Genomic DNA, 72,089 nt, shown 5'->3' with positions numbered 1-72,089 from the left:
ATCTTCCCTGGGTGAAAAAAGGCTTTAGCTGGAATCTATCCCTTATAATACAACAAAATTTCTTAAAAAATAAGCAATTTAATCCATCTAGGACTGGGGCATTTAAGTCTTTGATAGATAGAATAGTATTATAAATTTCTTCATTGGTAACCTCCTGGATTAGTTTAGAATTAATCTTCTTAGAAGCTGTTAAGCAACTTTTGGAGAGCAATCTCCTATTTAGAGAGTGTGATATTATTTAGGTCCTCATCCTATTTTTTGAATATTTTGCAAATCATTAAGAATATTCTTTCTTCTTTCTAATGTTCCCAAAATGGGTTTTTTTTTTCAAATTCGAGGCACAATAAATATAGAGAGAGGGTTCACTTTTGAATGATATCATAGTTCAAAAATTAGAATATGTGCGAAACTACAATAAGATTTTGTTTCCTAGCCAAAGAAAACATGCCTTTTGCTTTACTGTATACTAGCGGTGGCCCGTGCATGCATAGGATGTTGTTTAAAATTATACTTTTTAAGCGAGAAAAATTAAGTAATAGTGATTTACCAAAGTATTTTATATATTTCTACTTTTTACATGTAGAATAGTAGAAAAAATAATTTTCTTTTATTTTTTATTGAGCTTCAAAATTTCCTTTTTATATAGTTTATTTATTATGAGAAGCACATAAACCAATTAATACCTTGATGGTGGCTCAATTGATACCTTATATAGTTAGTTACAGAAGAGACCTGGGTTGGGGTGATGGGCTACTTCCCATTTTGTAGCCCTATAAAGCCAAATAAAATAGTGCTTAGCATGAGATTAATAACCGAGTTAATAAAAATCAAAATTGATCTGGTGAAGATTACCAAAGACTCACATTAACTTATTTCTTACTACATTTTATTTTTGAATCAGAACAATCCATGAAATAAATCTACATTAAATTAAATTAATAAAATTAAAGGGAAAAACCTGATAACCCAGGGAAAGTTCCAATGATTTGTTTAGATTGGTTCACTCCATTGGTGGACAAATTTGGGATTTTTGACATTAATTTGGGTTCAAGCTAAGGTTTATATTTAGGTTGACCCTTAACCTAACCAACCCATCTAATTTACACCATACTTTATTAAAGATAGCCAAAAAGTATGAAGAGATATTTAAGAGGAAAATAAAGATTTAATGGGGAGGAGAGATGTTACAAACATTGACTATTAAGGTTGGGGGGGAGAGAGAGAGATTTAAGAATGGTCTTATTAGAAGGTAAATATGAATGTTATCGGAGACAATAAAAACCCATGAGGTTTTTAATAATTTAATTTAAAGATAAATGTGCACATGTGTGAGAAAGGTGAGAGGACCCTCACCTCTCTTCTTTCCTTTTTCTATTATATATATATAGATATATAGATATATAGATTCATTTAAACATATTTAAAAAAAGTAATTTTAAAACTAATAAAGTTTTATTAATTTTTAATGTTGTTAGATAATTTTGTATTAATCAGCGTTATTCTTAAGTGAAATTAAAATTTGTAATTATTATTTTTTATTAATAATATTATTTTAATTAGTTATGGTTAGTTAAATTTTCACTCATTGTAAATGGGATTTAAATGAATAAAAAGTAGTTTTTCCAATTAATAACAAATTTTAAAATTAATTTAAAAACTAACAAAGTTTTATTAACAAATAGAAATTAACAATTTTAATTTGTATCATTTTGAAACGGAGTGTAAATGTATTTTAATTTGTATTAGTTATCTTTTCTAATTACTAACTTATATCTATAGTTAACTATAGAGTGAGTATAATTTCTATATAGGTAATATAGAATATATAGTATTATTAATTTTAATCAATCAGAATACACTTCATTAATCATAAAGTATATTAATAAACAAACTCTATTATTAATATTTGATTATTTAATATTAATAAAGTAAATGGATTGTTTATCAGGAAATTTATGATTGACAACTTTCATTTGTGACAAAAAAAAAACCACACTTATTTTCTTTTCAAGAATAGAAAAAATCCAGAAGTACTGGAAAATGTAATTCTTTTTATTTTTTGGTAAAGGGAAAAATGTATTTTTGCATGGATACATTTGTTGGACTCCTCCGAAGTCTGACCAGACTACACTGCTACCAATAGTTGCTAATAGACCTGTTCATGGGCCGAGTTCGGGTTTAACTTTTGTCAAAATTTTAATGTGCCTGGCCCGAAACCCGAGCGTGAGACAGTGTAAAATTGAGCCCAAAACCCGCCACGTGAACAGGTCTGGTTGCAAATAAAAGAAATTAAGACTGCATTATTTTTCAGTAGCACCTAGAAGAGTGTAAAGTAAATTGGACAATGTTTTTGGACCAGAACATGCAAATGTACAATTCATCCCTCCCTTTCAAGTAAAATTGGAGTTTTTTTCTCTTTCGTTTTAACTTGCCAAAAGAGCATAAAAAAGAAGCCAAATAATAAGGAAGAAAAACACTCATCTTTCCATATAGATATGAAGAAGAAAACACTAAAATCTCTGCAACTCACCACTACATTTACAATGGAGATACAAGATAACAACCTTTGGGTGATGAATACAAACAAAATAAAGGCAATATTCGATATTTCTAATCTACAACATCATCTATTAAAAAACGGGACTACTTAACGCTTCATGTTCTTAAAAATTGCTTGAAAATTCTTCACCCGATCCTTTCTCAACTGTCTTACTATCTCTCATGTCTCAAGAACTCTTGCAATTTTTAAAAATCCATCTCAGATCCTCTCTTAACCGTATTACTTTCTCATCCACCACTTCTTTTCTCTCTCTCGCTAAAGGCATAAGCTAGGGCAGGTCAATGCTTTTACCAAAAACTAAAAAATAAATAAAACAATAAAAAAGAGGGTAAAGCAATGCTCATTGCTTCTATCAATCTTATGTTGCCCCAATCTACTTTTGAGGTGATGGCAACTGGTAGACAAAGCTATTGCAAAGGATGTCTAAGGACTTGGTGAGATAGGATGCTTTAGAATCTCCTTCAAACTTTGGAATGCATGTCTTGTTAGTGTCTAAATGAACTTCTAGCAATATTAGAAGTATTAATGGATCACTCTAAGATCAAGAAACGAACTGAAACAAAGAGCCACTAACCTTGAGTTATTGAAGCAAAGGTGGGCTTTATACCAATGCTAGAGAGCTTCCAAAAATAGACTTCCTCTCGTTCTTCTCTTGTACTCAGAACTGGAATTGGAGACCACCTCTCTCACTCTAAACTGCCAATTCCAAAAATAGAGGAAGTTCACTCTCTCTAGTCATGGTTGTTCTCACTCAATGGATGAATGGTGTGTGCGTGTGAGTGGTTCTATTTATAAAGCTTGAACCGCCTAGAGAAGGGCTTTCCTTTCATGGTTAAGGATCTGAAATACCAGAGGTTCCATCTGTAGGAAGGGCTAAAAATCATATTAAGCATGGTCGAACCAAGTTTAGTTGTTGGCCAAATTTATTAAAAATATTTTAAACCCACCTAGGAATCGATTTCTCGATAATTTTGAAATCAGAAATTTCATGATTGATCTTGCATTGAACTAGATCGGATTTGAAACCAAATTAAAAACTGATTATAGCTGATATGGAATCCATAATATATAACTCCTAGATTGATAGTTCACGTCCAATATCATTTCCAAAATCGACCTCCAACTGGAGATGGTGCAATGTGTATGTGAAGCCGATTCAACAACACTATTACAGCAAAATCGGTCTCCAATTTGCTTGGATCAAAGTGGGTATGTGAATTGTTGAGAATGGTTAGACATGGGTGTTTTTGGTTTTTTTTTTTTTGTCTCATTTCTTATACTCTCTCAGTATTTGGGCACCCATATAGGGGACTTCTTGTAATTATTATTTTCTCAGATTATAATGTATTCCTTTGAGGATGTGAATACTGAAACACACACCCTCTTGACAACTCTTTTCTTCCCTTTCTTCTTCTCTTCTCTTCTCTTCTTCCTCTCCCTTGAAACCCTAGTTTCTGCAACTTGGTATCAGAGCAGGTAAAGCATTTGGGAGTTTTTCTCGGCTAATCTACTACCCAAAGGTGAATTGCTAATGTCAGACCACCGCCAGATGATGTCAGCAGTTTGTATAGGTGTCGACAACAGTCTATGAAACCAACATAGTTTGATTCACCCTGATTTTAGAAAAATTTTGGTATGATTCTTGTCATCATATGAAGCTTCTATGATTTTTTTGTGAATTTTTTAAGGAAAAAATCGCAAAAATTCCAGATCTGATGTCAATCCATGCACAACAGGTTTAATGATATTTTTCTGTTGTAAAACCTAGACCATTCAGGTCATTTTTTAATTTGGGGTTGATGGGAAGAGGTCCCGTATTTTCTGAGCACTATGTGATTTTTGGGAGATTTTTTTCTCCTATTTTGCCGCCAACCTAGTTTTTTCGGGCTTCCTTTGGTTTTTAACCGTGTGGTGACCTGGTTTTTGGATCTGGAACCTTGGTTAAAGTGTTGGGGGCCCTTTTTGGTTGGTGAAATGGTGTCTTGTTAGAATATGGAATCATCTAAGGATTTTTAGATAATTCCCAGCGTACTCCCGGGAATTGCAGATATTTCCAGTGGTATGATAACTATTGTTAAACTGGATGACACTAATTTTTTAGAGTAGCCTCATTCTGCTAAACTTACCATTACTAGGAGGGGTAAATTGGGATTCATCACAGGAAGGGAAGTGAATCCGACTCCTGAAGACCCAAAATTTGCAAGGTGGGAACAGGACAACTCCCTTGTTATGTCATGGTTGATTTGCTCAATGCAAACTCATATTGCTCGAAATTACATGTTTCTTCCATCTGCCAAGGATACCTGGGATAGGGTGGTTGCTACTTATTCCCAAGTTAACAATACTACTAGAGTTGATCAGCTTTGGAGGGAAGCTTGCAGTATGCGTCAAGGGAGAGATCTATTGCTATGTATTTCTCTTCTCTACAGTCTATCTGGGAAGAAATGGATCACTTGAATTCTCTAGTTTTGAAGGACCCTAAAGATGGTGAATAGTATCAAAAGTACATAGAGGAGAATAGAGTCTGATTTTTTGGCAGGCTTAAATCTAGAGTTTGATTTCACCAGGCAACACATTCCTAGTGCAGGCGTTGTCTCTCTCGCTACTGCTTACTCTCTTATACCAGGGGAAGAAAGTCGAAGAACTACCATGATGCAGTCCTCTGTGAGTGATCATTCTACCTTTATGTCATCACGACCCAAGCAAAATACTAGCAAACATCCCATTGCAAGAAGCCAAGACACACTAAAGAAAGGTGTTGGAAGCTCAATCCTCATCTAAAGCCTGAGAAGTACAAAACCGGGAAGAAGGGCAATTCTCACTTGGCTGCAGTTGGTAATGATGCTCAGCCCTCAGATGTGCTTTACTCCTCTGATGTGATGGACAAACTTAAGAATATATTGTTGCAGTTAGAGAAGGGTGGTACATCCTCCTCATCTGGTTCTGGACTTAGTAATCTATCTAGTTTATATGCCAAGATAGGTACCGACTTGCTTGTTCCACCTACTTTAGCCCATGGATTGTAGACTCTGGGGCCAATGCCCATATGACTGGCATGCCTTCACATTTTACCTCATATAGGTTAATCCCGGGGAAGGACAAGATTACTATTGTTGATGGATCTTAGACTCCAATCTCGGGTTAGGGTGAAGTCAGAATCACTAATAACCTTTCTCTTGACTCTATTCTACATGTGCCCCAACTACAAAAAAAATTATTGTCTGCTAGTTCTTTAACAAAATCCCATAATTGCTCAGTGATATTTTTTTTCCAACCATTGTGTTTTTCAAGACCTGAGCATGGGGAAGATGATTGTAAGTGGGCATGAAGTGGATAGAGTCTACCTCCTGGATGGACCTTCAGAGCACGGATTGTCAAGCTAGATTGAGTCTTGTTCCAATGAAAAATGAGTCTTTTGAAATTATGGCATTGTCGCCTTGGTCATATGTCTGCCAATTTTGTTAAGTTTTTGTTTCCAAATTTGTTTGATTCTATGTCCAAATTGAATTTTGAATGTGAAGTTTATCATTTATCCAAACAATGTAGAAACACATATTTTGCAAGCAGTAAAAGAAGTAATGTTGCTTTCCACTTGATCCATACTGATGTTTGGGGCACATATGTTGTCCCCTGTGTGGGGGTACAAATATTTCATTCTCTTCATTGACGACTACAGTCGGTATACATGACTTTATTTGATGAAAAGTAGAGATGGAGTTCCTATGATTGTTCAAAACTTCATAAATATGGTCGAGACACAATTTGAGAAAAAAGTTAAGACAATAAGATCTGACAATTCGAAGGAATACTTTGAACATCATTTGCTTAGATTTCTTGAAGAAATGGGTACTATTCACCAAAGTTCATGTAATCATACTCCACAATAAAATGGAGTGGCTGAAAGAAAAAATAGGCATGTGGTTGATGTTGTTCGAGGCTTATTGTTCCAACTCGTTTATGGAGTGATGCTATTAAGACAACTATATATCTCATTAACAAACTTCCATCAAGGGTCCTTAACCTTCATTCTCCTCATCAACTACTCTTCCCTAATGAACCTCCTTTTAATTTACCCCTTAAGGTCTTTGGTTATGTTTGTTTTGTTCATGATATGAGTCATTCTCGATGCAAGTTTGATCCTAAATCAGTTAAGTGAGTATTTCTTGGTTACTCTTCAATCCAGAAAGGCAATAGATGTTTTGATGCTCTCTTTGGAAAGAGATATGTCTCTAAGGATGTTACCTTTTTGGAATCCTCTTCCAGTCACCCTGTCATTCTCTTCAGGGGGAGAATGCAAGTGAAGATCAGACTCCCTTCTGCCTTCCTGTTCCTACCTCTATTCCTTCATCTCTTCCTACCTTTATTCCTTCTCCTCTTCCTCCTCCTATGTATTGACCTCGGTCCTAGCAACAGTTTTTCATCAGGTGTAGTAAGAGGGTAGCTTTTGAAGTAGAGTGCCCATCACAATCTAATTCCTCGGCCTCAAGTAATTTTGAACCTCCTAATAATCCTATTATTGATTCTAACCTTGATCTTCCTATTGCCATTCGAAAAGGGAAGAGGACATGTAGAAAGTATCCTATCACTAATTATGTGTCTTATGATGCTCTTTTACCTTTCTATTGTGCCTATATTTCTGTTATCTCTTCTGTTTCCATCTCTTGCAATGTTACAGAGGCAACGTAGTGCCCCCACTAGAAGGAAGCTATGAATCAAGAAATGGAGGCCCTAATAAAGAATCAGACTTGGGAGGTTGTTCCTTGCCCCAAAGATAAGATTCCTGTTGGGTGTAAGTAGGTTTATATTATTAAGCACAAGGTAGATGGCTCAATTGAAAGATACAAAGCTTGGCTTGTAGCCAAAGGATACACTCAGACTTATGGCATTGATTATATGGAAACATTTGCTCCAGTTGCTAAAATGAACTCTATTCTTGCAATCATGTCTCTTGCTGCCCATTACTCATGGCTTTTATATCAAATGTATGTAAAAAATGCCTTCCTTAATGGGGACTTACAAGAGGAAGTATATATCGACTTACCACCTGGGTAAGTTTTCCTAATAGTGATGGAAAAGTGTGTTGCTTGAACAAATCTTTGTATGGGCTAAAACAATCTCCAAGAGAATGATTTGGTAGGTTCAGGAGTGCCATCTTAAAGATTGGTTTTTCTCAATCTCAAGATGACCACACCTTATTTATTAGAAGAGTTGATGGTAGAGTAACAATGTTGACAGTATATATTGATGACATTGTTGTAACAGGTGATGATATCACAGGTATCTCTTAGTTGAAGTCATTTATTGCTTCTGAATTTGAGATTAAGGACCTTGGTGATCTTTAATACTTTCTTGGCATTAAAGTTGCAAGATCTAAGAAGGGGATTTTTCTGTCACAAAGGAAATTTGTACTTGATTTGCTTCATGAGGTTGGGAAATTAGGACGTAAGCCTATAGAAACTCCAGTTGATCACAACCACAAGTTGAACTCTATTGAAGGAGAAGTTCTTCTAGACAGGGAGGTATATCAGAGATTGGTGGGACGCCTTTTGTATTTTTGCTTGACTAGACCTGACATTTCCTATGCTGTTGGAGTGGTTAGCCAATATATGCATGAACACAGGACATCTCATATACAGGCAGTTAACAGAATTTTAGCCTACCTGAAATGATGCCCTAGCAAAGGGATGTTGTATTCTAACCAAGACCATCTAAAGATTAAGGCTTACACAGATGCTGATTGGGCAGGGTCCACGAATGATAGAAGATCTACATCCGGTTATTATGCCTCAGTTGGAGGCAATGTGGTTTCCTAGAGAAGTAAGAAACAATTTGTGGTTGCTCGTTCTAGTGCTAAGGTGGAGTACAAGGCAATGGCTCATGGAGTGTCTGAGCTACTCTGGTTGAAGACCTTATTGACTGAGATGGGCATTCAAGCAGATGTTCCAATGAGACTATATTGTGACAATCAAGAATCCATAAATATTGCTTACAATCTTGTCCAACATGATCGTACAAAGCATATTGAGGTAGATAAACACTTTATTAGAGAAAGAATTACTAGCTGAAAAATTTGCCTTCCTTTTATAAGGTCAGAAGACCAACTAGCTGATTGCCTCACTAAAGGTGTACACCATCCAAAGTTTGCTAAGAACCTTTCCAAGCTAGGCATGATTGACATATATGCTCAGCTTGAGGGGGAGTGTTGAGAATGGCTAGATAGGGGTGTTTTTGGTTTTTTGTCTCCTTTCTTATACTCTCTTAGTATTTGGGCACCCATATAGGGGCCTTCTTGTAATTATTATTTTTTCATATTATAATGTATTCTTTTGAGGGTGTGAATAATGAAACACACACACACCTCTTGATAGCTCTCTTCTTCCCTTCTTCTTCTCTTCTCTTCTTCCTCTCCCTTAAAACCCTAGTTTTTGCAACTATGATGTGCTCTGTTGTTTTTCTTGCAAAAACACAGTAGAAGAGTAATGGAAATTATCCCTATCACAACTAGGTTGAATTAGGGTTTCTGGGAGGCAAAGGGAGAAGAGAGAACAAGAGAGTGGGGAGAATTGGTGAATTCAACCCTGCCCTCTTAGTCCCTTATATAGAGCACTCTCCTAACCTAATTAGAAGCTAATCCAAATAAAATTAGCTTATTAATTGTATTAGGACTTTACTTAACTAATCATATTAGAGTACTCTCTTTTTAAGAGAATGGGTGTTCCATACCCAAATCCATGCTCATTTTCAACTCAAATCATATGACAACTTTACTTAACTAATCATATTAGGAATGGGCCTTAGGCCCATTTTCTCTAATGGTTTACATCCCATGGTGTTGCATGCCTACTTTAGGCCTGAATATTGTATGGTGTGGATCCCACAAAGGTGTCACACAAATACATAATAGTTTGCCCCTACCTTTGGAAGAGGTTAGGCCGAATTCATCATTCAAGGCAGTGAACCCCTGACCCAATAAGTTTGGGCTTAGTTTAGTTCCAACATTTACACCTAAATGATCATTGAATTCAGCAACCCTATGAAAACCCAAGGATAATGAACTTATGTAAGATAAAGTCCACTAAGTAATCAGCTATATAATGGTCTCTTACACCTAACCTCTCTGCCCATAATCATTAAAACATGGCCAACAAGGAATGACATCTTCCTTGATTACGAAATACAGTGTCATACTCTCTACTTGGATAGATCTCGGGATTAAAACCTTTTCCAAATCTTTTTCATCAAATAGTAATACAACATATAAATATACTTTGCAAAACAAATTTCAGATATAGTTGAAATCCACTACCGATAGTTTAAGTTTCCATTAGAGAGACTGTAAACCCTGATATTCACATTGTCTAACAAAGGAGTCGATCCTATCACTATGATCACCCACTCAAGTGATTCTCCAAACTGCCCCCACATGCCCAAGTATTTGACCCTTGATGGATTTCACTAGTTGGTATATCAAAAATAGCTCAGTCCAAAACCTACTGTAGTATCATAATCAAGTTTTGGGTTAAGTGCAAATTTCCAGTTTTGCCCATCTATCTCCAAGGTCCAGGGCATAACTAGAAATTAGTTTGGGTTCAATTTTTCTTCTAAACACCCACTAGTTGTTCTTGGGGTCTAACCCTAGTAGCTGAGGCAAGTTACTCCACTAGTTCGGCAGCATGCTAGTGTTAGCCTTGTCAAGATAAAGTCCCCATGACTATATCCAATGGTTGAGATCATTCTAAACTAACATGAGTCTCATAAGTGTCCGGTTTAAGGCATAATTCATAGAAACACGCCAATAAGAACATGAAATAATAATGTAATTTATTAATTTACTAATAAATGTTTATGTACATCAACCTGATTGGAGCTAAGGGCATGCGTTGTTTAACACCATTAACCTCTGTTTTTGCAAACCATGCACTCCTCTCAGCGAGAGCCTTAGGTCAGCTTCTAAAACCAATTTTCCATCTTAGTAGCTAGTTCTAGAAACTACTGGGTTCCTAAATGCTTCATTCATCTCAAGCCACTAAAGCTATGCTTGGTTTGAAAGAAAATGTAGGGAAAGGATAGAAAAGGTAAGAAAACCTTTGTAAACATTGTATAGGTTTCCCTATTTTCCCTTTGTTTCCCTACTTTTCCTTCAAACCAGACATAGCCTAAATGAGTTCTAACATGACTAAGATATTTTAGGAGCAACGATGCAAGTCCAAATGAAATAATAGTTGGTAGGAGACACTTTGGAATTTAAAACGTCGTAGCATTTTAAGTTTTTTGATCATTGAGTGACACATGACAAATGGTGTAAGTTCGAACAAAATAATAGTTGGCAGGATATGCTTTTGAATTCCAAATGTCACTCCTTTCATTGGTTCACTTAGCAATTATGTGGAATAAAAAATAAATAAAAATTAAAGAGAAAATTAGAAGAGGGGTTTCGGGCAATGATAGTCATGCTAACATGGCCTATTATATACTGGGCCTTGTATGATGCACGAGAAAATACAAAAATTGATTAATTTTATTAATTGATAATGAATAAAAATTTAATAATTTTCTTAAATGTTAACTTATTGGTAATTTAACGATCAAAAATTTGTATTCAGTAAAATTAGAAATTAATGGATAGTAAAACATGAGTATGTTGAAACCTTTCTTTCTTATGGGAATTTAGCAGAGAAAAATAAAAAGAGTCCATTCCTATGGTTGAAATAAGGGAGACCATTTGTTAGAGATCCTAGCAAGCCTACATAAATAAATTAATTAATTAAAAATTGTGAGGTTTTTATGTGATAGATTGATTTTGGGTTCAATTCAAACTCAATAAAAACTCCAAAACTGTGGGTTATTATGGGCTCAAATGGATCATCCAGGCTAAATCCCAAGAAGGTTCCTTATATTAGTTGGTCCTTGTCACAATCATCAGCTCACTCAATTGCCCATAAGCTCTCTCTCTCTCTCTCTGAAGTGGGTCTTAGTGAAATCCAACCATTTCCTATAGTTGATTGATTCGAAGATCACTCAAGTGGGACTCTACTTACTATTGTCATGTGAATAGATGCTATAGATCCCATATCATCCAATAGGGGCACCAACCTTTGGATTGGGTCACATCTTCACCCTCCATTTCCACATACCCAATGTATAAAACTAATAATTTTAATAGAACCCACTAAGCTATGGGATACTTACATTGTCCATATGGTAGAAAGTTGCAAGTTAACATATATAATATTTAGCATATATTGTATTATTGTTATTTTTATTGTTATACTTTCAACCCAAACATCTTGGTTGTGACAAAGGGCTTCATAATTCCTCTATTTTTTTTTCAAAAGCCCAACTACTAAATTCATTAAACAAATGAATTCATCTAACAATTGATTACATGAGAGAAATGAAAGAAGGGGGAGAGGGCCAAGTAAAAGTTCAACTACAAGATAATGAAAATTTTGCTTAAGTTATAAGCGACACTATTTGCTCCTCTCCTTACATGGATAATAGTGTGAGATGGAAGGCTGGACAAAAAGCTTCTGCAATCAGTATTAAGCATATGGATATGCCACGAAGAGTCACAATTTCTCCCCAACATAGGTGAACATACAATTTGAGAGTCACATTCAATGGTTAAAGGGGGAAAGCCCATTTCCACTAAGAATTTGAGACATTCCCAAACAGCATTGGTTTCAAGCTCCAGCACCATCAATAAGTCCAAGGAAATGGATCGAGAAAACAACAAAAAACACCATGATCTCTAATAACACAGAAAGCCTGCACCAACATCACACAAGGGCTTAATTTGTTCACCACTAGGAGCCCAAGGGTCATTGTTGATGCAAATATTCTAACCATCATCCACTATCCACCTGCACCCCTTCTTAAGAAAATCTCTACACTACATTTTAGCATGCTGCAGCAAGTTTGGGACACATTGGGAGCTAATTTTGCTTCTCAAAAATTGTTAAAATACTTTCCTACCAAGACTTTCCAATGTTGCCTTAATTAGGACAAATGGCCAACTTTTTATTGCTAATTTCATGTCCTGACCATGTTTTTAAATGTTCAAGAAGACAATGTACTTCTGCTATTGAACATCTACCGAACACTAAGAGGTCATCAACAAACATAAGGTGATTTATTTTAATTAAAGCCATGCAATGCAACCCATTAGAAGCAAGTTTTATATGAAAATAAGTAAGACAATGCCTTAGTGCACAAGATGAAGAGATAAGGGTAGAGTGGGCGCCCCTGTCGCAAGCCTCTTGTGGGATTGAAAATACTCACTGGGCACTATTCCATTGACTAGAAGTGGTAATTGGGCAGTTGAAATGCAATAGTAAATAAGAATGCAAAACTGAGAAGAGAAACCTAGAGAGGCCAACACTTGTAAAAGAAATGACCACTCCACTTAATTATAAGCTTTTGAGAGATCTAATTTTAAGGAAAAATAAGAGTATTTTGAAGGCCACTTCTATTTTAATAGAGTGAAGAATCTCTTGCAAAATTATAGTATTATCTGTGATGTGCCTCTAGGGGTAAACACACTTTGAAAATGAGAGACAAGTGACCACAAAAAAGGATTAAGTCTTTGAATAATAATTTTTTCTATTACCTTATAGAACACATTACTTAAACCGATGAATCAAAAATCAATTGCTTCCTCCAATTACTTAAACCGATGGATCAAATATGAGTTTGATTTCTTTTATTAGAGAGGGGTCTCTAAAGCAGTCCTGAATCAAGGTAATAACATCATTGCCCATAATATTATATCCCTACACTTTTGGAATACAAGAGCATGGTATCCATATAGGCCCAAGGCCTTAAGAGGCCCAATACTAAATAAAAATGGCACTTTTAATTTCAACAACCATACCAAGCCTATCATTTTTAGACTTCGTTATTGTCAATTCGAGAAAGAGAGAGAGAGAGATAGCATAGAGAAAGAAAAAAGTCCATATCTATTAGAGTTGATCAATCTGATCAAACTAACCCAGAAAAGATGTTTATATATTAAACTTATGTGAATGGACAAGATTGTCCTTACAAAGATAATAAAAATCATCTATACACTAAAGTACACACCTATTGAAGCACAAGAAAGAAAAAATCATGCAGAGAAATTGGATGATTTCTGAAGGACGTCTAAAGAGGCGGAAGAGAAGGAGAATCACCTGTGAATCCAAAATCATGTAGAATAGAGATGGATGGTGTAGGTAATTTACAAATATGTTCAAAGAATGAGAGATTCTCAAGAAATATGACATTGCGACAAATGCGCAACCAATAGACTTTGGGATCATAGCAGAGAAATCCCTTGTGTTCCATACTGTATCCTATGAAAGTACACATAGTTGATTAAGCTGTTAGCTTTGTGTGTTCATGGGGAGAGAGATGGAAAAATCAAACACATATGAAGACATGAAGGATGGATATGTTTGGTGGATGATGAAATATGGACTAATGAGGAGAAGAAATTCCAAGGATAGGTGTAGGAAGACTATTGATGAGATGAACAATAGTGTAGGCCGCCTACACCTAGAGGGTAAGGAGAGCATGTGAATCTTGTATCAAGGACCTCACCATACTAGCAATATGATAGTTCTTGCTCTTCGATACTCCATTCTATTGAGTACTAGGAAAAGATCTTTGGGATTGAATGCCATGTTGTTTAAGATATGCTTGAAGCTCACCATCCTCACCATCATAATACTCTCTCCCTAAATCTGATATCAAAATATTTATGATGCTTTTAAGCTGGGCTATTACCATAGCATAAAAGTTTTTAAAAATGGAGAAGACTTCTGATTTTCTTTTGAAGAAAGTACACCCATGTGTAACGAGCATAGTCATCAATGTATAATACAAAGTAGTTATAACCCAAGTATGAAATGACTAGAGATGACCATACATCACTATGAATGAGATATAAAGGTGTAGATGCATATTCAGTAGAAGATAGAAAAGGTAAAATATGACTTTTACTATAGTAGAAAGTTAAACAAGATTTATCAATATTCTTGATTGAAGAAGTATTCAAAGGCAAACAACCAGAGGAAAACAAATAGTCCAAATTCTTAGCATGAGTGTGACCCAAATGTCTATGCCATAAATGCCACACATTATCAAATGAAGAAGTAGGAGAACAAGGAGAAACCAAGAGCATGCAAGAATCCGATGAAGATCTCTTATTCTCGAATTCCAAAGTAAACAACCTCCCAAGCCTATGCCCCTTCCCCTTTAGCTCCCCAATGTGCTAGTTCTGAATGAAACAACCATCATGAGTAAATAAAACATTATTACCATCATCAACAAGTTGTCCAACAGATATTAAACTAGTAGTCAATTTAGGGACAAATAAAGTTTTGGGAATATGAAAAGGTTTGGTCTTAGAGGTGGATAAGAACAAATCATTACAACCATATATAGGTAAAGAATCATCAATAGCAGTAATAATATAGTTGTCAAAGGATCTAGGTTTAGGAGACTGACCAAAGGAGGCCCCAATCATGTGATTCGAGGCCATATAAAAGTAGACTTACCAACTAGACCAAAAGCAGAAAAAGTAGAAGAAATAATTGAAGACATAAGTTCATAGATCCTTTCTTCAGTCAGATTTCCCTGGGCATCTAATTTGTGGGCTGATGGTGAGGTGGAAACATCAATAGTAGTAGATTTGGTTTGAGGCCAGATAAGCCTTATGTTGTTCTTTCTTAGGAGGCCTAGTTGGACATTCCACTATGATATGTCCTTGTTGTTTGTAGTAGGTACAAAAGTTCTTCTTCTTGTAGTGGGATGCCACATGACCAAATTCTTTGCATTCATAGCATTGCAACTTCGAAAAGTCTTTCTTACCCTTTTGTTTGGTGGCTAAGAACACTGTATCAACCCCATGTTCCTTCTTCTAATCAAGTGCAGATAAAGTAAGAGGACATGTTTCTTCCTGTAACAACTCTCCAAGAATTGCATCTAGTTCAAGGACTGGTTCTCTACTGAGACTGCTAGATCGTAGAGTTTCATAGTCAAACATGAGATGCATCAAGAAATGTATGGTCTTTCTCTTAGTGAGATGTTTTTTCATTGTCTTTATATAACAATCTTTAGAAAGATCCCCAAAGTGAGCCAGTTCATATTCAGTCCAAAGGTTTATAAATCTTGCATAATATTTCTGAGTTCTCTTCTCCCCTTAAACATAGGAGAAGATATCGATTTCGATCTAATATTGCCTAGACATGTTCGATTGCTGATATACCTTTTCTAGGTATTCGAACATGTCATGGGTAGATTTGAGACCTCTCACTAGGATACTAACATCCATTGATATAGACCCATGGATCCATGATGTAACCTAAGCATTTTCGGTTCTCCACTATTTTACCCCTTTGACATCACTTGCGTCAGGCATGGGAGTGGTACTGTCAATGTATCCCCACATGCCTTTCCCTTCAACAAAGTACTAAAAATGAAATTTCCAGAGAGCATAGTTGCTCCCATCAAACTTGACGGAAATAAATTCACTATTTTCCAAGTCATACCGAATAGTAAATAAGTAAAAGACAGATCTAGCCGAGTCGCAAGGAAGTAATAAAGCTATGAGAATCAAAGAAAATGATAATAGAAGCCTCTTACAGTCACCAAAAATTATCCAAGTTTCAGCAAATGATAAAAAACTTGAAACATAGTCCAGAAAAGGAAAGTTTGGGTGCAGCTGCCCAAAAGAGATGTATAGATCTCTCTCAATTCTTCTCAAATCTCGATGAAAATTTTAAAATATGATGAGAGGGCATAGGCGACACTTCCTTTCAAATCTCATTGCAAACTAAAGTCGTATGAGAGAGACTTAATTCTTGGATGTGCCGAACAGAGAAAGCTGATCTCTGGATAGATCAAAACAGTCCAAATTGAATCGGTAGTAACAATAGTCCAGATCTATTAGGGTTGATCAATCTGATCGAACCAACCCAGAAAAGATGTTTATATATTAAACCTATGTGAATGGACAAGATTGTCCTTACAAAGATAATAAAAATAATTTGTATATTAAAGTACACACCTATTGAAAAATGTTTACAAAAGGTGTTAATCCTGTGATCCATCTGAGCAGAGAGTGTGACACTACACCTTGCAATCAGGGGAGACGTCATTTCCAATCAAGTAGTGTTTAATGATTATAGGCCGAGAGGTTAAATGTAATAGACTATTACAAGGTTGATTACCTAATGGGCTTTATTTCAATAAGCCCATTATCCTTGGGTCTTCATAGGGTGGTTGAATCAAATGATCATTTAAGTGTAAATGTTGGGCCCATATTGAGCCAATGCTGATTGGCTTAGGGGTTCAGTGCCCTCACCAGTGAATTCAACCTAATCTCTTTCCAAGGTGGGGCCAAACCCTTATGGACTTAGTGAGACCTTTGTAGGGTCCCACGCCATACAATATCAGGCCCAAAGTTATCATGCAATAGTTAGGGACATGAACCTTTAAGAGAAATGGGCCTAAGGCCCATTACTAATATGATTAGTTAAAATGTCACATGATGATTGGAGTCAAAACTGGGCATGGTTCTAGGTATGGAGCACCTATCCTCTTAAGAGGATAATGTTTATCTCTTAAAAGACTCCAAATCCAAATCAGATTTGGATAGTCTCCTAATTAGATTAGGAGGGTGCTCTATATAAGGGGGTTAAGAGAAAGAGGGGAAACATAATTTGTTCACTTCACTCTCTTGCTCTCTCATATTCTCTCTTCTCTCCAAGGAACCTTATCACGACCTAGTCATTGAAAGAACTGGTTTTTGTTAGTTTTTCTATTGTGTTTTTGCAAGAAAAACAATGGGAAATCAGCTCATGAATCTTAATCGATCCAAGGTAGATGGATAGTAGTTTTGCAGAAAATAGTGTTGCTGAACCGATTTGTCATTTATTGCATCATCTTCAGTTGGAGGCCAGTTTTTGAGACTGATTTTGGGAATGAACTACCACTATGGGAGTTTCGATTTGTGGACTTTGTATCATTGGTATCAGTTACAATTAGTTTTAATTTCTGTTTCAAATCTAGTCTAATTGAGTGTAATATCGATCTGGAAAATTTAGTTTTCAAAATCACTGGAAAATTTAGTTTTCAAAATCACCGGAAAATTGGTTCATAGAACAGGTTAGAAAAACTTTGAAATTTTCTCAGCCATATAACATGGTTCGACGATCCATATGATGGATTCTAAACCTTCCAAGAGTCCGGTACTTGCCAAAATAGAGATTGGAAGTTATGCAATGACAAATACTCCAATGACAAGTTATGAAGTTGAACCCAAACGTCAAATAAATCCAATGCATAAGTTGAACGTTTCGTGTCGGCTTCACACTTATGCATTAATATTGCATCATTATTAAAACACCATGATCTGTTGTCAGCTATAACATCTCAACCAAATAAGAGTTGTCTATATATTATTTGATCCTAGATGCATCCTGTAGTCTCCAAGCCTTATTTGATTATTCTTTTAGTCCTGTTGGATTACTCTTTGGATCACTTCAAACTTTCACAATCAATGATCAGTTCCAAGCTTCTTGATGATGTAGATTTTCGCGATTAGCTATGATTCTCATGATATACTTCAAGAATCCATCATCAAATTCTCTATCCCGAATGTGAAATAAAGGTCCATCTATATACATATACAAAGACCTAGATACCCATCAGCATCAATTACTCTACTTCAAAGAAAAGCAAAGCTACAAAAGATTGTATCAGTTAAGAACAAACACCCCCTTATGTTAATCCTTCTTACTTGAGAGAAAACTAACCTTGGTAAATTGGGTTGTCGCCAGCCTGAAGCAATTTGTCTTTGTTGTCCTAATCCTATGTCACTAGCAGCTCTGGAACAAAAGAAAAACATGAACGTTACAAAAGAAAAAAGCCAATAATGTTAGAGAAACCTCAAATTGAAGTAAGAACAATAGAAACTAACAAAAGCGGGAAATGAAAATGCACAAAATGCCATCGCTCCACCTCTAATAGCTCCGCAAGAAAGAAAAAAGTTAAACATGAATGTTAGAAAAAAAAATCCAAACAAAAGAAAGAATGATGTTGAAGAAAACCCTATAAAATGAAAAGCTAACAAAATACCATAGCACAAAGAAAACTCAATAGGAGAAATGAGAAGAAGAAAAGGGGGAGATGACTAGTTTTGTCCCTCTCCAATTGAATTCGATTAACAGAGAAGCATGAGTAAGAGGGGGAAAACAAAAAAGTAGAAGAGAAAAAAGAAGTTAAAAAGTGAAAAAGAGGAAAAAAAAACATCTCAACTCTGAAGAGATGCTCCTTAGTCTTGATACTCATCCTAGTATTTCCAAAAGAGAGAAGATTTCTTATCTAATTCAACATTCAAGTAAATCAAACTAGATTTCATTTGGTGAATTTGAACACTACACACACTGTTTCCTTCCATGATGATCATGAACCACCATTTAGATTTAATTGGTCCCATCCAAACTTCAACACAAGCGTGAAGGACAACTTCTAAGTAGGAACCTTTGAGCGTTTAATTGGACATCGGAGAGATATGTAGTGCTCAACGGATTTAATGGAGGAAGCAAGAATTTTTTGGTTTTTGGGTAAGTGAGCAATTCAGAATTTAACCATTAAGAGAACCCAATGCACATACACGTCTTCTAAGGAAAACAAAAAAAAATAAGGATTCTTTGTTATTCTCTGTTATCTTTCCTAAGATATGGCATAATGGGAGAATTTAAAAAAATGGTAACATGGCTTAATGGGAGGGGGAATGGGGAGAGAATTAAGGCAAAGGGTGTTTGGAGCAAGGATAGACTTTTTGACGTGGAGCACCTTGACATTGTTCCAACTATGCAAATGCATTAAATGACTATAGTAAGTCTTTATTACTTTCCCTTTTTCAAGACAAGTTTAAAGTCTCTCTCTTCAAATACATTCAATCACAGCGTTTTCTATGGCGGCATTTGCTTAAGTGATTTTAAGAATCTCGCGCGCGCATTCTCATTTGCCATTTTGCTCGATTTTGCCCTCCAATGCTGCTCTTCGAAGCAGAGCCTACCATTGTGAAGGAGGCCTTCCCGTTTTGTTGTCTCCCTTCCAGCAACCTTCGATTCTGGTGACATCCGTTTTTCTCAGTCACGTTCATTCGCCATTTTGCCTGATTTTGCCCTCCAACGCTGCTGTCCGAAGGAGAGCCTACCATTGTGAAGGAGGCCTTCCCGTTTTGCTATCTCCTTTCTAGTGACCTTCAATTCCGGCAACGTTCGAGGGAAGTGATTGCCCGGTTTTGCCCTCCGACACTGCTATCCGAAGGAGAGCCTACCATTGCGAAGGAGTTCTGTTGCCAAAGAACTCTTCTCTCCTCTCACCCATCTGAGACCACCATAGAAAGATTCTGAATTTTTTATACAACAAAAAGTCTTCCCCGGCCTGGTTTTGCCCTTCAACGCTGCTATCTAAAGGAGAGCCTACCATTGTGAAGGAGGCCTTCCCGTTTCGCTGTCTCCTTTTCGGCGACCGTTCGAGGGAAGTGATTGCCCAGTTTTGCCCTCCGACGCTGCTGTCCGAAGGAGAGCCTACCATTGCGAAGGAGTTATGTTGCCAAAGAACTCTTCTCTCCTCTCACCCATCTGAGACCACCATTGAAAGATTCTAAATTTCTGATACAACAAAATGTCTTCCCCAAGCAAATGCCAAGAGATGGATCTGATGAAATTGTAAAATTTTCAACTACCCTTCTTAATTCTGTCTTTTTTTCTTAGTATTGCTGGTAATTTTGACTCTGTTTCTTGTTTATTTTTCTTCTATTAGGATGATGAGCGACTACAAAGTAGAGATGATCAACGATGGCTTGCAAGAGTTTTATGTCGATTTCAATGGACCCAGTGATAGTAAATTTTCCACACCATTTCAATGGTTAAGACTTTTAATTCTTTGGTTCAGCCATTTGTCCAGCAATAGATGCTCAAAACTATACATTTGTTTTCTGTTCTGATGAAGAGAAATAAAATATAGGCAACTGTAAGTGTTCTATTAAGTTAGTTTTCTTGTTATTCGTTGTCATTACTTTATTAGTTTATAACATGAATTTAGAACTCTTATAGCCAATTGGCTCTTTTACTATTAATTTCTTCAGTTCTTGGTATTGCTTTATAGTTACATCAGCTTTAAATTATTTGATTGCCCATACTATTCAGTGAATTCAAGAACATTACTTGTGGGTTGCAACAGGTCCTTATCAAGGGTGTGTGTGGAGGATCAGAGTAGAGTTTCCAGATGCTTATCCATATAAATCTGGCTTTGTTACCATGATCTACCACCCCAATGTAGATGAAATGTGAGCTACTGCACATTGATAACTATGTGTTTTTTTTAGCGTTTTCATTAAGTTTTGCCCGTGGATGGTATACAAAATGCATTTATTTTTCAGCTTCACCACTTCATTTTGTTTGGATGTAATCAACTAGACCTAGGGCCCCAAATGTTCGGTAAAAAGTCTTAACCATTATTTCTGTGATGCATATAGGATTGTTATGGCTTTGTAGAAGCATTTTATTGGAAATTTTGCTGCTTTTCAATTTTATGGATCAATGTAATTGCACTCAGTTGTTGACATTGATGCTTCTTCTCAGATCTGGTAAATGTATTTGAAGTGTTCCTCCCACAACTTCTTTTGTATCCAAACCCATCAGATCCATTGAATGGAGAAGTTGCAACTCTCATGATGCATGACCGAGCTGCATATGAACAAAGAGTCAAAGGTGGTTACCCTTCCCAAAGTTCAATTTGTCTGATTATTTTGCTACAATGTTAATGTGATCTAATTGAAAACCCATTTATTATAGCTTTTCTGTATATTTAGAACAATAATAACTGAGAAATTCCTTTCCAAGTTGGAAAAAGAAATTGAAAGAAAAATCTGCCCATAATATGGTTTTATTGAAATTCATTTTTCTCTTACATTCAAGATGTGTAGTCTTAATTAGGTTCCATTTTGTACCTATTATAAACATTTACTAATTTGCAAAACTGAACAAATTTTAATACATGTCAAATTTTCCTACATTCAATTTTGGTCTAACTTATTATTATTTTTTTCATTCTTTTGTTTTCTTTATTTTTTGGGTAATTTGTTAGTCATTTAAATATTAATTAGGATGTTAGTTTTGGCCTTTATCAAAAAAAGGATGTTAGTTTTGGCATAGCTCTATATTTTCTTTTAAGAGGTTCACTGGTAACACAAACGTGGGGACACTAGGACTTCTAAATCTGATCCATCATCATTCCTGGAGTACATCCAAGCACTATTGTAAATTCCCTTGTTGTACCTTGAAGTATATTTACTATCTTGACAAAATTATGATATGTTGTTATCCCAGTAATCTTGCTCTTGCTCAAGAACTTAGGAAGTTCATTAATTCCATTCCTGTTCTCTTAGCAGAATTTGGCTTCTTTTTGTATTGTCTAGTTTTTCAGCACAGGAGTAAGGAATTGCTATATTTTGTTTTTCCCTTCCCTTTTTTGTTTGATGATATTTTTGTGTCATTTGCTTTGCTCTTCACTGCAATCATTGGATGTTTCTATTGGGCACCTACTTCATATTTTTTAATTAATTAATTCATTTTTAGCACAGATGATCATCATCAAACATGTACTCAGTCTTCCTTGCAATACAAAATTTTGTGATTGGTCAAGTTTTTTAATTATCATATTGTTGAGATCTTTGTCTTGTTCAACTTGTTCATATCGAGGGCCAAAGGTTTGTTGTCACTTTTAATTGGTGCCTTGATTGGGGAAATATCCAGTAGCTTTTCTGAGTCCTTTGACATTTGTTTTAGAATTTCATATTCTTATATTTTTCTTTTTTTTTAGTTGACCCATATTATATGGGACAAGGCTTAGATGATGATGAGACAATGGGTTAATACTGGCACTTTCTTTCTGAATCCTTTGGTTTTGTTTTGGAACTTCACTTTGTATTAATCACCAGAGATGCTGATTTGTTGTGGTTTCTATATCTTACTTTAGGATAGTACAAGTCTATAAGAGTATTTTGGATGAGAGTTATACTTTGTAGAATTTGAGTTGTGGAACCTTAAGGTTCTTTCTCTCAGGTGTAATGGTAAAATCTCAGGTTAACAAGCATGATACATTGGTTCAAGTCTGAGAGTGGCCACTTTGTGCTAAAAAATGCCAAAGTTTGGGTCCATGTACAGTTAACCTATCAAAAGTCTGGGGATAGCTGGGACCAATGTAGGTACTGGCCTTCTTTTAACAGCCAGGTTCTTTCACTCGTTTCCATGCAATTTTTTGAAAACCTGGATGAGGCAAGAAACGAGGAAGGAGTATGATCCACTCTTTTAGCAGTTCAACTGCTGGTTTATATAAACCACTGAACTAGTGGCTTTTTGGTCTTCAGTTTTCCCAAATAGTGGGGCCCAGAATGGTTTTGAGAAATACTGCTTCCAAACTTTTTCTAAAGAACTATCTTCTTCATTGCAACCTTTATTTTTCACCTCACTAAATAGGTTTGGCATCTCTCTGTTCAGTGGTCCTGAAAGGTTAGGCATTTATGTGTTTAAAAGGTGGATCGGTGCTAAAACTTTTCCTTTTCAAGGTTTGAAGATTTTTTTTTCTTTCCATTATTGCTAAAGATAGTTCTTAATTCTCAAATGCAAATAGATGGGGTGGTGGCGGTGGAGGTGGAGGGTATGCTTCTTTGAGCATGTTGTTTTAGAGTGTGTCAAGTGTGTTGTTCTGCCATTTTATTTTGTTCAGTGCATTTTCTTTTTGGTTTGCTCCTGTTTCTTTATCCTCTTGAACTTTGCAGTAGATCACTTCTATTCATACATGCTTGTATTTTCTTATTCTTATTTGACCATGTACCACTTCATTGTCATGTAGGTGATATGTTACATGGCTTTCACTTTTCACCGTTCACTTCTCTTGACAAGCATGGTTGGTTCCTATGCAACAACCATAGAAGTTTCTACCTATTTGAAATAATTGAGAAGATTTCAAATTCTCTCTACCTGAGTTCTCTTGGGGTTGATGCTGCAATACTTACTTTTGAAGCCCTTTCTGAGACATTTGAGTTTGCAAGGAAGTGGGTTCCATTCTGTAAGAAGTTTAATATTGAGCCTCGGGCTCCAGAATGGTACTTTACTCAGAAGATTGACTATTTAAAGGATAAAGTCCACCCAAACTTTGTGAGGGAACGACATGCAATGAAGGTCTGTATCCATAGTCTAATATAGTTTGTTGTCTTGCCTTGTTAAACAATTTATTCTTGGATGTCTATTTCTTTTGGATTCAACAAGTGCACAGTTACAAAGAAAGGAGCTTTGAAAATTAGTTTTTTAACTTTTTACTGCGGAATGGAAAGAACCAAGAAGTTTTTAATTTTTGAGAATGTGTCTAGCTCAGGGGAAGAGGTGTTGGGGAGATCAGACCAGGCATTATGTGCTTGGGTCAATTGTCTATAGAAAATTCGAGGGTCTCAAAGTATAAGCATTACTTCAAATTTCCTACTCACTTTTCTTTACCCACTCTAAAGTAGGTGAGAACTAAAAGATACAATCATAAACTTGTATGTTGTCCTAGAAAAAAAATAGTGAAAGCACACAAAATAGTCCATTTGCAACAAAGATATAATATTTGTTATGTAACATTTCTCTCTATTTATCTATCTTTCAGCCATCTATTATTAGATTGAAAGATATAATATTATATCTAGTTTTTATTAAAAAGATGTATTTGCTTTTTCAGGAAATTGTTAACATGGAGGATATTGAAGATATTTACTTTGGATTTTGATGAAGACTTTTGAACATCATAGAGAAATGATTTTTTTTTTGTCCGGTATTTTCTGAGTCCTTATGTAAAGAATATCCTTTGTTCGTTTTTGGACTATCCATTATGGATCTATGACCTGAAAGTGACAGATGTATTTATAAACACTTTATGATAAATTTGTTTTACATGAAAGGGGTTTATTTGGTTAAATTTCATAATCATTTGGTTTTTTTAATTAAATATATAATATGCATTTGATTTAAAGGGCATGATGAAATTAATATTTATTGATATAGGTTCATTTACCATAAGCAACATCTTTTTTGTTGCTTCATTTTATTTTTTTTAGCATGTATGAATGAATATGTTTAGTCATTTAGTGGCGCTTGTAAATGCCACTAAATCCTAAATGAATAGATTGATTAAGACTTTTTAGTGGCAATTATAAATGCCACTATACAGAAATGTTTTATGACATTAAAAAATGCCGCTATATAAAAAAAAATGCTATTATATTGTTATTGCTAGCTTTTATGGTAACCTTCTAGTGGCATTTATAATTGCCATTATATCTGTTGCTATTTAGTGGCACTAAGAATTGCCACTAAATGTGCCAATAAATGCCATCATTAAACTTAAAAATGGCATTTGAAGCTGCCACTAAAGGATGAATAAAACGTCACTAAAAATAGTTTTTTTGGGCGTTTATATAAGTGCCACTAAAATTTGGATAAACACCAATGAAAGTAAGTGTTATTGGCATTTATTTAAGTGTCACTAAAAATTGGATAAATGCCACTAAAACTTTTGCCAACTCAAATATCGGTGGCGTAATTTGAAAATGCCACAATAGCCTTTTGTGGTGCTTTTACCAATCTTTAGCAGCATTTTCAAATGCCACTAAAAATCACTTTTCTTGTAGTGTATCTTGCTATAAAATTGAGGCCCACCATAAAAGTATTGGTAGGGTTAGAAATCATATTAGACATGATTGAACCAAATCTAGTGGCTAACTAAATTTTAAAATTTTTCTAACTCAACATAGGAATCAATTTCTTAGTATTTCTTAGTGATTTTGAAATCTGAAATTTCAGGATCAATATTGCATTGAACTTAACCAAATTTGGAACTCAAATTAATTTCTAATTACACTTGATATGGATTCCACAAATGCTACTTCCAAAGTGGTAATTCATGCCCAATGTCAAATCTGAACCAACCTTCCATCAAAATTATTTTATTTTAAATTCGATGAAATAGGGGGAGCCGCCTGGGAATTCTCGAGGTGCTCCTTTCTTTGCTTTGGTGGTTGCTGCCGCCACGAATCCTTTTCCTGCTGTTTTTGATCCATCGACGGTGGATATTCCTTTGAAGGTACCTTCAATCAAGTGGGGAGAATCGGCGGTGCTTTTCTCAGAAGAAGATATTGAGAAATCTCTTTCCCCTCTCCAATTTGCTCTGGTCGGAAAATGCTCATATGGTCGTCCTTCCCTAACGAAGATCAGGGAATTTCTGGTAGGTACTTTCAGACTCCAAAAATCCATTGTGGTCATTGCATTAGATCCGAGGCATGTGCTTCTCAGATTTGAAAGTGAGGAGGAATACTTTAGCGTTTGGTTGAGGGAGGCTATTATTATCAAGGATTTTCTACTAAGATTTCTGAAATGGACGCTTGGGTTGGAGTTAGGTCGGGAACTGTCAGTGGTTCCTCTTTGGATTTCTCTACCAATGTTGTCGATTAACTTGTACAAAGACAAGTACCTACGATCAATTGAGCAGGTAGTTGGAAGAGTGCTAAATGTTGATCCAACTACTACTCATTTAATCAGAACAACCGCGGCTAGGGTTTGCATGGAGGTTGATTTGTTGAAAGAAAACCCTAGTCATGTTTGGGTTGGGCTTAGCAAGGAGGGTTTTTGGTAGAAAATTGTTTATGAGAACCTCTCCAAATATTGCACTTTCTGCTTCAAACATGGTCACGGTGAGAGGGAATGCAAACTGAAACTGAAGAGAAATTTGAAATCTTAGGGAGAAGTTACCAAGTCTAAATCCACTTCAGTTAAAATGCCTGTTAATCCTAAAGCACCCAGGAAAAAACAAATTGTGAAGTAGGCTTATTAGGAAATTTGAAAAACCCCAACAACGGTCCCAGAAGCTGTAGTGATAGAAAATACAAACACAGAAGAAATCCAAGACCAGCAACCTAGAATCCAAGAATAGTTGATGTTACCTACAGAGGGGGTGCATACATCTTTTGTTTCTAAAGATGATATTAGTTTGAAGCCTATTCGGCCAGTCAGTCAGGAGACGATCTCTTTTTTGTCTAGGAAACCTAACAGGATATGGAGTCTTGAGGAGCTGCAATAATCCAAGTTGGAATTGGACGAGAGGCTTTCTCGTAGGGGGTACAACACTGGCCTCAGTTCTGATGCCGAGCTGCTTGATAAAATGACTGAGAGAGCTTAAAGTTCTTCTTGCACCTTATCTGAGGATGAAGTCGGGTTAAAGGTGGAAGCGAACTAGACACAAGTGGTTCACAAGAAAAGGCCTTGCAAAAAATATATATAGAGTGAGAACAGACTAGTTACCACATCACAAACTGGCCAAGGTATGACTACTTCTAGATATTCTCAATGAATGGTCTATTCTGGAATATTAGAGGGATTGTAAATGATCCCTCTATCACTTGTCTAAAAAACTTTGCAAACTGCATAAGTTAGGTGTAGTAATAGTTTCTGAACCCATGATTGGGGATGATAGACTTTCCCAGATTTTCAGGAGACTCAATATGACTGGTTTTATGGTAAATATCAGTAGTAAAATTGTTCTTTTTTTGAATAGCCTTTTCTTTGTACAGTTGATTGAGGACTATGATCAAATCCTATCGCTGAAAGTCACCACCACTTCCAATGAGAATTTCGTTCTTTCTGTGGTTTATGCCAAATGTGGTAAGTTGGAAAGAATGTCTCTTTGGGATAGAATTTAGAACTTAGCCTCTGGTATTTCTGAACCCTTGTTGTTAGTTGGAGACTTTAATGTGATCACTTGTAGAGAGGAGAAAGTGGGGGGAAGAAATCCTGATGTATTTTCAAAGGAGGATTTTGTTTATCTAATAAATGTCGCAGGTCTGGTTGATTTGGGTTTCTCTGGAAGCAGATTTACTTGGTGCAATAACAGAGAGGGCTTGGACTGTGTTTGGGCTTGTCTAGATCGAGTTCTAGTTAACTCAAGCTGGGCGCAATCCTTCCCTTTGAAACCTATGACACATCTTCATCGCACCTATTTAGACCAATGCCCTCTGTTTTTTTTTTTTTTTTTTTTGAGGTGGAAAGACAGATAGGTCCCAAACCTTTCAGGTTTCAGTAGATGTGGATCTCCCATCACTCTTTTCACACGGTTGTCAGGGATTGTTGGACTGAGGAGGTTCACGCCAATCCATTAGTGAGTTTATTTATCAAATTACATAAATTAAGGAGTAAACTCAAGCAATGGAATTGGGAGATCTTTGGGAATGTTCATCAGGTTGTCAAGGAGGCAGAAGACAGAGTTCAACAGGCTGAATTGAATCATTTACAAACGAACTCTGCTGCTAGCTTCACAAAGTTAAGGGAGGAGAGGAAGAAACTCCATGAAGTTCACAAACAGGAGGAGATTTTATGGAGGCAGAAATCTAGAATTAAATGGTTGAAAGAGGGGGATAGAAACTCAAAATTTTTTCATCTTTCTGTTAAGCTGAACCGAATGCGGGGCAGAATCAGCAAAATTAAAAGTTCTATAGGTGATTGGATTTTTGACCTAGAGGACCTGAAACATGGTGTTGTAAACTATTATTGTAGTGTTCTTTTAGAGGAAGGGGCTGCTGGTGATGAGGAATTGATGGAAGTCATTCCGTGTGTGGTTAATCAGGAAGACAATGACAATCTTTTGGCCATTCCTTTTGAGACAAAAATTCAAGAGGTGGTTCATGCCATGGACAGGGATAATGCACCAAGTTCGGATGGTTTTACAGGACATTTTTTTGTCTCGTGTTGGGACATTGTTGGAATGGATGTGATAGGGGTTGTGCAATTCTTTTTTAATGGTGGCCAACTTCCAGTGAGTTACACTTCCTCCTTTATTTCTTTGATACCAAAATGCAAGGTTCCTAAGAGTTTCACAGATTTCTGTCCCATTAGCTTAGGTAATTTATGCTACAAAATTATTGCAAAAATCTTTACTAAAAGAATGGTTGGTATTTTACCTAAGATAATTTCACTAGAGTAGGGTGCGTTCATTCAGGGGCGAAACATCATGGATAATGTAGCTTTGGTACATGAAATAGTTATAGCTATTTACAGAAAGGTTGTGGGCGGAAATGTAGTGCTTAAACTGGATATGGCTAAAGCTTACTACCGGCTGAATTGGGACTTCCTCTTCAAAGTCCTGAGACGGTTCGGTTTTAGTGAAACTTGGATTGATTTGGTTAGGAAAATAGTTGTGAATTGCTGGTTTTCAGTTCTTTGGAATGGAGGAGTCACAGGGTTTTTTCAATCCACCAGAGGCTTGTTGCAAGGGGATCCCCTCTCGTCGTATTTGTTTATCATTGCAGAAGAGGTACTCAGCAGAAACTTGTCTAAGTTGGGCAAAAAGTATCCTGTAGATGTTTATGTGACTCACAGGGGTTGACCTCCTATCACCCACAATTTCTGTGTTGATGACACCATTATCTTCACAAGAGGGTCCAAGCAAGTGTTAGAGAGAGAATGTCAATAATCCAAAGGTATGAGCAGTGTTCGGGTCAATTGGTGAACAAGGCGAAGAGTTATTTTTTCACCTCAATAAAAGCTTCTCGCAGTAGAATCCAAATCATAACTTCAGCCATGGGCTACGTAAATAAGCCTCTTCCCTTCACCTACCTTGGGATCCTAATTGGTAAGGGCCAGGTGAAAGCTGAAGCATTTGATGGGATTGTGTAGAAAGTGGCAGCAAAAATTTCGGGCTGGAAAGGAAAAATGATTTTAGCTAGAGGTAAGTTGGTCCTAATTAGACATGTGTTGAGCAATATTCCGATATACTTGATGTCGGTAGTTGCAACTCCCAAGAAGGTTATAAAGTGCCTGGATCAGTTGATGAAAGGATTCCTTTGGTCTAATTCGGAGACAGGTAATCATCACCATTGGATAGCTTGGAGGAAAATTGTGAGATCTTTTTCTGAAGGTCGGATACACATTAAAAGCTCATCTGATGTCCAAAAAGCATCAGGTTGAAAGCTTTGTGGCGAGTGTTCAAATTCTTTGTGGGTTGAATTTTTCAGAGCCAAGGTGTTGAAAGGTGATCATTTCTATACAGCCATCACTCCATGCTATACTTCTCGTACTTGGAAGGTGAACATGGAACTAAGAGGTGATTTAGTCATTCTTTCCGGGTGGTTAGTGGGAAGGGGAGAAATCAGCTTCTGGTTGGATAATTGGACCATGGATGGTCCTCTAATTGAGAAAGCCATTCAACTAGATGGTCTTAATTTGTAATTGAGAGTTTGTGATGTTCTTGATGAGGTAGGAATTTGGAGGCTGGATCAGGTTAGGGGGTTTCTTGAGGATGAGGCTCTCCGACATATTCAGAGGTCAGGTGTGAAGCTCTCTGATAGACAAGACAAGATAGTTTGGCTTCCTGAAACGAGAGGGGAATTCTTTGTTAAAATAGCTTGGTCCTTCTATAGGGATGCTCATCCTATGGTGGAATGGTACAAGGTAGTTTGGAATGCTCTAGTGCCCACCAAGATAAACTTCTTTATTTGAAAACTTATGGTGGGGAAGGTAGGGATGGACTCTGATATAAAGGAGTTGGGGATCCCTTTTGTATCTAGATGTGTCTGCTACCGTGTTCACTTAGAGGAGAATGGTAATCATTTGTTGGTGCATGGCTGTCTAGTTCAAAAAGTTTAGCTTTTCTTTAATAGATTGTTTGGACCCCCCTTCATGGGTAATGAGAGTATCAAGGAGCTTCTCTCTGTTTGATTTTCAACAGCCTCGGGAAAAAACCAATGAGTTGTTATAGTAGGGCAGATTGCTTGTTTTACAGTCTGGGAAATTTGGAAGGAAAGAAACAAGCACAGAATGGAAAATAAATTAAGAAGCTCTAATATGGTGATTTGGGTAATTGTGCAATGGATTCATGAGGTATCCTCTCCTCTAAATCTCACCCACAAAGTGAGTTTTACTCAAGAACTCTCTTTACAGGGTTTGGGGTTGTGATTTCACCCAATTAAGAATAGGTACATCAGGGTGATGCATTTATTAGCAGTTGCAGAGGGTTACTTTAAGTTGAATGTTAATGGTGCTTCTAGAGGAAATCCTGGCCCACATGGTAGAGGGGTATCATCAGAGATGGAAGAAATGGTTTCATTAGTGCTTTCTCTAACACTTATGGTTCAGACTCCAATTTAGTCGCAGAGGTTATGGCTTTGCTGGATGGCTTACACCTGGCGGTTGCACTTAATTTAGAGAATATATCGGTGGAATCAGACTCCAAATTTCTTACTAATATTCTCAATGATACTTGTACAGCCCCTTGGAAACTTTGGTTTTGGTTGTCTCAAGTTCAGGAGCTTATAAAAGATTGGATTTCTTTTGTGTTCATATTTACAGAGAGGCTAGCCAACCGGCGGATGCTTTTGCAAAGCTTAGTTGCTTAGAGTCTTAGAAAACCGTTTATGATTACACACGTACACTTCCTTCACACGTACAACACTTGATTACAGTAGATGGTTTAGGTCTTCCTTTTCTAAGAATTCGTTTATTTTAGGTTGCTTGGACGCTTAATGTTTATATGATCCAGGCTCCCTTTTGTATAGAGCGAGGGGTAAAGCTTCACGTCACCCCCCCTCCACGGTTTTCTGCATATTAATAAAATTTTAGTGGCCACCCCTCCACCAGGAGTACATTTTGGGGCCCAAAAAAAAAGAACTAGCCTTCCATTGAAAATGGCATAGTAGCGAAGTGAAGTCGATTCAATAACCCAATTTCTACACTTCGGACCTCCAATCTTCTTGGTGATTTTAAAATCTGAAATTTTGGATCAATCTTGCATTGAACTAGACTAGATTTGGAACTCAAATTAGTTTTTGATTTTACTTAATATGGAGTCCACAAATGCAGCTCCCAAAGTGGTAATTCATACCCAATGTCAAGTCCAAACCAATCTTCTGTTGAAAATGGTGTAATAGTGAAGTGAAGCCAATTCAACAACCCAATTTCTACACTTTAGACCTCCAATCTTCTTGGGATGGATGTAGTAGTGTGAGCCTTCTTAGGATTTATGTTTTTCTCCAAAAACATAGTTAGAAACTGAAGGAAAAACATCCCTATTAGGGTTGGAATGAACTAGGGTTTTATAAGAGCAAGGGAGGAGAGAGAGGGAGAGAGAGAGAGAGAGCGCTTAGGATAGAATGGTTTGTCCATCCCTCTCTTTCCTTGTATAGAGTACTCTTCTAGTAGGAGTTGAATTTAAATCAAAACATGATTAGAATTTATCCTTATGGATAAACTCTATCTTATTAGAAGAATGGGTGCTTCATACCCATATTCATGCCCATCCCTCATGTGCCTATTTAACTAGTCATATTAGTAATGGGCCTTAAATCCATTTTCTTTAATGGTTCACTTTCATATGTGTTGTAAGGTCATGTAGGCCTAAACATTGTATGGCGTGGAACCCACAAAGGTTTCGCACAAGTCCATAAGAGTTCAGTTTTACTTCTACAAGAGATTAGGCTGAATTTACTCCCAAAGGCAATGAACCCCTGACCCAAATCAGCTTAGGCTCAGTTTGACCCAACATTTATATATAAACGATCATTGGATTCAACCACTCTATGAAGACTCAAAGACAATAGACTTATTTAAGACGAAGCCCATCAGGTAATCAACCATGTAATGGTCATTTGCGCCTAAACTCTGGACCCATAATCATCAAAACATTGGTCATAGGGAAAGACATATTCCTTGACTACAAAATGCAGCGTCACACTATCCGCTCAGATGTATCTCGTGATTAAAACATTTTTTAAACTTTTCCATAAAATATTAATATATCATATAAATACATTTTTGCAAATCAAATTTCAAATACAATTGAAATCCATTACTGGTAGTTTTAGGTTCACATCATAGAGAATGTAAACCCTGCTATTCACTTTGTCTAACAATGGGGCCAATCTTATCACTATAATCATCCACTTAGGTAATTTCTTAAAATGCCCCTAACATGCCTAGATATTTGACTCTTAATGGATTTCACTAGTTAGTACATCAAAGACAGTTCGGTCCAAAACCTAGTATAATTTCATACTCAAGTCTAGGGTTAAGTGTAACATGGTTTTGGACCGGACCAGACAGTCGGACTGGAAAAATCTGGAACCGGTCACCTGACCGATTTTGTTTTCCCCCAAAACCACTTTTTTTCCCAAAACTATTGATTTTGGTCAGCAAACCGCTGAACTAGTCGGTTAACCGTTCGAATGGTTTTGACCGTTTTTCAAATTTTTTAATTTTTTTATTTTTTGTCAGAATGGGCCGATCGTTCGAACCGGTAACTGGACCCTTGACCGGTTCAATTTTAAAAACCATGAAGTGCAATTTTTCAGTTTTGCCCATCTATTTCCAAGGTCTAGGGTATAACTAGAATTTGGTCTGGGTTTAGTACTTATTCCAAACACCCACTAGTTGTGCTTGATGTCTAACCCTAGCAATTGAGACAAACTGCTTATCCAATTTAGTTGTACATCAGTGTTAGTCTTGTTAGGATAAATTCCTCAAATCTATCCAATAGTTGGAAACATTCTAACTAATATGAGTCATGTAAGTGTCTAGTTTAAGGAATAATTTACCAAAACATATCAAATGTGATCATGAAACAATGACGTACTTATATTATTCATAAATGTTTGTGTACATCAATCGAATTGAAGCTAAGGGCATTCATGGCCTAACAAAAAGTGGGACCTATTATGTATGAGATGTGAGGTGTTAGGTGTTGTTGGTAGAGTGTTGGAATGTATTTTATTGGTAAGTGATCTAGACTCTGAGCATTGGCACCTTAGAGCATAATAGATTACAAATAGAATTATATAAAATTAAAAAAAATCAAAAATCATAAAGGAAAAAAAAAAGATAGATGCCACATAGGACTATTCCATTTTAATATATAGATATATAAGATAATTGGATTGGTTTGGATTTTGGTGTGATCTATCTCGATAGGAATCTACCTTGATTATAGCTTCATATGCGAAAATTAGGGTTATCAATGGGTCAGTTTGATTTGACAAACCTGAACCGATGGGGCCAATTCTGGTACCAAGAATTGGAATCAATGGGTCGATTCTAGGTCCTTATATAATGTCTTGATTATTATTGGTTTGGAAGCAGTTCTACTTAATCCCAAACCGATTTAGACCCGACCTGAGCTATATATAATATTTAATATATTAAACGTATATATTTATTTTAATTGATTAATTTATTTATTATAATTAGATTGTCGGGTCAGACCCGATTGTCCTAATAACCGATTGTTTCAGTTGGGTTTAAAAATTACAGATCCTGTAGGGTCCGGTTCGGTTTAAAAATTACAGATCCTGTAGGGTCCGGTTCGGTTTCAAGTTCTCATATTTCATGTCGGCTCGGTTCCGTTCTATCTGATCCCGGCCCAGACCCGACCCGTTGTCAGCCCTCACGAAGATGTTCCTCGAGTGACTGACCGTAGGCGACGACGTCCGGGCGTGAGAAGTTAGGATTTTTCAAAGTACAAAGAAGAAAGCGAGAAAATCAGGTGACTTCACCTCGTCCCTCTTATTCATCTGATGAATCTAAATCAGCGAATGTAGCTCTATCCCCTTGTTCTTACAAATGTGAGAATTTATCTGTTCAGTGTGGCGAGGTTTGGGCGTTAAAGGAAGTTGGGGTTTTCAGCAGAAGAAAAAAGTTGAAGGTTTTTTTGTTTTTTTTCAGGTAGCTTCACCTCTTCTCCTTCTCCAATCTCCTAATACACGAGAAATAGTAACATTAGAATGAAAAAAAATGCCATAGACAGTGACCAAAAGACTCTTACGTGTTCAAAGGAAACTTGTCTCTCCATTTCATTTGCAGAGATCAAGGTGAGAAGACAAAGAAACCCTAGAAGGCGTTGGTAAGAATGGCGATTGCAAGAACAGGAGTCTTCGTTGATGATTATTTAGAATGTGAGAACCTATATTTAAATGTTATTCGTTGAAACTCTCTATTGTTATCTGTATATTTATTTATCTGTTTTAAATTTGAAGATTCAAGCACATTACCAGCAGAACTTCAGAGGCTTCTTAACACCATGAGAGAACTCGATGAGAGATCACAAGGTAGAACTTTGACTCATAATTTGGCCTTTTTCCTGTAACATCTAGTTCGAAATCCATTGGGCTTATGACACTAATGAAAACAAATATTTCATATTTTTTTCATCGAGTCTTTAGGCAATAATCGAAAGTCTTTGACTTCTCTTATTACTTTGTAATCTTCCATTTCCTTGGAAACGTTATCAAGTTACATTAATTTGCAATACCAAGGGGTGGAAGGAGGAATCAAAATGTCACCTAGTAAACTGGAAAAAAATCTGCAGCTCCAGGGAGAATGGGGGTCTAGGGATCAGAGCATTGAAAGGTACCAACACAGCCTTGCTAGGGAAGTGGTTCTGGAGATTCAATGAGTATACGGGTAGTCTGTCAAGAAGGTTTATAGTGTCCAAATTCAGTTCAAGCAGAAGGGAGTGGGAGACAGAAGAAGTAAAATCATCCTATGGGTGCTCATTGTGGAAGGCAATTCAGAAAGTTCATCCTCAGTTTTTGAAGGGCATAAAATATGAAGTGGGAAATGGCCTCAGGGTGCTTTTTTGGAAGGACTTCTGGTGTGGGGATGGCCCATTAATGACTCTCTTCCCTGATCTGTTTGAGATTTCTGTAAACAAGGATGCAACAGTGGCTGATTGTTTGGAGAGGCAGAATGGACATTGTATTTGAAACTCTTAATTCAAGAGAAATTTAAATGATTGGAGGTAGCTTCTTTGATCAGCTTCTTTCAATTCTTTATGACTCAAAGACATCTGGAGTAAGGGAGGATAAAAGGAAATGGCTCTTCGAGAAATCGGGTACTTTTTATGTGAAATCCTTCTTTAACAGCTTGACAAGGGAGGAGTCTTCTTCTTTCCAGGTGACAAGATTTGGATCAGGTCTGTTCCGTCCATCTAAACTGGCTTTCTTTGTCTGGTCGGCACTGCTGGATAAGACCCTGACTAAAGAAAATTTAGTCAGAAGAGGTTTAGAGGTGGAGGATATAGCTTGTTCACTATTGCTGTGTTTAGTTTGAAGGAAAAGGTAGGGAAAGATGGGAAAATCTGTGCAAGGTTTGTACAGGTTTCTCTACCTTCCCTTTCCTTTCCCTAATGTTTCCTTCAAACCAAACGCAGTCTATGTGATGGAATGTGGAGCCTTCTAGCCATTTGTTGTTACACTGTGATTTTTCTTACTAGATTTGGATGAGTCTATTGTAACTCTTTGGTGTCAAGATGTGCTTCTTGGCTGATGTGAAGGGATTTATAGGGGCATGGGTTGTAGGAGGCTTAACTAGGGCTGGAAAGGTAGCTTGGAGCATCCTCCCTGCAGCAGTTTTTTTGGGCAGTGTGGAGTGAAAGAAATAGTAGATTATTCGACGGAAAACAATCCTCAAAAGAAGTACCCAATAAGGATTTTGGGGATGGTGCATTCTTGGTTGGAAATCTATCCATTATTCAAAAATAGACACACTTCTTCCTTTTTTTATTCTGATTTCCTTTTTGTAAGGAGTTTATAGTTTTTTTTTTTTTCCAAGGGGTCGTTGTATTGGACATACCGTTTCTCTTTGTACAGTTTCTCATTGTACGAGGGCTATATTGTATTTTGGCTCTTTGATCTTAGTGAAATACTTTACCTTACAGCTAAAAAAACGATTGGTTCCTTCCAAGTCTTCACCACTAATAAGGATGTCGACACTATACACCAAAAGAAGAGCCAAGCCCTAAGGATGCTTGAGAGTGAAGAGGGAATAATTTGATGAACTTTGTTGAAACCCAACCTCTATCACAACTCCACGTAATCTCTCAAACCAAGCTCGTGGAGCTTGTTTGAGTCCATGTAACAACTTCTTAAGTTTGCAGCCTAACTTTGGATCATCAAAATATCATGGATGTGGCTTCATGTAAACTGTCTCATGGAAATGCCCATGAAGAAAGACATTCTTTACACCCATCTGGTGAATAATCCACTACATAACAGCAATGATGGCAAGAATAAGTTTGACAGTATCATTTTGGCAACTGGGGAAAAAGTCTCCTCATAGTTAATGCCATGTTTTTGTTTATACACGAGCAACAAGTCATGCTTTATATCTATCCAAAGTGCTATCGGTATTCAGCTTGACAGAGTAAACCCAACGACTACCAATGATGAAAGCATCTGGTGGAGGCGGCACAAGTTCCCAAGTATCATTCTTTAGTAGAGCCTAAATCTCAGAATTCATGGCATCTTCCCAATGCTCAAGCAGCTCAACTTCTATAGCCTATTGGTAAGATTTTGGGATATCTGTGGAAGACAATACAATATAAAAGTATTGATAAAAAAAAGCACTACAATAGAAAAGTGCCATGAGTTGCAAAAAATCCATAGTAGTCAAGAGGACAAGAAACTCTAGAAGAACAACATAAAGGAGTAGGAATAGGTGGTGAATGGTCACTTACATAAGGTGTGGATGTTGGACGGATAGATCCTAAGGATGACGGAGGAGGAGGCATAGGCACTGGAACAGTTGGATACTTCTTGAATATGCAACAGTGGAGACTTAGAATCATATGAAGAGTCAAAGTAATGCAAAACAGAAAAAAATGGTGTAGGTAATTTAACAATATGTTCAAAGAAAGACAAATTCCCAAAGAAGATAAAATTTCAAGATGTGCAAAGATGGTGAACTTTAGGATCACAACAGAGAAAATCCATAGATTCTTAACTGTACCCCATGAAAGCACACATAGCTGATTGAGTAGTTAGCTTGGTGCGCTCATGAGGAGGGGTATGCACAAAGTAGACACAACCAAGAACATGAAGCATAGAATAGTTGGGGTGTATGATGAAAGAGAGAATAAAAAAGAGAATGGTTACTGAGAACTGAAGACGGAGTGATGTTGATAAGATACATAGTGGTTCTGGCCGCCTCCACCCAAAAGGTAATAGGTACATGATAGTCAAGCAAAAGGGATCTCACTACACTCAAAATGTGTCTGTTCTTGCACTTAGCAACTCCATTTTTTGGAAGAGTTCTTGGGAAAGATCTTTGGGACAGAATACCGTGCTGCTTCAGATAAGTCTGGAATTCCCTGTTTTCCGTATCAAAATATTTTCCCCTGAATTTGAACATAAGATATGCATGGTGGCATTGTGTTGGGTCATTACCATAATGTGAAAGTTTTGGAAGGTGGAAAAAGGAAATGATTACAAGGGCTGATAAGACATCACCAAAACCCATAAATCAACCTAACAACCCATACATTTTTTCTTTATTATCTTCAAAAAAAAGTTCTGGAAGGTGGAAAGAACTTTTGATTTCTTGTACAGAAAGTAAACCCAAGTATATCTAGTGCAATCATCAATAAATTATTCAAAATATCTGTAACCAAGTCTAGAAATAATAGGAGACGACCGAACACCAATATGTATGCATTAATTGGAAAGGAAAGTAGCATGCTTAGAAGAAGTGGGAAAGGAAAAATGACTTTAATGAGACCCAAATTTATGCAAAATAATATTCTTAGAAATTGAAGTAACAAATGGCAAACAACTAGTAGCAAACAAATGATCTAAATTCTTAGCATCAATATCATTAGGGATGTTTGTGGTACCGTCCTTTTTCTTTGATAAGCAACAGATAAATTTCATTAAAGAGAAACCACTGCAGAAAACGGTGGAATTAAGAACAGTACAAGAGTAAAAAAACAAATCCAAACCAGCTCCAAAACAACATGATCTATTTTTTTTATCAGTAAAAAAAACATGATCTATAATAACCACACGCACACAAACATAAACAGAAAACCACAAAAAATAGGTACAGATGTTACAAGCTTGCCCCTGGTCCTGGACAACTCCAATCCAATTTACTCTTCTGTATCCAGCCTTTGCTAAGGAATCAGCCAGGCCATTTGCACTTCTAGGTACCCATTTGAATGAGCTATTTGATAAGGATGCCAAGTATTGTGCTTGCCTTACCAAAGGTCTAACTTTCCAGGGAACCAGATCCTGCTTCTTCAGCCATGTTAATTCTAGGTGTGAAAGTGAGAGAACAAGAGAGAGACTCGATTTGAGGGGTGTGTTTAATAAGTCACATGCCTAAACAGAAAGAATGTATATTATTGTGTAAGTGGACAATTCTGTCCTTACAAGAATAAAAGAAATAAAAGTGTATAATAGTATACAAGAATGAAAGAAAAATAAAATTACAATATTAACCCCCATCTTCTATACATAGAGATAGCTGAATCAAGTTTTGGGGAGATGATTGGTTAGGAATCGGAAAGCTATATGATATTTGCCCTTGATTGTATAGACTGAGAAAGAAGAACAGCTCGATTTCAAAAAATTTTGAAATTGATTGAGGTAGAGCAAGCTGGTACTCAAAATTTAGAAGAGCTCTGTTTGATTGGGAGATTTGGGAATGTGTGGGTTTGCTCTCAAAATTACAGCCAGCTGAAATCCAGGTGGATAGGAAAGATTCAATTTGGTGGAAAGAGTCTAGAAATGGAGTTTTCTCTGTTTTAAATCCTTTTACAAGGCTCTGCTAAGGATGGAATCAGAAAGTTCTGAGTTAAAAGGGGTTTGGGAAACCCCACTCCTCCAAGGTTAGAAGCTTGTGCTTGGCTGGTGGTGTTGGATAGCATTCTGACTTTGGACCATATTTAGAATCAAGGAGTTCACTTTAGCTGGAAGATGCTATTTGTGTGAGAATGCAGAGGAGAATGTTCTTCACCTGTTTGTTGGCTGCCCATGTTCAAGATTTGTTTGCAGTTTCTTCTTTGGGCTTTTCAAGACTAGATGGGTGGAACCAAGCACTTCAGGAGACATCTTTGCTTGTTGGCCATCTATGAGAGGAAATGCCAAGGCAAAAATTGTGTGAAGCTGCATCCCTTTTGCTACTTGCTGGGAAGTGTGGAAGGAAAGAAATAGAAGAGTATTTGAGAACAAAGCTAGCTCAAGAGATAAAGTTAACACTCATTTGATTCATCAAAAAAAGTTAACACTCATTTGTGGCAAAAGGATTATGGATTGGGTTCTCATCCTTCACGAATTTGAAGGAGTCTCTAAGGAAGACCTTGGCATTGGTTTTTGGAGTCTTCTTGAATTAAGCTAGTTTCCCTCTTGTTTCTTTTCTAAAAGATCTGTTTCAGTTTTTTGTTTTGCTATGTATGTTCTCTTTTGGTTCTCTCTCATCATCCTCTTGATGTACTTTTGTTTATTTTATCAATAAATTTTCTTTTTTTTATCATAAAAAAAAAATCATATGGACTTTATTACATTTGGATTTGATGTTTAGTGATAGATTGTTGTTATTATTTTTTCAGCACTTTGGTCATTGAGCTTTTAAATTTCTGAACTTTTTTATTTTTCATGGAAGCCATGATCAATCAGACAAGAGAGCAGACCAAGTACTGCTTGGGATTGCCTTCTCAAATCTCAAAGAAAGGGAGCCATAATGATGATGAGGCAACACTTGAGAAGATGAGAAAGGAGATTGAGGCAAACCAAGAGAATGCTTTGAGCCTATGCACTGAGAAGGTCTTGCTAGCACAGCAAGCTTATGATCTTGTGAGCTGCATTTCTTTCTTCCTTTTCTTGGTGCTTGCTTTATTAATAGTTTAACTGAAATGCATGGGTTTCATTCTTATATTTATTTATCATTTTGCTTTCTTGGTATACTTTGATTGCTACAGAAACTGATAGTTGTTAGATAATCCAATTGCAACTATTTGATTCTAATGTTCTTATCTGGCATGGGTATAATTTTAGCCAGTTATTATTGCCCTGTAAATTGGGTTGTTCTGACAATGTGATTTTTAAGCCCCAGAACTTTCTGGTAAATATTTTTTCCCAGTTTGTTGACGAGAGAAAAAAATAATTGCCAATTAATGATGCATAGAACAGAATGTGTATTAGGAGCTGAAACATTGACAACTAAGTAAAATCTATAGCTATATTAAAGTGTGAATCTGCCTTTGAATTTCTGGACTCCGCCCCCCCCCCCCCCCACCCCCCAGCCCCCCCAACCAAAAGGCCCCTATTTGTTGATTTGTCCCCATTTTACTGTCAAGGAAAAATTGTAAGGATGCATCTGGTTTAATCATGTACTTATTATGTATTTCATTTTTCTTATTGTTTTGGTGACTAAACTACCCAATTTAGTATTCTATTCTCATTGTATGGTGAGGGAAATTTCTTAATTGGCCTGGTTGCTTTGAAGGAAACTGTTCTTTCTTGATATCTCCAGTGGTTGCATTTTCATTTTCATTCAAGATGACTAAATATTTAGTTCTTCAAATCATATTTTTGTAGTAACTTACCAAATAGGTCGCATGCCCTATTGGCCTCTGTAACTTCTATTTATAGCAGCGATTCAAGTAGTACTAGACCACTGAAATTCAAGGCTAGAAGAAGAATATTGATAGGTCCACCAGTGGTGTGGTTGAGAATGGTTTTGTGAGTTTTCTATATAGCTTAGCATTTTTTTTTTCTTTTTAAGAAACTGGAGCAAATACATGGGTTGATGTAAATTTTTTATACTTTTTAATAGGATTTTTTTTGGGCTCTGACAATGCCTGAACTTTGTAAAAAGGCCACTTTACACCCTAAAGTTTAAAATGGGCCATTTTTGCCCTCAAATTTTTATGGAAAAGCCACGCTAAGACAAAATGGATGACGTTAGAGACATTATCGACGGTTCCATTAGACAATGAATAAAATAATAAAGGATGTTTATATGGCACTGCTCAAGTCAAATAATTTGGGAAATTACAGGCTCCTTGAGACCCTAAAGTTTGAAAAGGCCACTTTAGATGTTAAAAACTCTATTAGTCAAAAATCAGTTTTATTAATTTATCATGATTGAAATAATCCTTGAAATAACAATAATGAATTTAGAGTCATTAAATTAACAATAATTAATTTAACAGCAAACTATTAAGAATACTGATAAAGGGGTCTATGATGGCATAACAGTAAATAATTAGAATCATTAAATAAACAATAATTAAGAGTAAATCATTACTTAAATACTAACTTAATTAGCCTAACTAATAGTAAATTAACAATCACTTAATTTACTTAATTAACTTAGTAACTCAATTTGCTTAATCAAAGTAATTTAATTAATTTATTTAATTTTTTCATTTACTTCACTAGAAAATAAAGAAATAAGAAAGAGCTCAAAGATTCAAGAAAGAAGAGAGAAAAAGGGTTTCTTGAGAGTGAGGACAAGAAGATCAGGGAAGAGATAAGAGAAGGCCAAAAAACTAATCAGGCCACCACTCTGATAGGCCCAGGCCCAATACAATTGGGTGGTCCACATATGTGGTCCTGGTTCAGCCTTATAATCAGACATATAGGCAGGGACCACACATAAGGTCAACGTTGTTTAAATTAGTGTTCTAATTGTAGTATGAATATAATAGGTGAATCCAATTAGAAGTCAGATTAGTCAGTTTTGACTATAGTAGGAAAGCAGAATTTGAGTAGGAGTTTGTAACAGAATAATTATAAATAGATGGTCAATGAATGGGAAAGGCAAGCAATTACCAATCAATCTTTTTCTTAGTCGTTCTCCTCTTTGTTAATTTCTTTAGGAGGTTTGAATTCCCTTGGAGAAGCTCCTGTGATAGGCAGAACCTATGAATTGGTATCAAAGCGTGAATGATAAACCAATGTTTTAAAAACTGACCCGGAGGCCGAACTGCTTTTGCCTCCAGGTTGCGGGACATCGATTTTACTCTCTGGGTTGAATGGGTCAGACGTGCCATGTCATATATATATATATACTCAAAGTTGTTGAAAACCCCCGACCATTTTGCATTTTGTGGTTCAACAAAGGAAATGAGGTAGAGGTTTCTTATAAATCTCTAGTTAATTTTTATATTTGTAACACATTTGAAGAATTGGTTTGGTGTGATGGGGACAATAACACATACAATTTTGTGAAAGATAATAAGAAAATAACTCTTAAACCAATGCATCTTAATTCATTTCCAAAGAAGGAAGCTAAGCCAACCACTACCCTCTTCACCTCAACTAAATTGGCTGGAGGACGGGAGGAGATGGGTATTTGGGTGTTGTTTATGTGTTGGTTACAAAAGAAGTCAGCAAAGAAACACCTGTTCTGGAGAAGGTAAAGAAGATATTTCATGAGTATTCTGATGTGATGCCTGAGGAATAACCTGATGGCCTTCCTCCCCTAAAGGATGTACAACATCATATAGATTTAATGCCAAGAGTAGCATTACCTAACCTCCTAACCTACTCCACTATAAAAAGAGTCCTAAGGAGCATGGGGAGCTCCAAAAACAAGCAAGAGTTATTGAAGAAAGGGTTGATCCGTGAAAGCTTAAACTCATGTGTTGTACCAGCTTTGCTCACACCAAAGAAAGATAGTAGTTGGCATACATGTGTTGACAGCTGTTAAGAAGAATACAATTAAATATAGGTTTCCATACATTGCCTTGATGACATGTTGGACACATTGGCTGGTTCACAAGTCTTTTCAAATTCGTATCCGAGAGGGGAATGAGTGGAAGGCTGCATTCAAGATTAAAGAAGGCCTTTATGAATGCCTGGTTATGCCATTTGGATTGTATAATGCCCCTAATACCTTTATGAGGTTCATGAGACAAGTCCTAAGATTTATGGGAAAGTTCGCGGTGGTTTACTTTGATGACATACTCATCCTTCACAAAGATTTGACATGTGCAAGGCTGCTAAAATTGCTGCTCTCACAGGGTCGATCTCTTTCTAGCCCAGTGGGAATGATAAGCCAAAAAAAGAGGGGGAAGAAGAATGAAAAAAGAAACAAGAGGAGAGAGAGAGAGAGAGAGAGAGAGAGAGATGTGAATACATTCTGAATTTGTATGTTTTTTTTGTAGTAGGATCCCAAATTGTTGTGTTTAGGTAACTTTGTTGACAGTTTGGGTCCAGGGGTATTTTCGTCATTTTTGTAATTTGGATTCTGGTCAGAGGCAGCTGGATGCACAGCTATTAGTTTTTGGTCTCTTTGGTGTTTTATCTTTTAGGGGTTTGTTTGAAGTTAGTTTTGTTCTTGAGTTGTTTGTGAAGGGAGAGCATTCTAGGGGCATATGTGTAAATATTTTAGTTGGCTTCTCCAGTAAGCCTTGAGTTTTATAAAAGAGAAGGGGGTTGTTTCTATGGAGGTCTCTTTGGTTCCTTAACTCTTGTTTGAACTGTAGCTCAACCCCAGCTAGGGTTTTCAAGACTTGGGAGTTTGGGTTTTGAGGAGCCGACCCATTTTGGCACCTTCCAATCCCTCTATAGCTGTGTGTCCATGCGAGAGGCTAGCTTAACACCATTGTTACTGTAATGGAACTGTTCCAAGAGGAATTTTACTTCAGGTTCAGGTCTAAAATCCCTAAGAATCCAACTTGTTTTGTTGTTTCCATCTTGGTATTTTTGTGCTTATTGTTGTACACTTGAAGTGCTGCATATAACTTGTTTTTCTGTCCACATAAATGAGTGTGGTAGAAATGCAAATGCTAAGATGGATGAGTGGATAAACCAAAAAGGATAGGATTAGGAATGAAGTTATCTATAGGAACCTACGAGTGGCTCCAATTAGTCACATGCATAGAAGACTACCAACAACTCCAATTAGAAGAAGTGATTTGTTACAAGTTGAAGGGGCTAAAAGAGCTAGGGTAGACCAAAAAGGACATGGGCAGAAGTAGTAAGAAATGATTGAGGCACTAGTAATTTAACAGTGGATATGACTTTAAATAGAACGGATTGGTGAAACAGGATACATGTAGCTGGCCCTATATAGTTGGGATAAGGCATGGATGATGATGATGGCTGACAATTCGCTCTGGGCACTTGTTTTTTTCATTAAAGTTGGACATAACAAATTAGGGTTATGCTGAAAAAATGGCATGAAAGCAGAGTGCTAAATATGTGAATGGCAGTCCAGGGTGAATGCAACCTTTCTAGCTCTTATACCAAAGAAAACTGATGCTAGTTACCCTAAGGACTTTAGATTGATTAGCTTAGTAACCAGCATTTACAAAATCTTAGCCAAGGTCTTTTTGTTCAGACTAAAATTAGTTCTCCCAGTTGTAATCACTCAAAATCAAGGGGCTTTCATTCAAGGGAGGCAAATAGTTGATCAGATTCTAGTTGCTAATGAATGTGTAGAGGATCCGAAAAGATCAAGAAGGAAAGGTTTTGTGTGCAAGTTGGACCTAGAGAAATCTTATGATTTGGTGGATTGGACATTCTTGATTGATATGATGAGATATTGTGGTTTTGGGCAAGATGGTGCAAATGGATCTATGGTTGTGTTAAGTCTTGCAGTTTGTTAGAGACTTCTTTCTTGCTCATCGGGGTTTGAGGCAAGGTCCTCTCTCACCCTTTCTCTTCACCCTAATGGCAGATGTGTTAAGTAGAATGGTCTTAAAGGCTGATAGAGAGACTATAATAAAAGGATGGAAGACTGGAAGAAATAGGATCCCAATTACTCATCTACAGTTGGCTTAGGATATTATAATCTTCTATGAGGGTGGAGAGCAAAATTTGGTGAGGAATCTGAAAAAGTTGGTGAAGAAGTTTGAGCTTATCTCTAATCTGAAAGTCAACCTTGATAAGAGTTGCATAACAGGAATAAACTTGGAGGTAGAGGAACTGAACTTTGCTGCAGATACTTTAGAGTGTCCTATTGCAGTTGGCCTCTGACCTATCTAGGACTTCCTCTAGGTGCAACCTAAGGAGAGTAGATTCTGGAACCCCATAGTGGAGAGATGTACAAAGAAACTGGCAACTTGGAAGAGGAGTTATGTATCTTTGAGGGGAAGGATTACCTTGATTAAATCCACATTTGCTAACCTACCAATCTATTTCCTACAAGTTTTTAGAATCCCCTAAAAAGAAGCCAAAAAAACTGAAAAGATTATGAGGGACTTTTTGTGGGAGCCGGGTGATGGAAGGAAGGATCATCTAGTTAAATGGGAGGTTGTGTGCAGGAATCTTAAACAATGAGGGCTAGGGATTGGTAGTGTGGATAAAAAGAATAGGACTCTGCTAGGGAAATGGCTTTGTAGGTGGCCGATGGAAAGGGATAGACTATGGCATGAAGTAATAGCTAGCATACATGGAAGGTTGGGAAATGGTTGGGACACAGGTGTATCTACCAGAGCTACCTTGGCCTCACCTTGGAAAGCGGTTCATAGCATTCTGCCTCACTTTTTCCATTTTGTTAGGTATGCTGTTTGCTCTAGGGCTTCTGTTCAATTTTGGGATGAAACTTGGGTTGGTTCTTGTCCTTCAAAGGAGCTTTCCCCCTCCTTATACTCAGTTTCTTTGTACAAAAATGAGTGTGCCAAGATTTGTTATTCCTCCAATACATCCAGTGGACCTTAGTTGGGACTTTGGGTTCCATAGAGGTCTTAGGGATAATGAACTCTTGGCTTGTGTGTATCTTTTACAACTCCTTCAGGAGGTTTGCTTGGACCTTGATAAATCTGAAAAACATATTTGGGCCCCCAACCCCAAGGGTTTGTTTTCTTGTGCTTCTTTGTTCAAGACCTTTTGTGATTCCTCAGCTTCTTCCTTTCCCTTTAAAGAGTTTTGGTGCAGACCCATTCCACCCAAAGTAAGAGCTTTCTGCTGGGAAGTAATTCATGGGAAGATAAATACTATGGGCTTGCTAGTTGCTACAAAAGAGAAGACCTAATTCCTGTCTCTTCCCTAACTGGTGCATCTTATGCAAATCCAGTAATGAAGTTGTCTTTATTTACTTATATCCTGCCCTTTTGTTGCAGATATTTGGCTTTGCTTTTTTTCTTTGTTTGGGTGCAAGTGGACTTTACCAACTGAGGTTAATATGTTATTTGATCCCTTCATATTTACTTGGCCAAAGAAAAGAGGGAGGATAATGTGGAGATGTGTCAGAGCAGCCTTGATTTGGATTTGGACCATCTAGCAGGAGAGGAATGCAATAATATTCTTAGAAAAGGAGAAAAGCAAGGAAGAAATCAGGATTTGTGTGATGGTTAGGTGATCCACTGGATCACAACTCTAGAGTTGCTTTCGAGTTTTCCTTTGATGATATTTGGAGGAATTGAGAAGCAGTTGCTAAAAGTTCTAAGAGAAAGGACAGAATGGAGGTTGTTTGGGGTCCACCAACTGAAGGTTTTGTTAAACTGAACTTTGATGAGAGCAGCCAAGGTAATCCAGGCCCTTCTGGAATAGGAGGGGTTTTGAGAGATGGAGAAGGTAAATCTATAGCACTTTTTTTTGGCCCTGCAGGTATGGGTGACTCACTCAAAGCGATACTGCTAACTGCAATCCAAGGGGTGCAGATAGCTAGTGAAATAAATTTGACAAATATGGTGACTGAAGGGGATTTAGAAGTGGTGATAGAATAGCTAAAACACCCAGAGTCTATAATTTAGTGCTACTGGACTGAGATGAAAAAATTTACATGGTTAACCAGGAATATGAATTTGAGGATACAATGGGTGAGGAGATCGGCAATTGGGATGGCAGATGCTTTGGCTAAGCAAGGAATGGAGAGATCTATTTTGTTCAGGGCACATTTGTAATGTGATTTCTTTTATGTATGAGAGGTAGCAGCGCGTGCCTCTCTTAGGGTTGCTTGTAGAGATATGATATAAAGCTTTTTAATAAAAATAATCATTTATCATAAAAAAAGTCACAAGTAATTTACAAGGGTTTTTATGGTTATGAATGTACAATGAACAACCTATCTTAGAAAAGAATGGCAATCAACAGAACTGTTTATTTTTGCTGTTAAGAAATGTTTATTTATTTAGTTGATGGATGCCAAAGTAAAAGAACATTAAGCAAGACATTCAACTCCTTAATTTCATTAGCAATGGATGAAATGGCAGAATATGTTTGAGCAATGCTTAGCTTTGATTTCATTGAATGCTCCTGTGAAATGCTTTCAAGCTTCTTTGTGTTCACTGAAAATTTTGGCAAAATACCTATGGTCATTTATAGGATTAATGTTTTACTGGAATTTGGATTCTATTCTTACATTTTTATGCCTCGCAGATAGATAGCCATGTAAAACGGCTTGATGAAGATCTCAACAACTTTGCAGAAGATTTAAAGCAAGGTATTATAACATGATAATATTTTCTATAGGAATCAAAGCCTTCATTGAGAAGAAAAGTACAGTATACTCTTCTGTATATACAGGGAGTAAACCCACAGGTAAAAAGGATGACAAAACAAAAAGAAATCTTTATAAAATCTTAATCCACTTAAGGCCTGTTCGTTTCCTCTCAACTCTTAAGATGAATCTTTTAACTTTAAGAGAAAAATGGTTGTTCGTTTTTTCTCTTAAAGTGCAATCATACAACTTTTTGTTTTCCAATGATACCCCCAAAAAGACAAACAAAAACTCTCATATATGAGGTCAAAATGGATATTTGATAATTTTCAGAATTCAGAACAACATTCTCTACATTCAGAGTTCAGAGAAAAGAAAAGTTTACTAATACCAATATACCTCTTAATGTAATTATTGCACTTTTAGATGTCAGACTTCAGAGCAAACGAACAGGCCCTTAGCCTTGTCCCAACCATATGGGGCCAAACTACATGAATATTGTTCTACCATTCCAGTGTGTTTACTGCCATATCCACTGTTGAATTATGGACCCTCGAGTCATTTCACACCACTTCATTCCACATCCTTTTTGGTTTGCTTTAGCTCTTTCAGAACCATAAACTTGTAATAGATCTCTTCTTCTCACTGGTACTGTAGTTGATCTTCTCTGCACCTGACCAAACCATTTTAGTCTATTTTTCCTCATTTTATTATTTGTTGGAGCTACTCTTATGTTTCTACAATTAAATCCACTTATAATACTACTTTCTAGTTTTCTCACTCATCAATCTCAATATTCATACTTCTACTACACTCATTTTTTGGACATGTGAAAACTCTACTCCATAAGGCATTGCTGGCCTTGTAATTATTTTACAATATTAATCACAAGGAGCTTCCTCACAACCTTGAATCACCCAAACAAAAGTAAGTTCTTGAGGATTAAAATATAGTCTAAAAACCAATTTGGTGATTGAGGGGGGAAAACCATGTTGATGCCTGCACATTGCTGGTCTTATGTTTGCTATTTGCTAATGTAGTTACAACAGTAAGTGATGCAGGTGTTTTGGATGTTATGTGAAGAAAAGGGCAAAACGAGTTTCACCAAATATTCTTCTTTGTACCTAATAAAACTGACTTTTTTTTACTCATTGGTGTATTCACTGTATTGTATATGCATTGCAAATTGAAATATAGTGACCTAGATCTAAAGCATTGATCAAAATAAAAAAGGAATAACTATATATGGACATAAAATGTATGCCATTATTGTATCTTCGACTCTGTCTAATATCCTTATGACCTGCAAAACATTGTTGGTAAGTGCAAAAGCTACATGAATTATTATTGTTGCTACAAAGAAAAGAAAAATAAAGGTGCCTCATTTGAAGACCATAAAAAGTTTCTAGTTATTGGTTTTTAATAAAGAGATTGCATTACATTGCAAACTGCTGCAATTGTTTATTGATGGTAATTATGAACTATAATCATGGTTTTTAGAACCGAACCGGTAAGGGGTCCGGTTACTGCTTTGAACGGTCCAACCGTTCGACCCGAATGATTGGCCCGTTTTGAAAAAAAAAACTTAAAAAATTTGAAAAACGGTCAAAACCGTTCAAACGGTTCGAACGGTTAACCGGCCGGTTCAGCGGTTTGCTGATCAAAATCAATGGTTTTGGGGGAAAACGGAACCAGTCAGGTGACCGTTTCCCGGTTTTTCCGGTCAGGTTCGGTTTTGAAAACCATGACTATAATTAACAAATACGGACACTAATGTATGCAAAAAAATGTATTTTTTTCATATGACATTCGGGCATGCAAGGTGAAGCTTATTGATAAAATGCAGATGAATTGAAATTTGAAATGATTTTTTTTTTGTTGCAAAATATTAATAGGTGTTTTTTAATCTTTAAATTAAAGCCAAGATGACTTATGCATGTTTTTGGTTTTTATTTACTTCTATTTGGTTTTATTAGAGGGTAAAATACCACCAGATGAGCCAGCAATCCTTCCTCCTGTTCCTATAGTGCCAAAAGATGAGAAACGCAAATCCTTCTTTGGAACACCTCAATCCAAGAGGTTAGATTTCAGGGACCGTGATTGGGACCGAGAACGTGATAAGGATTTTGAACTAATGCCTCCTCCAGGAAGCCATAAAAAAAGCATTCCTGCTCCTGTTGATGTTGATCAGCCCATTGATCCAAATGAACCCACCTACTGCATCTGTCATCAGGTTATTACGCTGATATTTCATTTTCAAGCTTTTTATTACCTTTAGTTCATTTGTTGCATGTGTAACTGAGTATCTTTTAAGTTACCCTTCAGATGTTCTTATGCCTAAAAGTTATTTGTTTTTGTACAATTTCCAGGTGTCTTTTGGAGACATGATTGCTTGTGATAATGAGAATGTGAGTCCCTTTTGCTACCCTTTGTTTCTGTTTTTATCCTTGCTTTAGTCCATGCAGTCTACACATAGGTCCTTGTGAAATGTAATTTCTAGATGCAAAGAGAGGGTCATAGGTAGGACAACCTTTGAAAACTGAAAACTCAACCAAGAAATTATTGGTAGGGTAGAAAAATATTATGAGTATGATAAAAAGTATATTTTCATAAAACTGTAAATTTGAAATCTGGTATCAAGCATAAAGTATTTTGCCATTTGGTTAAAAATTGAAAAGAAGGAATGCTAGAGGCCTAGGGCAATATTTATTTATTGCACTTTTGGGCATGGAGGAATGTTGTGTTGTGAATAAAATTTATTACTCATGTGGGATCAACAAAAATATTCCTGTAGTATTTAGGCAGGAATAACAGCAATTTGCCTTAAGTGCTCCTAGTCCTAGCATCTCTATGCAGTGAAGGGGTTGATACTGAATATCCTTTTATTAGAGTATCTTCTTGATTAGCCAAATGTGAAACTTCCTTGCCTGTGGTAGCTCCATGCTTCAACAGTTAAATTCACTATTCCATATTCCGTTCAGGATTACAGTCTTCAAATTGTCAGAAGTTCTTAAGTAAACTAGGTAGGAATAGGACCTCTACATGCTCAAGGGAACTTTTGGCTGAAACCACATCGAGAGGGTATCTTGTGATACATGGACCTCAGCTGCAAAATATGTATAAATTCCAATCTTTGTTTGATCTGGATAACATATCTAACCTTTAAAGGAGACAACAAAAAAATAAATGGCTAGAAATTAGGATGTTTCATCTTCTGACATAAATACTCTAAACCGAGAAACATTGTCATGGATAAATATTCTCTTTGCTTACACAGCCTTGAGAAACTGATATCTCAACTTTATGCTGTTTATTGAATAATCTTTTTTCGGTAATCCAGTTAACTTGATTATTGCAGTAGAGGGAAAAGGTGGATAGCCTTATGCTGGTAGATTGTGATGTTCTATAAAATCGTACAGGGGTAAGAGTGTAGAATAAAGCTACAGAAATGTCACAAGAAAACGCAACTAAGAAAAATAAATTAACTTCTCATAGTAAAAGATCCGTCCTACGAGTCCAGTGCATTGAGGACCCAGCATTTTACAAAGTTTCTTATTGCAATTTTCTTACATAAATAATTATCAACACGCCCCAGGTAGGCAGACAACGTCAGCTTTTGTTGCTTGATTATACATTTCTAGTCTCTTGTTTGGATAAATTAATGAATTATGAAAATTGATATTTTCTTTGACAGTGTCAAGGAGGTGAATGGTTCCATTATGCTTGTGTTGGCCTCACACCAGAGACAAGATTCAAAGGAAAGTGGTATTGCCCCACCTGCAGATTATTACCACCTTGAATATATGTATATTTATGTTCTTTGATTTAATTGGCAGCAAGAGGGCCATGAGTCAATTTTTTTCTGTAGTTATGGAGGCATGTAAACTATAAATTACACCTCGGTTTCTGTCTTTGATCACTTTGATGTATATTGGTGATGCTGTTTCTTTAATCCTCCTACATGGGAACAAAACCAAGCAAGAGTTATTCGACTGTATAATATATTGTTTTCCTTGATTAATTATATAATGGCCTTTCATTTGCTGGAAAATTATTGTCTTGGAAAACCAAGTTACAGCCGTGAAACTACATAACACTATGCACCACTAATGTGGGTCCTTGATTTGTTTAAAGGGAAAAGGGAAAAGGGAAAAGTATGGCTAGGGTAACTTTTAAGAGTTGTTTTCACTTTTAAAGACCATCAATTTATTTATAATTATGTTTTGTAATTTAAGAATATAATTATATATGTACATGTACACATTTTCAATAAGTTGAAAATTTGTAGGCACGGCAAAGGAATTTCCTTTGGTAAAACAAGAAAAGGGAAAGAGCTTTACTTTACCAAAAGACCTAGGCCAAAAATTATCATGTGGGATTGGAGTTTGTCCCTTGAACATGCAAGTCTACCTACTTGCATTTCTTAATTTTTATTGGCATGTTGTATCAAAATTTCAACGTATTACGTTAGAGACTGCTTACACAATGTATTTTTCATTGGTTCATGTTTCACAAAGTGTATTTACCATTAAATATTTTAACAACGTTGAAGATGTCACCATGAGTCCATCCATGTTTTAATTATTTTAATTATGTTTCAGCAATTTCCATAGAATGCAGTTACAATAGATTTTGCTTAAATGTTTAAATGGGTAAATTGCATATTATCACCCTATACTTTGGGTTGGTGACACTTGGCCCCCAAACTTTCATTTGTGACAACGACCCCCTTAAACTTTTAGATTCCAACACTTTACCCCTCTCCTTTAACTAAGTTGACAAAAATGGAATAGGATAAAACACATTATCACTTTTTCGCTCACTTTGAATGAGAGAAGAAAAAAAGAAACATAAATAGAGGGTTTATGCTTTATACAAATATGTTAGAAAATAGAAAAAAAATGTTCCCATAATTAAGAATAGAGTAGTTTGTAGTTTTAAAAATGTTTAACAAATACAAGAATAGAGTAGGTTGAAGTTTACTAACGGATTATTAGGGGGCAAATTGTTGGAATCTGAAAGTTCAGGGATCTTTTGATGCAAATGAAAGTTCATAGGAAGTTTAGGGTCGTAATATGTAATTTATCGTATACAAATAGGAAATGCATGGCTAAACTGGGCTGGACAAATGCATTGACCAGAAAAAAAAAAAATTGCCCAGCATAATTAATTAAAGAATACCAACCTATATGCCAACTGAATAGTGGCTCAGTTGGCATGTTAGCTGGATAGTCGAGTCCCACCATTTCCACCTACCGACCTACATTCAAAAAGTTAGTGTATTGTGTTAAATACCGAAAAAAAAAAAAAATACCAACCTATATGAAGTAAGGCTAAGAACTTCCCGAAACTAGTGGGGTTTGGGGTGGGGATGAAAATTTAGAATCAAAGGAAATATTTATCCAGGGACCGTTTGGTAAGTCTTTCTTGAAAGATCATCTGGAAGTTCTGACAATCAAAAGACGATGTGGGCTTTTGTATCAAGATCTTAATAGCTTAAAGACCGTTTGGTTAAAGTGAATATATCCGCTGCAGGAAGATTAATTGAAAAAAAAGGCAAAAAGCTCCATTTGAAGCTTCTTGAAAATAGCCCGAAATAGGCTTCCCGCATCTTTTCGGGGTTGCGGCTTTCGGCGGCTAGATCTTTTCCCAATCAAACGGGAAAAGACCAAAATACAGGCTGCCAACCTTCTAAAAAGTCGATATCCTGCGTGAAAAGACCTGCCAAACAAGGCCTCAATTTACCATTTACACTTGTTTGGTGAATAGTGATCATGGGCTAGGCCGACTTGGGTTCTGGCCTAAAAATAAGCCTGGGCTTGATTTCGGGTCTATCTTTTATTACAAAATACTATATATAATATTTTATATTAAATGGAATATAATATATATAAATTTATTTTATAAATTATATAGTATAAATTTTATATAATAAGTGTTATATTATAATATTTATAAATAAAATATAATATAACATAAAATAACATAAATACATGCATATATTATGTATAAAATATAGATATTTAAAAATATGTGGATCAAAATTTCTGGGCTAGGCCGGACAAAATAGGATTTGGTCCTTAGAAGATCGTGCTCACAGTCTCACACCATTCGCACACCACTCATGCCATTTGAGGGGAGGAAAAATTTGAACTTATGCCTAGATTCCACATCATTTTCGCCCCATTTTGCATCACAAATTTACATATCAATTTTTTTTTTTACCTTTTTGTGGGGGTTAAAGTAGGGCGCATATTTACTTGTCCATAATAAATCTAAGGCCATGTTTGGGAGTGCTTAAATTAAAAATAAGTGCTTAAAAACAAGTGCTTATTCGAATAAGCACTTATTTGCATTGGCACCCAACTTTTTCAAGTACTTATTTTTTAAAATAACCACTTATATTAAATTGGGCATTTGGTAGTTTTTTTCTCTAATAAGTACTTAAATAAGCATTTGTGACTATTTTGTCCTTCATTTTCTTTCAAATTTTCAAAATATACCCTTTGAAAGCAATTTTATTAAATTACTTTTATAAAAACTTTTATATAAAAGTACTTTTATAAAGTGATTTCAGAAAAGTACTTTCATAAAAGTGTTTTCACAAAAGTGTTTTTATAAAAATACTTTCTTAAAAGTGCATTCGTAAAAGTACTTTTATAAAAGTGCTTTCGTAAAAGTACTTTTATAAAAGTGCTTTCGTAAAAGTACTTTTATAAAAGTGCTTTCGTAAAAATACTTTTATAAAAGTGCTTTCATAAAGTATTTTTATAAAATTCAACTAGGGATAATTTTATAAGTGGTATTTTAAAATTCAACTAGGGATAATTTTGGAAGAAAAAAATTGAGAGCACTTAAAAGAAGCTGGAAATTTGGGCTTAAAAAATAAGCCCTTATTTTTAAAATAAAAACTTATTTCGGGCTTAAAAAATAAGCCCTTATTTTTAAAATAAGAACTTATTTCGAGCTTATTTTCCAAATACCAATAAGTGCTTAATGACCCAAATAAGCACTCCCAAACATGGCCTAAGACTTGTCAACGAGTTATATCTGGTTCAGAATAGGGTGAACCAGTACCTAACGGATTATTAATTTTTGGATCTGATGTAGACCATGATGTCACTACATACACATCCAACCATCCAGGTGGGATGTGCATGGGTGGGCCCACTTTTAAGATTTCATCAGGAAGATGCGTAAATAAGGGTAAGTAGTAACTCTAACAACCAATTAGGTACAAACACGTCACTGTGAGTGATCCACACTGTTATCAGATGTATAGCAATTGACATATTCACCTCTGATTTGGCTGTTAAATGGTCGAATCTCAACAAGCACAACACAATGTTAAATGTACCTCTTGTCTTTTTGTTCATTACAGATTGCTTGTGCCTTGAAATCATGGATTTCTTTCTGCTGGTGGCAAGCAATTAGTTTAGAGTTGGAAAGGAGACTTGGGTGGTGTTTGAGATAGATGCATTTCACAGCTACAAGAAATTGATAATTGATAATTCATGTAAAAATGGATCCAATAACGATTTGTTTACAATTTTGAAGAGAAAATGATTGCGATTGCTGAATGCCATAGCGCTTTCTCATGTGACAGGTTGAAAAGTGAAAAAGATGATGACTACCATAGTTTTCAAGGCACCAACGCGAGGCTAGGCGACAGGGGGGCGCCTTGCCACCTAGTCTCCTAGGCGATGGATTTTTTTAAGTGAAAAATACATATCCTAGGTAGTTCCCTAGGTTCCATAACCATCTCTCCTTAATAACTATCCATAATTTTCATATAAATTTCATATTTATGTATAGAAAATCAACATATTTATGAGAAGAAAAAGAAGAAATAAAAGAAAATTCAATAAATATGGGGACTGAAATGTGTTAATTAGACAAAATTTTAAGTTTTTCCCTTATTGGTTCAAATTCTGAAGTCTTTGAGGGTTCAATACAGCAGTTAGTAATGTTTGTGTCGATTAAACCCTAACAAATAAGAAAATAATAAAAAGAAATTAGTTTATAAACACAAAAATAAATATTTTTGTTTAATAATGTCTATTTTATAATTATAATCTCAAAATTTAAAAGTATTTTATAAGATACAATACAAAATTGCTAGGCAACTGGGCGAGGCGAGCCTCCAAGGGCGCCTTGTCGCCTAGGCGTCGCCCAGGTGCCCGCCTAGGCGTTGCCTTGACAACTACGATGACTACCAATCCTTTAAATGCCCAATATGTTTCAAAATCCTAGCTTAATTTGAAAGGAGTAGAAATACAAATATATAAAGTGAAAAACCTTGTATTTTGTATGTTTTTGTATTGTACATATTTGCATTTGTGCTCTTTCCCAATTGAGCCAAAAATACAAATACAAATAAGTGTAGTTTGATGTAGTCTTCTTTTCTCTTTGTTGAGAAGTTGTAGTAAATCATTCTTCAGCAGCTCCACAACCTTCTAGATCGTCATTAGCTTTGATATTTGATTTGCTTGGAGCTTTCTCAAGTGAAAAGATGATGATGATGATGACTTTTATTGAAGCACAGGAAGCCAATTCAACAGAGTTTCCACTTCATCAATTCTAGCATTCTAATTTTATACTCATTTCACACTGAGAAACTTACTAAAAATTGCTATATACTTAGATGCACCATTAAGCCATGATTTCTGTTCTCATTAAGCCAGAACAAAAACCAGTTAACAAAATCATCCAAGTTCTCAAAATTATCTGTTCTAAGACCAAGCATGGTCACACAACAACAATGATGTGCACAATATGGTTTTTGGGCTCTTGCCACACATCTTGCAAACAGGGTCTTGTATGATGTTTCTTCTATACGAGTGTTGATCCACACCCAACTCGTTGTTGCAAATCTCTGTTGAGACACAAATAAAGGGAATACAAGTGTATAAGAAAATGCCACGCCTGCCTTTAAGTAATGTAACTAACAATCAACCACTATAACAAACTAAATAACAAACTGGACAAGTGGAGAGGCTGGTATAATAGAATTGTAACAGAAGTGTATAAATAAGGAAAGGAAGCTAGGAGGTGAATTATTGATTTTGGGAATACAATCTCTCTCTCTCTCTCTCTCTCTCTCTCTCTCTCTCTCTCTCTCTCTCTTCTTCTTCTTCTTCTTCTTCTCTCTCTCTCTCTCGTTCAGGAGGCAAGCTTCCTCGAAAAAGTCCCTGAGTTAAGGTAGTTCCTAACAAGTTAGTATCAGAGCCAAGATGCCAAGCACAAAGCCGTCCGCAATGGAGAACAGGGTTGACAACATGCAAGGAGAAATGCAAAGAATATCGGCTGACGTCAAAGAAATCAAAGAAAGCTTCGCATCCTTGCTTGAATGACTAGAACAGGCACCACCCGTGTCGAATTGGGAAGGGCAGGAAGAGCGTAGTGACACCAGTCATCGAAGTGGATCAAGAACAGCAAGAATCGAGTTTCCCATCTTCACAGGGGGAGATCCCACATCCTGGCTTCTGCGAACAGAAAGATACTTCGATTACCACGACAGCAGAGACCTGATTGTGTTCCATTAGCTTCCGCACACCTGGAAGGAGAGGTGATCGTCTGGTACCAGTGGTACCGACGACGGCACCCAAGAGCCACATGGGCAGACTTCACTGATGCCTTAACCATGCGATTTGGAGTCTCGACTTTTGAGAACTATGATGAAAGCCTCACTAAGCTACGACAGACCGGTTCCGTCCAAGATTATCATATGGTGTTTGAAAGGTTAATTGTGTGCATGCAAGGGTGGCCAGAAGACGCACTTGTCGGCAGTTTTGTTGGTGGACTCAAGGAAGAATTGCGGCTAGAGGTAAAAGCCATGCAGCCCACCACCATTCTTGATGCAACAGCATTAGCTCGACTACATGAAGACAAACTGAATCGGGCAAGAAGGATTAATCGACCTCTGGGAGTTGTGGTCAAACCAGGTATACTGAACCTAGAACAATGTATCTTGGGTAAACCGGAGTCCAAACCAGGAGTAGGAATCACAGGCAAGGATGCCAACTCTGGTTTAGGCCCCGGCTCAGCCAAGAGGTTAACCTGGCCTGAGATGCAAGCCCGATGGGAAAAGGGCCTTTGTTATGCATGTGGAGACAAATTCGGCTTGGACCATCGTTGTAAGATCCCTCAAGTTTTCTTCCTTCAACCTGAAATAAAAAACGTCGAGCAATCAACAGACATTGAAGAGCCAATGGACAACCAAGAATGGGGGAAATGGACAAAGGAATACCCGGAATTATTCCTGCAAGCCTTGACCGGTCTTGCTTCTTCTCAAACTATGAGAGTAACTGGACTGGTACAAGGGCGCCATGTGTCAGTTCTGATAGATAGTGGCTGTACTCTCGATTTCATTGGAGCAACCTGGTGTGCGACAGTATATGCACAAAATTAAAGATGAAGATATAAGGACATGAGTTTTAGGTAGATCTACACCCCCTAGAAATCAATGGAGCAGATGTAGTTCTTTGAGTCCAATGGTTAAGGCAACTAGGGCCGGTGATATGTGATTGGGCCAGTCTCACCTTGGGTTTTCAAGTGGGCAGCTCACAGGTGCATATTCAAGGACAACTGTTCAAGGGTCCAAGACCCATTAGTCTCACCACCCTAAGGAAACAGGCAACAGACCCAGCTCACATCATTTTAGTGCAGATAGGGAGGCCCAGCAGGCCTTCGAGACACTCAAAACAACTGTCTCGTCCCCACCGACGCTCACACTTCCAAACTTCTCAAAGGACTTCATCATTGAATGTGATGCATCAAGCCAAGGAGTTGGTGCAGTCCTCATGCAAGAAGAAAGGCCACTAGTGTTTTTCAGCAAAGCAATGACAACACAGAAATGGGCCAAGTCAGTATACGAACGCGAACTGATAGCAATTGTTCTCGCAGTTCAGAGGTGGCGGCCCTACCTTATAGGGAGGAGGTTCATCATACGAACTGACCTCCAGAGCCTGAAAATTCTGTTGGAGCAGTCCGTACTATCCTCGGAATAGCAGTGATGGATAGCCAAATTACTTGGCTACGATTATGTCATTAAATACAAGGCAGGGCACACTAACAAGGTGACGGATGCATTGTCACGCCAACCACAACTATTTCCATTACCTCTCATGGGCCCAACATATTCCATCATGGGTCAGCTAAGGGAAGAAGCTGAAAGGCACCCACAACTGAGCAAGCTGCGTTCACAGGTCCAAGAGGACCCTACTAGCCACCCAGGGTACAAAGTGGAGAATAACTTGTTGTTGTATAAACGCCGAATGGTGATACCACAGGATTCAGTCCATATTCAATAGCTTCTAGAAGTGTTCCACTCATCACCAGCAAGACACTTAGGGATCCTGCACACTTACAATAGACTAGCCACCCAATTCCATTGGAAAAGCATGCGGAATTCGGTCAAAAAATTCATAGCCGAATGTGACATTTGCCAGAAAAATATGGCAAATACCCAGTCTCCAGCAGGACTGCTACAACCACTCCCAATTCCTACACAAGTGTGGGCAGATATATCCATGGACTTTATAATGGGGCTTCCCCTTTCATATGGAAAATCCGTCATTCTCGTAGTGGTTGATAGATTCACCAAATACTGCCATTTTCTCCCTCTTTCCCACTCGTTTACAGCCTCAATGGTGGCTGAGATTTTTACTAAGGAGGTGGCACGACTGCATGGTACCCCTAACTCTATTGTCTCATACCACGACCCAATTTTTATGAGTCGTTTCTAGGTAAAACTTTTTTTACTACAGGGAGTGAAACTCTTCAAATCTACTAGCTACCGCCCTCAAACAGATGGATAGACTAAGGTGGGCAACCGGAGTTTGGAAACCTATCTAAGGTGCTATGTAGGGGATAAGCCACGTCAGTGGCTCAAGTGTTTTCATTGGGTGGAATGGTGGTACAATACCACATATCACAGTGCAGCAGGAATGACTCCCTTCTGGGCTCTATATGGATGGGACCTACCTCCCCTACTCCCATATGAGAAAGGGTCTACAGTAGTAGCAGCAGTGGAAGACCAACTCCTCCAGCGAGATAGGGTGTTACAAGATCTCAAATCCTATCTCCATCGAGCCCAACAATGCATGGCAAACTCCTACAACAGAAAGCATAGGCCTGTCCAGCACCAGATTAGGGAGCAAATCTTCCTTAAACTACAACCATACAAGCAAGTTTCAGTAAAAGGCCATAGGTAGAACAAACTGAGCCCAAGGTACTTCGGCACATTTTGGATTGTGGAATGCATTGGGTCTATGGCATACAAGCTTGACCTCCTAGCAACATCAAAATTGCACCCTGTATTCCATGTATCTCTACTAAAGAAATGGCCAAAAACAGGAGCAATAACAACAACCACCCTCCCATCATTCTCGGAAGATGGCCAAGTTCAAACTAAGCCCACCCAGATAACAGATTTCAGGTGGATACGCAAAGGGAATCACATCGAACCAGAGTCCGGTATGGTCAGGTCTCCCAATTGAGGATGCAGCTTGGGAACCTTACTTGGACTTGCAGAATAGATTTTCACATCTTGCCTTTGAGGGCAAGGTCGCTTTCAAGGGAGGAGGGACTGTTGAGACACAAATAAAGGGAATACAAGTGTACAAGAAAAGGCCACGCCAGCCTTTAAGCAATGTAACTAACAGCCAACCACTAGAACAAACTAAATAAAAAACTGGACAAGTGGAGAGACTGGTATAATAGGATTGTAACAGAAGTGTCTAAATAAGGAAAGAAAGCTAGGGGGGGAATTATTGATTTTGGAAATAAATCTCTCTCTCTCTCTCTCTCTCTCTCTCTCTCTCTCTCTCTCTCTCTCTCTCTCTCTTCTTCTTCTTCTTCTTCTTCTTCTTCTTCTTCTTCTTCTCTCTCTCCCTCTCTCTCATTCAGGAGGCAGGCATCCTCGAAAAAGTCCCTGAGTTAGGCAGTTCCTAACAATCTCCAAATAAAGTTTTTGATTTTTGGCTCTACTCACTTGGCAGCTCAAAATGGTTTTAGAACCGATGCATGTGGTATGAACAGAAGAGTTGAGTTCACCGGCTAAGCAACCTAGAAATTTATATGTTCAATGCCATTGCTCATTGGTGTGTTTCAAATGGTACTAGGACCTCTCATGAAAAGCAAGTTTCAAGTAGAAGTGCAAATATGCAATACTTACCAAACTATCCTATATATCAAAAGATTAAAAACCAATTATTGGGTGCACAGAGGAAGATGTGGTTGAAGAGGAAGATCGAATTAGTAGCAAGTTTATGCATTGGATCTGAAGTGAAAATGACAGAAATAAATGTTTTTTTTTTTTTTTGGGCTAGGCAAGGCAGACCTAACGGAGGCGGTGGGGAGCGAAAAGGAAAGATTGGGTCCCAGATCAGTGAGAAACTACATCCCAGCTGGTTGAAGTCAATGTTCCTGATTCACATTAACAATTTACTGACATAAAAGCTATCCATGTTGTTTAAGTAGTAGGATCAAAACATATAAATGAATTAGCAGTTTAATATGACAGATATTTCAGTGATCTATGAAAATTTTATTCATAAACTGTAATAATGTCCATCAGACCACAAACTAGCATATTTGGGCAAATAATGCATTACACCTCATGATTCCATGGTGATTGCATGGTTTAATCTGTGAGAGTCATCATCATTCCATTCTGTTCAGTTGCATGGTTTATCTGTTAAAATCAGTTCAAATTTTATTCATGTAGTAAGGAAATTTTAAGATAGACTACCCACAAGACATGTGTTTGAATAAAAAGTGTATAGCATCATTGTTTTCCATGATATAGTCAAATAAAATCCGAGGGCCCATGTACAAACCTAAAATATCAATTCTACTATAGAAAAGCATGAATTTTGCAAGCCTTAGTGTTTCACATGATAACAAAGAACTTTACAATTATTTCTATAGATGCTTCATTGAAGCAAATGAAATTTACAAGGGGCCAAAACGGAAACAAAGACTGTATAAAAAATTTGGTGATTACTTATCACATCTTGGTTTAATACAAAGTATGACTAATTTCTGCTACTTTATATACAGAGGCAGGATTACAGCAAACCAATCTCTACATGCACGAATTCTTTCATCTTCTTGTGTTGACCCCATGAAGTAGTAATACATAGTGCTGTCCAAAAAATTGATTGAATAATGTATAAAGAGAGAACCATGGAGTTAGAAAAAATGGAAGCTATTAAGTTCATTGTGGTTGCCACTGACGACCCTGGTTCTTCTTTGAGATGTAGTTATAGGCACAAACAAGCCGTTTGCCAAATCGACTGAGGTCCAACATGACATTCTGCCCATCTAAATAGACCTTCTTAGTGAATTCCCATCCCTTGGAGGTTATGCTCTTGGGATCTCTTAGGACAGGATCTTCCTTGTGATACTTCCTGTACAAAGAGCTCTCTCGAGGAAGGATTTTATAACCAACATACTTGAGCCCAAGCTTCATGGCAGGTTCACCGTAGTATGTCTCTGCAGCCCAGTCAATGCCCAGTGGGATCACTTGAATGAAGACAGAGCCGGGCCTCATGAAGAGTAAATGTGTCATGGCAGCACCATGGACTCCTATCATGGCATCACTAGAATTGAGAGCCCGATAAATCTTTGCTAGCTCTGTAATCCGGCTTGGCCTCAACACTTGAACATGAAAACCAATTTCCTCAGCTAATTTGATCATGGCATCCTCGTTCACTATCCTTCTTGATCCCTTTCGCAATATAATAACCAGTTTTGGCTTCTTCCCTTCTTCTTGCTTCTGTTCCTCCGCTTCTGATGACAAAGGTGATGGGGATAAGGACAATCTTTTTTTAAATTTCAATTGGGCTTCCCCTTCCAAACCTCGAATTAATCCTTTTATTCTAGGCCGATATGCCTGGTCTAGAAGGTTGCGAAAATCCAAAATACTCTTGTTCCCCTGCATTTGGGAAGAATCCACCGTGAGCTCATTGTGGATTCTGAGACCAACTATGGCTTCAGGAAAGCAATGGGTTCTCTGGTCTCCATTAAAATCTATTGGGGGATAATCAGAGAGCCGGGAGAGGATGTCGCCATACTTGGACATATACCACTTATGATATTCAAGCATAACAAACACAACCTTCTTTTTGAAGTGCTGAGAAGTAATATAAAGAGGGATAATTCCATCATTGAAATCATGATAAACATTCCCTGTATACCCACCTGTCGAGAAGAAGATAGCAGGAACAGAGTGCTGGACTTCGCATTCATGGCGCCCCCCAAATTTATATTTCTTCATAATAAGGTCTAGTTCGGGAATGGTATCCATAATGCTTGTCTCCCATTTCCGTGTATATGGCTTGATCTTCTCGTGCTGTAACTCCTCTTCCTCTTCCAAAGAAGCCATAGGATAACTATGAGAGCTAGTGTCGTTGTTAGAACTATAAAAGAAGATTGAAGAAGATGCAGATTGAGTCCTTATATCCCCTTTCATGAAACAGATGTCAAAACGGAAGGCACTTCTATCACAGAAAATGCTCCCTGCATGTATAGTTTGTTCCCAGAAGAAAGTAAATATTAGAAAAGATAGAAACAGCATTCTTTCAATCTGTTTCTGTTAGTTCGGTATAATGAAGAAAGGAAGAGAGAAAGAGAGAGAGAGAGAGAGAGAGAGAGAGAGAGAGAAGACTGAAATACCACTAGGGATTGCAGAACAAGGGGGAGCGTCTGCTTCTTTATGAGAAGGCTGCCCATTATGTTCTTCAGAGGGATCTGTTAGAAACAAGAAATAACGAATTTAGAGAGAAACCCAATAAAGAAAAACTGAAAAAGAAACCAGAAAAGAGAAAAGAAAATGCTTACACAGGAGGGAAATGGTGGAGGAAAAGCTGAAAAGCAGAAGAAGCAAGAGTAAGCTGCAAGAAACAAGGGAGAAGAGGAAAAGCGGAGGCAGAAACTTGGGCCTTGTTCTCTTGAAATAAGTAGAGCTCCCACACTCCAAAACGAGGGTCTGAGCCTCCTCCTCATCTCCACACTTTTTCATCTGATGGTAACGCTTATAATGCACCATCTCTCTCCTCCCTTGTTGCTTAGCTTCTTGAGATGACGTGAACCATGAAAGAAGTGGGCTTATATACATCAGGGAGTTGTCACCTTATGGGTTGTTTCTGGGTTTCTTTTATTCTTGAATTTTGATTCTTCTTCGACCTCTCTGCACCCACAGAGAAGAAGAAGAGGAAGAAGAAGTCAAAGGAGATTCGTACGTATGTGACCATGAAGGTTAATTTGGGGGAATATGGAACGTCGGAAATAGCCAATCAAACGCGTGAACCAGCGGAGATTCGAGGAGTTAAAGACATGGACAGCCCAACTTCGGAAAGTTTATTTATTCCATTTTTGAGTTTAAGCCTCAATTTAATACGATTTTAATACATCCTTATTCAATTTCAAAGCGTCCACGAGACCACGATGCTTGTTTGAGGCGAGGCGGAGCCAAACTTCCATTAAATTTAGCGCCTCAATTTGCAAGAGATCACACTTCTCTAAGTGTAAGGATGCATACATCTAAACCCAATCTGGTCCTTAGACCCCACATTGTTAACTAAATAGGGCTATCAATCGATCGGATATTGGTATAACTCAATTTGGTCCAATATAAATCCGTTATAGATGAACCAAGTCCAATCCAATCCAATAAATATTTTGGATTGGATTAGTCCAATTAATGTGATATTGGACCATGCATCCAACTTGTTCAAAATGGTTTTAATTCAAATTGTGTTCAATTCAAACCTAATCCATTGACACCCGTATTCTTATTTTCTGTCAATGAACTAGATATCGATTCAATCTGATCCAGTCCAATATAAATCCATTCCAGATGGGCCAAGTCCAATCCAATCCAATAAATATTTCGGACCATAAGCCTGTATTGGTCCAGTTCAACCCAAACCCAATTCATTAACACCCCTATTGGCAAGAGTCTCATGCACTGGGCTGCCCTTTTTTATTTTGTTTAAGAGGGTTGGTACTCTCCTTTATTTTCTGTTTAAAATTCTCTCCTTGGATTGTCTTACTGGATAACCATTAAAAACATTCTAATATTTTGCAGAGGTGGCAATTGTTTTTGTTTGCAATGCAAATTCATTTGCACTGGTGTGTAAAAAATAATGGGTATGCATATGAATGAAATGCAAGTTACGTTTTATTTTTGTTTTAAATTTTAGTTTGTAATTAAAAACCCACAATAAAAGTGAATCAAAATTTACACTCTTCTAGTGGAAATTAATTTTTATTGAAAGCAAACAAAGCCTTAACAACTTAATAGACACAAATTCGAATAATGATTTACCACAACAAATGAAAAGAAAAAGAAGAAGGAAGATTTGCAAGATATAGCAAGCATCCTTAAGTCTTAACTAAACCAAAATACAATTCTAATTTTAAATTTTAAAATACTAATATATATATATATATATAGAGAGAGAGAGAGAGAGAGAGAGGAGAATATTCTTTATATAAACAAACAAGAACCCCCCCCCCCATGTCTTGAATTCAAACAAATAGGAATTAAAAGAAAAAAATGGAATCTCTACCTTCCTCTTCCTCTCACATGGCTTTATCCAATGAAACACGTTTCTATGTTTGACCTTCATTTTCCTTATTATATGCATGATGAGCTAATAGCATTAATTTGAATTTAGTTTACTATTAGTTCATTATATTAATTATATTCTTATAGGAAAGTAATATCCTTGTAAATCCTCTTTTAATATATTCTATTTAATACACTTTTCCTTTATATTTGTCTTACTTATTAGCTCATCTTCAAGTCATCTTGTAAAGAATAAGAATAATGCTTTAATTACTCATGAATCACTACAAGACGACCAAGTCTTTTCCTTTAATTAAATGTGCACTAGATCCGCTTGATTTGCATTCTTTACATATGTACGTGTATATATTTGACTTCGAGGTTGTTCTCTTCTAGGATCCTTACGCAATCAAAATCATTAGTTTGTTTTGCTTCAATCATCAATCCATCCAACCAAGCTAAAACCTATAAAGTTCAAAACCATACAAGGCTTGCATTTCCAACTTGATTCCTAAACTGGTTGCTACTTAAAACTTCCTCATTCAGTTTTGGGGTTTTAATTTGATCAAATAAAAAGACCTCCCCTAAGCTTTTATCTCTCTTCTAAGAGAGAAATATGTATTTTACCAAAAACCACTTCATAATATCACCTTTGCTTCTAAAATATGTACTTTGAAAGTGATCAATGCAACCTCATTTATAAACCCTAGATACAATTTTACCAACCCAAATTTGTAATATATTTTCAATTATTCATTTCCACAAGATTATGGCAGAAAACAAGTCCCTCTAGGGAGGTATTTTTACCCATAAAATATAAAATAATGTACCATAAAAGGGTACAAATTAATTTTTCAGCACTAAAATTGATGGCAGGTTGAGGGGCGGAATAAATAACTCAATCCCAAACCACAAGGGTGAGTAAGTTAATAGATAAATCCAAGGAGAGGTCTTAATACTTGACCAAAACACTAAGGTTGTGTTTGGAAATGATGCAAATAAGTGTGAATGTAAAAATGTAGAGTGTAAAATGGTCCATATAAATTGTAAAGTTGGGTTAGTTTTGCACTGATAAATTTACCTTCTTAACAAACAGATTTTTAGCTGTAATGGACGCAAACATGAATTCCAATAAAGCATTTTTTTTTTTTTATCAAAAGCCCACTTGAATGCAAATTTACTTATTTTTTATTGATGTACTTTTACATCTTATTATCAATGTAAATATGCATTGATCTGTCAATGCATAAATATAATGTTGCCAAGTGGCAGTGTGGTCCTAGTTTCTGACGTTAAATGGTTGGAATGGGTCTTTCTCAGAGACCCTTCAGGATTTAGAGCCCAAAAGGCCCATGGTCATATCCCTGATTCGTAATTTTCTTTTAATATTTTTTTTCGACTAAAAAACGCCTTCGGATCGATGCACATGTGGGTCACGTATCTGGTCGGAAACATCTACATATAATTGGAATATTTATAGGAAAACAATCGGTCACTTTCTTTAGTCGGCTTTTTCAATTAGCATCAATAATCTGAGGCAGAATTCATGTATTTGGGACCCACTATCTAATTGAGCCCATGAGCAACAGATCATGACAAGAACAAGATCTCCCCGTGGGCTCAAGGCCCTGACACCAATTCAATTCACATCAACCATACATTAATGATAGTAGTCATCAATAGGAGTGTCAATGAATCGGTTTTGGGTTGAATTTCGTCCAAATTAAAATTAATTTATATGGATTGGATGGACCAACAAGAGATATTGAATTTGGGTAGACTAGTATGATCTATTAGATTGGACTTGGTCCATCAATAATGAATTTGTATTGGACTGAGTCAATATTTAATTCATTAATAGAAGATAAAAATATAGGTGTCAATGAATCAGGTTTGAGTTAAAATCAATCTAAATTAATAGGAATTTGAACAGATTAGACAGTCTTTAAACAGGTCCAAAATGATCCATAATATTCATTGGACTGGATTGAACCAGGTCCATTTGTAATGGATTCACATTGGACTAGATTGGATTGGACCAAATCCAGTCCAATTGACACCCTTAATCATCAAAAGATCAAGGGGGACGGGTCCAAATCTATCTGTTTTTTAATTAGAACCAAGTTGAGCCCATTGAATTAGAGTTATAATAAGCAGATCTTGCCGACAACCCAAATCTGTCAAACAGTAAATCGAGCTGGTCCAACCCAATTGTTTAGCCATCCAGTCCACAAACAGCCTGACCCACCAAGGGGTCCAATATCCGGTCTAGTACTGGTTTGTTACAAAATGAGCTCCCTTGAATAATTGAATGCAGATTTATAATAAGCATTTGAGTTCGACTTAGGAATGGCAGTGGGGCAGCGCAGGATGGGGAGTAGGGAGTGCTCTCTCCACGCCCGTCCATCCCTGTCAATAAGGATGAATCCGTGAGGGAAAATCATCTCCACTCCCACCCCGTTTGGTGTGGGCCTCATAAAGATCGGGGTAATGGTTAAAATTGCCATTCCTATTTCAATTATGATGCATTTACTAACACGCTAAATTTATATCTCAACCAATTACATTAAAAACTTCTTATTTTTAATTAGTTCATATTTCATAACATATATTTTTACCTTTGTGAACTTAAAATATTATTGGTCCACATCTTTTAATGCAAGGACCAGCAAAGAATCCACCATTGACTTTTCTCTAGCATTGGTTCAAAAAGCTATTCTTTGAGATTAATGATGATTGATGAGATGAGGCCAAGCCTGTTTTTCTGGTAGGTGAGATCGGTTACAAACAAATCAAAAAAGGAAATAGTTTGTTTGGCATCAAGCAAAAGAAATAATAGAAAGAGAAGAAGATGTTAAACTCACATGGCTGAAATAAAGAAAAATCCAATCCCACATCATATCTCTGTAGCTGCAAGGAGAGCTGTTGGGTTTAGTCTTGTTAGTGCAGAGAAATTAAAGAGATTATGCAATAGGGATTGTGATTGCCACCATTAGATCTTAGATGAGTTGTCATGATTGCTACTTGATGAAAAGGGACCCAAAAATAATAGGTTTTTGAGGGAAAAATCCTTGATTGTGACTTCCTATCCAAAGTCCAAACAGACCAATTAATCAGTTTTTCTCTTCCCCATCTTATTTTCAAAGGACAAGGGCCTCCGCTCTCAATGTTGCTGCAATTTTGTGACGATTTTTGTGATGCAAATTGCAGGTATTTTGGGTTACACCATGAGAGATTGCTTCTTGTAACCAGGCGGTTAGATTGCAATCTTGTATCTTCTAGATTGGAGAAATGTATTCATTTCTTGATGGAGCAATATCTGTGTATGATGAGGATTAGAAATTGAATCAGCATTGTCATGTTATTGGGTCATTTACATGAATAAATTTAGAATCAGTATTTTCAACCCCAATATATGGTTTTCAAAATGCCATTGACCCGGGCAGTGGGACCGTTCAGGCAACTAGTTCTATTTTACTCTAAACCGGTCCCTGGCAAAAAACCGTTGAATCGGTCAACATACCGTTGACCTGGACAGTCGAACCATAAAGCCATTCAACCAGTTTTTGTCGTTTTTATATTTTAATTATTTTTTATAGAATGGGTCATCCGTTCAGACCGAATGGTTGAACTATCGACCTAGAAACCGATGGCCAGAACAGTTCCAATGCCGGGTCATTTTTTAAAACATTGCTCCCAATAGGGAGTTTGCATCTGCAACAACCGAAGTTGTCGCAACTTACACGATAGCCAATGAAAATTTGCCACATTAATATGTTAATAAAACTCATAATTCACGACCAACTTCAATGTTAGCAGTTTGGACGTAAAAAAAATTAATTTTCATTTAGATTGGAATTTGGATTCATTTGGGTTACAGAAGTTATAACTGTACATGACACCATCTACATGTCTCCTCACAACCTCCAAGTGCCAAACAACTGGTGATGACTCTAGTGCTAGAATCCATCAATTCCCTCTCTTGACATCATATCATTAGCATTGAAGCCTTGGTTGCTAAATACTACAAACATGCCTATTTAACATAGATCTTCATCGCCATCGTAGGCGATGATGGAAAATTAATCAAGGAGATCTCCATATGACATTTAGACATGCATTACGTTAGATAAAGCTCTAACAGACAAGATAAATTTCTGATGAAAAAAGCAATCTACCGAGTCATACTATATGACTGAGACTGGTATATATTTATAATAAGAGAGTTAGATTTACAACAAACTTCTATCAAAGATAGGGAACACTAGTTAGATTTCAATACAAATACTAGTACTAGTTCAGTTAGGTTTAGATTATAGTATTATCTGTGATAGGATAGAGAAGGTTAGGATCAAGAGTTATCTTTGGCAGAGTCCGTGTAATCTGGGGTCTTGCATGTCTCATGTATGTGGCTTCGAACTACTATTCTATTAGCCCCCCGCAAGCTAAGTGGGGTGACGTGAAGCTTAGATCGAATGATCTCAAACTGAGAAGAGAAAAGGGGTTTGGTGAAGACATTCACAATATGATCACCTATTGGTATGCACTGAATCTACGGTTTCTTGTGGATGATGTGATCCCGTAGAAAATGAAAATCAACTTCAATATGTTTGGTATGAGCATGAAAAATGAGATTGATGGCTAGATGTGTCACACTCATATTATCACACCAAATAATAGGAGGTGGTGAAGTGTAACCAAGTTCCTTGAGAAGGGATTGGATCTACAAAAGTTCGGTAAGAACATTGGCAAGAGCATGGAACTCTAATTCCATGCTAGACCGAGCTATTGTTGGTTGTTTTTGGAATTCCAAGAGATAAGAATTGAACTAAGAAAAATAACATATCCTCTAGTTGATTATCAGCCATCTAGATAACTCACCCAATCCGCATCAATATACGTGGAGAACTTAAGCGAGGGAGAAGAATTGAACTGAAAATCATAAGAAATGGTGGCTTTGAGGTATTTGAGAATTCTCTAAACGACAACCCATTGTTCACTAGTGGGGGAATGTAGGAACTGGCAAACATTGTTAAAAGAAATGTCCGAGCGAGTAATAATAGCATACTAGAGAGCACCCATAATGTTGTGGTACTCAGTTGGTCTAGGTAATGGAGTGTCAAAGTCATGGGATAACCGGTAGGAAATGGACATGGGTGAGAAGACAGGCTTGGCTCCTTCCAGATTGGTATGGTGTAAAAGATCTAGGATGTATCTTTGTTAAGAGAGAAACAGTCTACGAGGGGAGGAACTTACTTTAATTCCTAGAAAATAATACTGAAATCATTGAGAGGAAAGATAGTAGATAATGATCAAAGAAATTTATCAATGGTGGATGAGGAATTCCCGGTTAGGATAAAATCATCAATGTATATGAGCATAACCGTACCTCCATGATCAAAGATAAACAATGATGGGTCAGTAGTGGAGTTGTAGAAAACCATGTGAAGAAGAGCAGCACTTAGACAAGAGTACCAAGTTCAGGGTGTTTGTTTTAATCCGTAGAGTTTTTTTTTCAAAATTTGCAAACATGGATAGGATGATCTAGATCTGTAAAACCCTTGGGTTGATGAACATAAATATTTTCAACAAGAACCCCATGAAAAGGTCATTGTTAATGTCGAATTGTCGCACCGGCCAAGAGTGAGATACTACGAGGGCAAGGACTATACAGACGTGACTGGTTTCACCACCTAACTAAAAGTATCAAAATAATCAAGTCCAGGAACCTGACTAAAACCTTGGGTGACCAACCGAGCTCTGTAATAGTCAAGAGAACTATCTGATTTCTTCTTGATTTTGTAGATCCATTCCATTCCAACAATATTAATAGCGGGTTCCTATGGTACTAACTCCCATGTGCCATTGTCAATTAACACCTTATATTCCTGTAATGTGGAAGCATGCCAATGAGCATGTTTGGCTGCCTGAGCAAAGGAACGTGGCTCCTGTTCTACACAGAAAATAAGAGACATGAAGGCCGATGGGATTGGATACCTCGTGGCACTATGAGAATGAGGAAGAGTATCATCCATCGATCTGGTTTGCATAGAGTGAGAATGGGTGGGTGGAGGTACTGATGCACTGTGATCAAGAATCTCCTAGATACTCTGGTACCTGATTGATCATCTAGAGGAAAGAGCATGTTCGATAATGGTGGAGACGATTGTAGGTAACAACCAATCTGTACAGAAGATGTCGGAGATGAAGGACCCAAACTGTAGGTTGGACCTGATGAATCAGTAGGTGGAGATTCATGTCGACGTGGCATTGGGGCAGAGATATACACCCCAGTTGAAGGAGAGGAAGTGTTGATGGAAGGGGGTTCTGAAAATCCTGGGAACAATGTTTCATCAAAAACGGCATGGCGAGTAACAAAAGTGCAGCCTGTAGGAACATGGAGACACTTGTACCCTTTTTGAGAACTACTATAGCCAATAAATAGACATCAAAGATATCAAAACATGATTTTTTCATTGTATGGATGCAATAGAGAGTAACAAGCACATCCAAAACAACAAGTATGGAATAATCTAGAGCTCTGTGAAATAGTTTTTCATAAGGAATCATACCATTCAACGAGGCAGTTGGCAACCAATTTATCAAGTATATAGCAGTTTTAGCTACTTTGGTCTAGAAGGAAAAGGGGGGTTTAGAAGTAGCCAATAGAGATAGCGTCAATTTAATAACATGTCGGTGCTTGCGTTCAACA

The 72,089-nt window shown here is 36.9% G+C and overlaps 3 protein-coding genes across 7 annotated transcripts; 2 read left to right on the top strand and 1 right to left on the bottom strand.

Annotated features, from left to right (window-relative positions):
* Positions 1-18,688: 18,688 nt before the first annotated feature.
* Positions 18,689-24,556, top strand: LOC148872335 (uncharacterized). 2 transcript variants are annotated; one of them, XM_088968365.1, is made up of 6 exons: positions 18,689-20,286; positions 20,381-20,590; positions 20,801-20,906; positions 21,202-21,330; positions 23,474-23,802; positions 24,338-24,556. In XM_088968365.1, the coding sequence occupies exons 3-6, from the start codon at positions 20,900-20,902 to the stop codon at positions 24,383-24,385; spliced, it is 513 nt and encodes a 170-aa protein (XP_088824491.1). In that variant the 5' UTR covers positions 18,689-20,286; positions 20,381-20,590; positions 20,801-20,899; the 3' UTR covers positions 24,386-24,556. The 2 variants fall into 2 exon arrangements, with proteins under 2 accessions (XP_088824491.1, XP_088824492.1); XM_088968366.1 differs by having other exon boundaries at positions 19,526-20,286; positions 20,381-20,460.
* A 9,485-nt stretch (positions 24,557-34,041) lies between these two features.
* On the top strand, positions 34,042-51,850 carry ING2 (PHD finger protein-like protein). Of its 4 annotated transcripts, none has more exons than XM_088970755.1 (9): positions 34,042-34,174; positions 34,274-34,353; positions 34,492-34,583; positions 34,665-34,736; positions 40,069-40,259; positions 47,739-47,802; positions 49,776-50,032; positions 50,169-50,207; positions 51,494-51,850. In XM_088970755.1, the coding sequence occupies exons 3-9, from the start codon at positions 34,538-34,540 to the stop codon at positions 51,596-51,598; spliced, it is 774 nt and encodes a 257-aa protein (XP_088826881.1). In that variant the 5' UTR covers positions 34,042-34,174; positions 34,274-34,353; positions 34,492-34,537; the 3' UTR covers positions 51,599-51,850. The 4 variants fall into 4 exon arrangements, with proteins under 4 accessions (XP_088826881.1, XP_088826884.1, XP_088826883.1 ...); XM_088970758.1 differs by having other exon boundaries at positions 34,052-34,174; positions 34,464-34,583; XM_088970757.1 differs by lacking the exon at positions 34,042-34,174 and having other exon boundaries at positions 34,180-34,353; positions 34,464-34,583.
* A 9,904-nt stretch (positions 51,851-61,754) lies between these two features.
* Positions 61,755-64,169, bottom strand: LOC148872333 (xylan glycosyltransferase MUCI21-like). Its single transcript, XM_088972425.1, has 3 exons — positions 63,646-64,169; positions 63,481-63,555; positions 61,755-63,324 (listed from the first exon to the last, which is right to left on the bottom strand). The coding sequence occupies exons 1-3, from the start codon at positions 63,920-63,922 to the stop codon at positions 62,021-62,023; spliced, it is 1,656 nt and encodes a 551-aa protein (XP_088828551.1). The 5' UTR covers positions 63,923-64,169; the 3' UTR covers positions 61,755-62,020.
* Positions 64,170-72,089: the final 7,920 nt, after the last annotated feature.

Source organism: Nelumbo lutea, chromosome 2 (assembly GCF_056320005.1).
Source record: "Nelumbo lutea isolate HS-2025 chromosome 2, American lotus-T2T, whole genome shotgun sequence".
NCBI lineage: Eukaryota > Viridiplantae > Streptophyta > Magnoliopsida > Proteales > Nelumbonaceae > Nelumbo > Nelumbo lutea.
This window is presented reverse-complemented; position numbering and strand designations above follow the sequence as displayed.

Bases quoted from the DNA above. Each gene is read 5' to 3' on its own strand.
- ING2 (XM_088970755.1), top strand. From the start codon at position 34,538: ATGGCGATTGCAAGAACAGGAGTCTTCGTTGATGATTATTTAGAAT. The intron at 34,584-34,664 runs GTGAGAACCTAT...TTAAATTTGAAG, and splicing joins CGTTGATGATTATTTAGAAT to ATTCAAGCACATTACCAGCA. The intron at 47,803-49,775 runs GTATTATAACAT...TGGTTTTATTAG, and splicing joins TGCAGAAGATTTAAAGCAAG to AGGGTAAAATACCACCAGAT.
- LOC148872333 (XM_088972425.1), bottom strand. From the start codon at position 63,922: ATGTATATAAGCCCACTTCTTTCATGGTTCACGTCATCTCAAGAAGCT. The intron at 63,556-63,645 runs GTAAGCATTTTC...TGTTTCTAACAG, and splicing joins CTCCACCATTTCCCTCCTGT to ATCCCTCTGAAGAACATAAT. The intron at 63,325-63,480 runs GTATTTCAGTCT...CTATACATGCAG, and splicing joins TTGTTCTGCAATCCCTAGTG to GGAGCATTTTCTGTGATAGA.
- LOC148872335 (XM_088968365.1), top strand. The intron at 21,331-23,473 runs GTGGTTACCCTT...ATTGTCATGTAG, and splicing joins ATATGAACAAAGAGTCAAAG to GTGATATGTTACATGGCTTT. The intron at 23,803-24,337 runs GTCTGTATCCAT...TTGCTTTTTCAG, and splicing joins GGGAACGACATGCAATGAAG to GAAATTGTTAACATGGAGGA.